Raw genomic sequence first — 72,089 nt, 5'->3', positions numbered from 1 at the left:
TTTTTTTTGGTAGATTTGGAAGCAATTGTGGTGAATATTGAAGATGTGAAAAATGATAAATTGAAGAAAATAAGGAAATATTGACACGAAGACATGAAAACGTTTTGAAATTTACAGCATATTTTATATTTTATATTTTATTTTGTATCGAATAAATTTTTTTGTACTATTACGTTTATAGATTAATTAATAAAAATGAGATGTTTTATGATTTACATACGAATATTATAGTATTTTTATTGATTTTTAAAAATTTACTTTTTAAAACAAATACAGTTTTTTTGAAAAAAATTGCAGTTTTTATTTTAAATGCAGTTTTTTTAAAAAAATTGTTTTTTTTTTAAATGCAGTTTTCTTAAAACAACATTGCAGTTTTTTATTTAAAAATGTAGTTCTTTTTAAGAAAATTGTATTTTTTTTAAAAAAAATGCAGTTTTCTTTAGAAAAATTGAACTTTTTTTTGAAAAACTTGCAGTTTGTTTTTTAAATTGCAGTTTAAAAAAAAAATAGTTTCCTCAATTTTTTATAAAATTCATGTTTACCTAAAAAAAAATAAAAAAATCTCCATTTTTTTAAAAAAATCTAAAATTATATTTAAAAAAGAAATCCAAAATTTGATTTATTATGCTAATTTTTAGAATTTTTTATTAATATTTCCAATAAAAAAAATTAAACATTAAATGAGATCGGTAAGATGACGATCATGTCCTTTATGAGATAATTTTGATCTAGCGCTCTACCTTTAGTTCTCAGGTTCTCGGGAAAGTATGAGTTCTCAACGGATCTCAACTATATATATATATATATATATATATATATATATATATATATATATATATATATATATATATATATATATATATATATATATATATATATATATATATGAACGACATTTGTATGCAATTTTAATTAATGATAATCTTTATGTGGCGAACGTTTATTTGTATAGAATGACATTTTTTTTTTGTATAGCAACATAAATTTAATTAGTTTTGTGATTATACATGGTAAATAATTGGTATACATAACAATTATTCATCAAAGGACTTCTAGCCCAGCGGTATTTGATATTGTCTTTCTTTCTTGAGGTTGAGAATACAAGTCTCGCAGTGGATATATGTGTAATATTTTAGGTGTATTTTAATATATTTGTCGTTTTTAAAAAAAAAAACCATAACATAACAAATATTCCAACTTGGATTTAATTATACATAACAAATAACGTTTGAATGATTTTTATATTTCTTCTTCCGAACAAACCAAATATTTCAATAAAATATAGCAATCTATTTTATTATATGAATTAGTTCATTAAGTTGTGAGCTGCATTTCTTTTTATTACATTTCATCAAATACTAAAACAAACCCCAAAAATATTATACAAACATAATAGATATCTACGGCGACTAATTTATTTGTCAACAAAGGTCCTCACACTACAAAAATAACCGGCAATAACATCGACGCCTTTAGTGGCCATGGACACTTTTAGCGGCGCAAAAAACAAACGCATCTTTTGTTGCCGTTAACAGTGTCCGTCGCCGCTTTTGGCGTCGTCGCTAAAGGCTCATGTTGGCGATCCATGTCATTTCAACCCTTTTAGGCAATTTAAGCGATGATCCAACGACTAGTAGGACATAAGAAATCTCATGATGTTTTCACTTCAGTGTGCCGCTGCCAAAGAGCGCCCGTCGCCGCTAAAGGCTTATGCTAGTGATCCGTGTCATTTCAATCCCATCCAACGATTTAAGCGATGATCCAACGACGTTTTCCCTCCAGCGTGTCGCCGCTAACGAGTACTCGTCTCCGCTAAAGGTCGTCGACAATAAAACCCTCTTCGTTCTCAATTTCTTTCCCGATCTTCTGTGTTTTCCCTTCTTCTCTCTGCCCACTATTGTCGACTTCATCGAAATCTTTGCAATTTCACCCATCTTCTTCTCCATTTTCTCATTTTCTTTTCCTTTTCTCTTCTCCCTACTAAATTTCTAGCATTTGTGATGGTTGCTGGAATTTTGAGATCCCCTACCGTTCTCGCTGGAGTATACCACCATTACCATTGTTCTCGCCGGAATTTTGATTTTGGAGATGTGTATTTGTATGTGTATTTTGTGTTTGTAGATGTGGATGTGTATTTGTATGTATATGTGTAGTTTGAATGTATTTTATGTATCTGTGTTTTTGTATGTGCAATTCTATGTATGTGTATTTTGTATGTGTATGTGTTTTTGTATGTATATGTGTATTTTGTATGTGTATTATGTATGTATATGTGTATTTGCATGTATAAAAATAAATACATATAAATAGGAGCGACACCTTTAGTGGCGACGAAGAGCATTAGCAGCGACACACCGTTAGCAGCGACGGAAGGCAATAGTGGCGGCCAATGGAGCATTAGCGACGAACCAATAGCGGTGACATGTTGGTCCTTTAGCGGTGACGGTCGTTGTCACTACAGATCGAAATTCTTGTACAGCTTGTTCCTGAGTTATACTTAAAGAGAGAAAAGGAGGGAAGGTGAGGGATATCGAAGGAAACCCGTGTTCCCGAGTTTGATTAACGGAAGGAAAGTGAGGGAAAGGAAAGGATTTTGAAGATTTATTTTCCTCCCAAATCGGGCGGAAACGGAAAGAAAATTAGAAGCGTATTGTCACGGACCAAGTTTCTGGAAAATTCCACGATCGTCTAGAGAACTCCGGAACGATCAAGTATATTCGAGAAGTCTCCGGAGAGATCAGGAATGCTCTACGAGACCCTGGAAGATGCTAGAATATTGTAGATGTCCGTGGAACAAAGGAGAACAATCCGGAATAATCAAGAGGATGCTAGACGAAGCTAGAACGACCCAGAAGACTTTGGAAGGATCTAGAACACGCTAGATCATACAAGAATGATTTGGATAATGTTAGGACGACTTAGAGATTTCTAGATCATCGTATACAAGTCTACCATATTCTAGAGTCTTGTAAAATCTATGTATATAACAGGAAGAGTCTAGATTAGTCATGAATGATCGGGACCTAGAAACTTCCATTTGAGGAGGTGTAAGGTTCCTATAAATAGGGGGAGGACTCATTTGTCCAAACCATCAAGAAGTTGCCTTGTAAAGAAGTGGAGTTATATAATAGAAGCTTTATTGAAGTGTCCCTTGTCGTAACTCTTGCTTCTTAAGTTCGTTAGTACATCTAGATCGTCGAAGTTAGCCTGACTTAGTCGGAGAAGCACTAAGTGGCACACGGTATTGACTAGTCTAAAAGAGTCATCCCGTGACACGTGGTATCAGAGCCAATTTTGAGCAAGCAAGAGACCATTACGATGGAAGCAGCAAGTGAAGTATTCAACATTCCCCCTATCGTCGAGGAGAAAGGAAGGAAGTCCAAGAAGAGGGATCAATCGGTAGATGCCTTGGCAAGCTTAGAAAACAAGCTTACAAGGACAGAGATTAACGTCGGTGAGATCCTTGAATGGAAGGATACCGTCGATCAATTCGTTGCTGAGATAAGTGACACGAGCGATGGATTGAAGGAGACCATCCGTGTCATCAAGGAAGAAGTCTTTGGACTTATCAACACCCTGCGGAGTGAGTTCCGTGAGAAGGTAGACGCATTACAAGCCGAAGTAAACCTGTGCAAGGCAACAATCACTGGAGGGACCATTGCAAGAACGTTTCCGCACACAGAAGCACCCAAACCATTGAAGTATGGAGGTAAACGCGAACCCAAAGAAATTGACGAATTCTTTTGGTCGATGGAATGCTACTTCAATGCTAGTCAAGTGAAGGACGACAAGACAAAGGTAGATACAACCATACTTTATCTATGCGAGAGTGCAGCTCTATGGTGGCGAAGGAAGCACGATGATATTGAAAAAGGATTATATACCATAGACACATGGGAAGAATTCAAGAGGCAACTCAAGAGACAATTCTGCCCACATAATGCTGAAGACATAGCGATGAAGAAACTTCGTGGGCTAAAGCATACGGGATCCATCCGAGACTATATAGTCAAGTTCACGAGCTTGATGCTAGAGTTACCCGACATGCAGGAGAAGGACAAACTTTTCTATTTCATGGATGGACTATAATCTTGGGCCTACAACGAGCTCAAGAGGAGAAATGTCAAAGACATTGACGAAGCTATTGCCGTGGCAGAAGATCTAATGGAATTTCGAAAAGAAAGCACGGTTAAGAAGAATAGTAGGGGAGAACAAACTATGACGGGACCGGAACCAAAACAAAACACACCCCAACCTTTAAATACTAAAGGAAAAGAAATCGAAGGAAGAAACCGAAGAGAAGAGCAAAAGGAGATCAAGTGCTACTTGTGTGATGGTCCTCACTTGATCCGAGACTGTCCGAAGAAAAAGACTTTCTATGCGATGGTTTTGCAAGAAGAAGAAGACGAAGCACAAATAAGCTCAATGCGTTTTCTGAACTCAATATCGAAAGATGAGATAAAATCTTCTAAGAAGGAAGAAAATAAAGGAGGGAGTCTCATGTTCGTCGAAGTTAAAGTGAATGCAAGGAACACTAAGGCGCTAGTAGATTCTAGAGCAACACATAGTTTCATCGCAGAGGAAGAAGCAAGGAAGTTGGGTATTCATTATACAAAGGAGTTAGGTCGGTTGAAGGTTGTCAACTCTCCATCTAATCCGATCCTCGGAGTTTCTTGTGGAATACCCATGAAGATTGCAGAATGGGAAGGGACCATCGACTTGATAGTGGTTCCGATGGACGACTATCGCATGGTACTAGGAATGGATTTCCTGGATATGGTATGTCCTTGGTCGTTAGAAAGATACAACACCCTGCGTATAACCAAGGGATCAACTATCCATATAATTCCCTTATAAAGAAGAAAGACAAAAGCTCGATCCCTTTCAACTATGAAGATGTGTTATGAACAGAGCACTATAATCAAAAAGAATATGAAGCCAAAAGGGGAAGTTCGAATAAGCGAGGCACGTTTGAAGGAACAGGGATCCATATCCCACATGACGAGTTACTCAAGGTTTTACGAGGCTGAGAGAAGAAATAGGATTCAAAGTACATCAAGAAATAAAAGCACGCCTTACTCGAAGAGATACTTTGGAGAAAACGAAAAGACACGAAGTAGCCCCGTGACAACATCGAGACATATGTATAGAAGACTTGACGAGGACGTCAAGGGTTTAAGTGGGGGAGGGTGTCACGGACCAAGTTTCTGGAAAATTCCACGATCGTCTAGAGAACTCCGGAACGATCAAGTATATTCGAGAAGTCTCCGGAGAGATCAGGAATGCTCTACGAGACCCTGGAAGATGCTAGAATATTGTAGATGTCCGTGGAACAAAGGAGAACAATCCGGAATAATCAAGAGGATGCTAGACGAAGCTAGAACGACCCAGAAGACTTTGGAAGGATCTAGAACACGCTAGATCATACAAGAATGATTTGGATAATGTTAGGACGACTTAGAGATTTCTAGATCATCGTATACAAGTCTACCATATTCTAGAGTCTTGTAAAATCTATGTATATAACAGGAAGAGTCTAGATTAGTCATGAATGATCGGGACCTAGAAACTTCCATTTGAGGAGGTGTAAGGTTCCTATAAATAGGGGGAGGACTCATTTGTCCAAACCATCAAGAAGTTGCCTTGTAAAGAAGTGGAGTTATATAATAGAAGCTTTATTGAAGTGTCCCTTGTCGTAACTCTTGCTTCTTAAGTTCGTTAGTACATCTAGATCGTCGAAGTTAGCCTGACTTAGTCGGAGAAGCACTAAGTGGCACACGGTATTGACTAGTCTAAAAGAGTCATCCTGTGACAGTATCCTGTCTTATCTTGTTATGGACCATTATACTCTCAACCCTATTAATAAATGATCATGTAGCCGAACGTCCCATACAATCGTCTTGCTCAATTTACCTTGTCTGTTCGTGCCATAACCATTGTCCTGTTCGCGACATACCCTCTGATCAGGTACGCTTCATTCCCCAATATATAGTCTTTTTCTTCTTCATCTTCTACCTGCATGACGTTCCTATTATGCAAAACTTGTTGATCAGTTTTTGTTTAATACAACTAAGTTGGATTCGGTTTATGCTTCAATGTACAATATTGATTTAAATTGCATGACGTTCCTATTATGTTTGTGTGTTTTCCGTTAGAATTTTAACTACACACTAGTTTTAGGCTAAACATGGTTGTGATTATCCACAGTTTGTTGTATAATAATTTATAGTTGGCATCTTCTCTCTTACGCTACAACCAATACACTTTTGAAGAAACTTAGATCATTATCTTCATTATTTTAGATGAAAGTCTGTACGTTTTTTTGCATTAATTAATTAATAGTCCTATGTATTACACTATGTCTCTCGTATGTGTTTGGTGTTAAGCACCTGCTTAATTCTTCTAGATCTTAGAAGAGTAAGACAAATGAAAGTATGTTATATGTAGGATTCCCAAGAATTTAACCCTACAAAGTCCTAATTTCTTACAATTAAACAATTACTATTCATTGTAAAGTATAATAACTAAATGTTTAAATCACTAAAAATAGTCTCCATTTACTCTTGTTAACCAATAACTACTGTTAAAATTACTTTGATCCAATGTCATCCATAAACAAGAGTTTTTTTTATTGATATTGAGGTATATAGATTCATCAGGTGAAATTATGTGGATTACTAATGAAATTTCACCTTAAGGAATCTTCCTACATGTTAAGAATTTCGAATTTATGCATCTTATAAACTATAATGAATGTTTTTTTTATAGAATTTTGAAATTCATGTATTTAGATATTCTAACATATATGTTCTAAAATACTTATTGGAATAAATAATTTTGCAAATCATAATATAAGTTACAATTGATCAAGTTTCTAAATTGGCAATAATTTTCACTCTTTTTCTAAAGAGGTTATCAAACTGTTACGTATAACAACAAAGATATGGTTATTTTAGTGGATATCACTAACTTTTGAAATCTATATAATTGTAAGTATTATAATTTCCTTTTGCTTTCTGTTTTCAAGCATTCTTACAATTTTTGACTTTTTTACCCTTACATCTACTTTAGATTGATGCTACTTTTGATTAATGGTTATTGCTCAATTTGAAGTTTTTTTTTATTTATTTTTTATTTTTTATATTTCTTTAATCTATAATTCTTCTTGTTTTGGATGTGGGATGTTGTTGTCTTTTGTTCTTGGTTTTTTTCCATCTGGACTTTTTTCCCTTGGCTTTACTTGTGGGTGTTGTTTTTAGGATTAAGAAAGTGTCATTGTCACAACTAGTATTTTAAGGCTAGAAAATTCTGTCAATGTGTAATTAACCTTTGATATATCTTGTAACCCTAAGTGTGAGGTCATACATGTTATTATTCATTCAAAAACGACAATTCAAATCAAACTCATATGTGCAAGCTCTCAACCTAATTCATTACGCTGCATTCACACAACCTTGAGTTTGAAACCCTAACTTCCCAGTTCAAACTCTTATTGGACCAGGATCCTCTTATTGGGCCTAATGGACCAATAAACCCTTAACTTGATTCTTTTGGGCTAAGAAACCTCAATTGGGCCCTAGTTGGACCCACATCCCTTAAACAATAGTCTTTTGGGCCATAAGACCCTTCACGGGCCTTATTGGGCCGAAACCATTCATTTGTTTTCATGGGCCGAAAACCCATTCCTTTTGTCATTTTGGGCCGTAAATACATATATGGGCCTAATGGGCTGAAAATTTTCTTATTAGGCCATACATTTTCGGGTGTTATCCAATGTAAGCCCAATGTTTATTTTTTTTTCTTTCCTTCCCTCACCCCTTATTCTCGGTTTAAAAAAAAGGATTAATGAGTAAGTGACACATCATAATTACATGGAAGACATCCATGCATTGTCGTCCATGTATTTAGGCATACAAGATTACCCCCCATATATTAAGGCAAAAACTTTCCCTCTCTTCTTCTTATCCTTGGCCGAGAGCACCCACCACCCTCACTTCATCCATTTTTCAATCACAAACAACACTCTCATACCTCTCAAGAACACAAGGAAAAATCCTTCCATTTTTCCTTCTAAAAATCGTGACTTTGTGTGTGTGTGTATTAAGAATTCTTCATTAAAGTTCATCATTCTTGGTAAGTTACTTCTATTCAAGAAGTTTAACTTCATTTTTATGAAAAAATCATCACTCATAAACACTCCATTTCATGATTCTTGTTTCTTAGAACTCTCTAAGTCCGAAAACCTCATCAAAGGAGCAAGCTAGACCGAAAACACCTTCATTCCCTCTCATTTCTTCATCAAAACCGAATCCAACACCCAAGGTGAGCTTCATACCCCCTTGTTTTCGGTTTTACTATGTTTTGGGGGAGAATACAAGTTGGTTTTGTGTTAGATCTAAGTATTTATGCATGATTGTGTGTATTTTCATGATGTGTTGTGCAAATATGTTATGAATCTATGTTAAACCCTCATAAACTTGATATATTTCCAAGTCTTGAAGATTTTAGGAAAGTAAGTTGCTTTATGTAACTCATTATGTTGATGAAAAGATAAAACATGTTAAAGGATACTTTAAAACAAAAGAAAACTTAATGAGGGGCCATTTTCGACAAATAAAGAAAGTGAACTTTTTTGTGACAACTCACGGTTTTGAGAGGACCAAAAGAGTCATTTTTGGATAAAAATGGGTTCTTAAGACATTCATGGTTTTAAAGGGGTCAAAAGACACTACTATAAAAATAGTCTTTTACGACGTGCAATGTGTGTCGTAAAACATTCAGACGAAGCGCAAATGCATGTCAAGGAACGCCCTGTCATAACGAGAGATAAATAGACGACGCGCAATTACGACTCGCATTTACGATGCTCATTTACGACACACAATGTGTATTAAGGAAGGCCTGCCATAAAGGAAGACGACACACATTTGCGTGTCGTAACCTTACGACGCGCGTTTAGGACATGCATTGCGTATCATTATAGCCCTTGTCATAAATGAAGATGACACTCATTTGCGTGTCATAAACTTCAGCGACCATTTACAATATGCATATATGACGTGCTTTTACGATGCTCTTTTATGCATAATACAAAAATATAGAAAAAATATATGCCAAAATAATCAATTTCATCCAACAAAATCATGTCAAAAAATTGTAATACATTGATATTAAAGGGATATTATTGTACATTGTTATTAAGAGGTTTTCCCTAACTATATAACCTAATACTACATTGCTATAAAGGGGCACCTTCTTTTTTCAGTAACTCATCATTAAGCTGTCTAAAGAAGCTCTGAAACCCTTCATGTCTCTTCGCTTCAACATCAATCCCAACTCTTGATAAAAAACAACACGAAAATCCTACCAATCATCATGTCTCTTAGCTTCAATATCAATCCTAACTTTTGATAAAAAACAACTATTACTGTGATTTGAATTTATCCCTACAAATTAACTTTAATGGAATTAAAAAAATATGCATGAAATAAGTTATTATTTCACCTGATCAACCAATATACAAAAAGAATTTAATGAAAAAATAAATTTCACGGTTGAGAATCACGTGACTGAGGCAAGCGGTGGACGCATGTTCCAAGCTGATCCAAAAGGGTAGATGGGTAATTTTACCAACAAAAATGGCATAACTGATGAAAAGTGGGCTAACCTTATTTTAGAACACAGATCCTCAGATGAATCCGCTTGATGCTCTTGGCCACGACCACTAAAGACATCAACCCATAACGAAAGAATATCAAACACCTGGTCTTCCATCTCCTGTACACCTCATGCAACAGTTTTCAGTTTTCAGAATCAAGAATTACTGTAATTCCACTGAAGAAGAATAAAGTTATACCTCCTTTGGCATGGAAAACAAGAAGGATGAGAGAAGTAACCATCCAGCTTCTTTTTCAACTATAGCAACCACAGTGTTACGACTAGCATCTGTTAGCATTTTTCTAGCTACATCAAGCATTGTTTTGGGCAATCTTTACACAAAAGTAAATAAAAAGTTAAAAACCACTATCTATTTACCACTTCAACATCATAATTATGAAGAAAGTTCAAACTGTTTGTAACACCATAAAAATTAATACAATTTTTTTTTTCACTTTTGAAAAACACATTTTTTTAATTAAACAATTCGTTCACAAAACGTCATAACATCAAGTTTTCAAAACACAATGTCTCCCAAGATCAAAATACATCCAATTCCCATATGTGTGTATGAATCAAGCCGGCGCCTTCCCGTGGTCATCACTGGTACCTGAAACACATAACACTGAACACTGTAAGCATAAGCTTAGTGAGTTTCCCCAAAATACCACAATAATCACATAATAGCCACTCAAGGCTGTAACTCTGTTGACCCTCTGGTCAATGTGTCTTAGTGGGGCCCTCCAGCCCCAACTCTCTATGGGCCCTCTGGACCTAACTCTAGGGACCCGAAAGTCCCAACTCTGTAACTCTGAATCATGCATATCACATATCACAATAAATCACAACACATAATAACATGCAATCACAATGGCATATAACTCTATAATACTCTGTCTCTTAACTCTGTTACCACACTAGGTAAAGTATAATGAGAAGACTCACCTCGCGTATATCGATAACTCGCAATCCCGGAAATCACTCGCGCTCGATCCCCCGAGCTATAATCCTCCTATAACACAATATATCTCTAATTAACACTTTCACAACTAAGGTTGACTACCCCTATCAAGTCAACACTAGTCAACTCTGGTCAACGGTCAACTTGACCGGACTCGGCGAGTGCACTAGGGCGACTCGGCGAGTCTATACGTGTCCACTAATTCCCTGGGATCCTCTCTCGACACGTCGAGTATTTTCCCAACTCGACGAGTTCCACCTGGCATGAGTTGCGGGGCCACCACGACTCAACTCGCCGAGTCTCAAGAACAACTCGGCGAGTTCCAGCTTGACTCAGTCCACCTGTCAACCCTCTCTGACTCTCCCTGACTCACTGAGTCAACCCCTTAACTCGGCAAGACCACTCGCTGAGTGGTTATGGACAATCTTCATGCTACTCGCCGAGTCTGTTCTTTAGACTCAGCGAGTCTATGCCATGCATAAACTCAAACTCACTCCTGAGGTCAGATCCGTTCTAATAACTCATAGATCCAGTCCTTCCAAGCACATACATCACGTAAAGCTACTATCTTGGTGCTCATGCAAAGGTTTAAAGGCCTTATTTGATGATATGGTCTCTAGAATGCTATTCTAAGCTCATGGCCTCTATTAACACTCATAAAGCTTGAGGGAAAAGAGTCTCTGGACCTCTTTGGGTCCAGATCTAAAGCACCAACACAAGAAGAGGCCAATTACTCCATGGATCATTCCACAAAGAAACCCTAACTCTAAGATTTACACCAAGGACTGAGAAAGGAACGAATGGATACCTCAAATGAAGTCTCTGAGCTCAGGAATCACTGGATTAGCACCTTCTTTGGTCTCCTCTTGCCTTGATCCTCTTCTATATGCAAAAACACCCACAAATAGTCAAGGATCTTCCTCTTCTCTCTCACAAAACGCTCAAGGACTCTTTAGGGTTCTCTTTGGGGTTGGTGGCCGCAAATGACGACCATAAGCCCCTTTAAATAGGTCTCATACCCAGGAAATTAGGATTTCATTAAACAGCATGGACTCGCCGAGTCCGGACGCGAACCCTGCCCAAACCGCGATCATACTCGGCGAGTTTGAGTTCGAACTCGCCGAGTCTCCTCACAAATCACCAAATTTATAAGAATAAATAATACCTGGGAATCTGGGCTGTTACAATTCGCCCCCACTAGAACTAGACTTCGCCCTCGAAGTCTCGCTCTGCAAATAACTCCGGATGCTGCTCACGCATCTCACGCTCCGGCTCCCAAGTCATCTCGGACCCCTTCCGATGCTGCCACTGAACCAAAACCAAGGGTACCTCCTTGTTCCTCAGAACCTTGATTTTCCGATCTCTTATTGCCACTGGTCTCTCAACATAATTCAGGCCCGCATCCACCTGAATATCCTCTAATGGAACCACTGTCGACTCATCGGCTATACACTTCCGCAGTTGCGACACATGGAAAGTGTCGTGAATCTGCCCCAACTCTGTTGGCAAATCCAAACGATAGGCTACCCTGCCTACCCTCGCGATCACTCGGAATGGACCAATATATCGGGGCCCCAACTTGCCCCTCTTCCTGAATCGAATCACTCTTTTCCAAGGAGAGACCTTCAGGAGCACAAGGTCGCCGACCTGAAACTCAAGCTCGGACCGGCGTCTATCTGCATAGCTCTTCTGATGACTCTGAGCGGTCAACAACCTCTGTCTGACCTGCTGGATCTGCTCTGTTGTCTAAAGCACGATCTCTGTACTGCCCATCACACGCTGTCCGACCTCTCCCCAGCAAATGGGGGTCCGACATCTCCTCCTATACAACAGATCAAAGGGCGGCATACCAATGCTCGAATGATGGCTGTTGTTGTAGGAAAACTCTACCAAGGGCAAGTACGTATCCCAACTTCCCCCGAAATCCAACACACATGCCCGGAGCATGTCCTCGAGCGTCTGAATCATCCACTCACTCTGTCCGTCTGTCTGGGGGTGATATGCGGTACTAAAATGCAGCCTAGTACCCAACTCCTCATGAAAATTCTTCCAGAATCTAGAAGTGAAACGCACATCACGGTCTGAAACAATCGAGATCGGCACTCCATGCCGTGACACCACTTCCCTCACATACACCTCTGCCAATTTCTCTGCTGAAGAACTCTTGCTGATAGCAAGAAAGTGAGCGCTCTTCGTCAACCTGTCCACAATCACCCAAATTGCATCAACTCCCTTGGCAGTCCTTGGCAATTTGGTGATAAAATCCATGGTGATCTGTTCCCACTTCCATTCGGGAACCTCCAACGGCTGCAACTTACCATGCGGCCTCTGGTACTCGGCCTTAACCCTACGGCAGGTCAAGCACCTCTCAACAAACCACGCAACATCCCTCTTCACACAGGGCCACCAATACTCTCTCCTCAGGTCCAAATACATCTTAGTGGCCCCAGGATGGATCGAAAATTTCGACCGATGAGCCTCTTCCATCAAAATGGTACGCGTTCCACCCACAAACGGCACCCAGATACTCCCCTGGAATGTCATAAGCCCCCGAACATCGGTAACGAACTCTGAAATCAATCCAACAACTCGCTCTTTCTTCTGCATCTCAGGTTGCACAGCCTCAGCCTGTGCCCCACGAATGGCGTCCAACACTGGAGCTATCACGGTCAATCTCAAACATACATCCCACAGCGGGGTGCTCTCCGCCCTGCGGCTCAGTGCATCGGCTACAACATTAGCCTTGCCTGGGTGGTACAGGATCTCACAATCATAATCCTTGACCACATCCAACCACCTTCTCTGTCGCATATTTAGGTTGGGCTGATCCATCAAATACTTCAAACTCTTATGGTCCGTGTATATCGTACACCGAACCCCATACAGGTAGTGACGCCAAATCTTGAGGGCGAACACCACTGCCCCCAACTCTAAATCATGGGTGGGATATCTCGTCTCATGAGGCTTCAGCTGCCTCGATGCGTATGCTATCACAAGCCCTCTCTACATCAGCACTGCTCCCAACCCCAAGATCGATGCATCACAATACAATACAAAGTCCTCCATCCCCTTCGGGAGGGCTAACACTGGGGCTTCACATAGCCTTTGGCGAAGCGTCTCAAAGGAGGTTTGTTGCTTTGGTCCCCATGAAAAAGCGATACCCTTCCGGGTTAACCTGGTGAGTAGCACGACGATCTTGGAGAAATCCCGGATAAATCTCCGATAATAGCCTGCCAACCCCAAGAAACTCCTGATCTCGGACGGTGACCTCGGCACCTCCCAACTCATCACTGCCTCAACTTTGGCCGGGTCGACCAGAATCCCCTTCTGGTTAACGAGGTGCCCTAGGAACTGGACCTCTCGCAACCAGAAATCACACTTGGAGAATTTGGCGTAAAGCCTCTCCGATCTCAGAACTTCGAGGATCTCCCTCAAATGCTCCTCATGCTACTCTCTGGATCTCGAATACACCAAAATATCGTCGATGAACACGATCACCGACCGATCCAACATCGGCCTGCACACTCTGTTCATGAGATCCATGAACACTGCCGGGGCATTGGTGAGTCCGAAAGGCATCACCACAAACTCATAATGCCCATAACGAGTCTTGAACGCTGTCTTCTGGATGTCCTCATCTCGCACCCTTACCTGATGATACCCCGACCTCAAATTGATCTTGGAGAAGCAAGATGCTCCCTGCAACTGATCGAACAAATCATCGATCCTCGGCAATGGGTAACGGTTCTTGACCGTCAGCTTGTTCAACTCCCGGTAATCAATGCACATCCGGTGTGAACCATCCTTCTTCTTGACAAAAAGGATAGTTGCTCCCCACGGCGAACTGCTCGGCCGAATAAAGCCCTTCCCCAACAGCTCCTGAAGCTGCAAGGATAACTCTTGCATCTCTGGAGGTGCAAGGCGATAGGGCACCTTGGCAATAGGTGCGGCCCCCGGAACCAAATCGATACTGAACTCCACTTGCCTCACGGGAGGCACACCCGACAACTCCTCTGGAAATACATCCGGGAACTCACGCACTATCGAAACCTCCTCAACTGAACTCGGTCTCTCTGAATCAACCCGTGTATCCATCACATACGCCACAAAGCCCTTACAGCCCTACTGTAGACACTGCCTCACCCTAGCGGCCGAACAAAATGCTGACCCAGAACGTGTACCCTCGCCGTACACCGTAAGAACTCCCCCACTAGGGTCTCGTATGGTCACCAGCTGTCGCTCGCAGTCGATAACCGCACCGAATCTACTCAACCATTCCATGCCCACAATGACACAGACATCACCCATCGCAATAGGAATAAAATCAATCAGGAACTCAACACCGAAAATCTCGAATACACACTCTCGGATCACCTCTGTGGCATAAATCACCCTCTCGTCAGCTATGGAAACTCTCAGAGGCCAGCTCAACGCCTCACGACTAACACTGATATGCTGACTAAAAGCCAAAGACACAAAAGACCGACTCACACCCGAGTCAAATAACACCAAGGCAGGTATAGAATTCACAAGAAAAGTACCTACGCATAACATAATATAAGCATAATATCTCAACATCAAAATAAATACATGAAAGAATACATACCAGCCACTACATTGGGCGCTGCGCGGACCTCCTCCGCGGTCAACTGAAAGGCTCTCCCTCGTGCCCTCGGCGCTTTGGCCTTCACTGGCCGACTCTCGGTAGCTTTGATGGCGGCAGGGGCAGATCCCTGAGGTGCTCCCTGTGCTGATCCCCGCAACTGCGGAGACTCTGCCTTCTGGTGTCCGGTCTGGTTGCAGTGGAAACATACTGCAAACCCCTTGGGGCAGTCCTTGGCCATATGCCCCTCCTTGCCACATTTGTAGCAAGACCCTACTCTGCACACTCCTTCGTGGTTCTTGTCGCACTTGCCACAAGTGCGGCCCCTCTGGTTCCCCGATCTCGAATCGGCGGGCTTGGCCTGCTTGGCTACCGGCTGGGACTGCGCCGGTCGCCGATCCCTCCCCTGAGACCCAGCCTCCTCCCTAGCCTAAGTCTCCAACTTTATCTCCCTCTTCCGGGCATTTGCCTGAAGCTCGGCAAATGTCTGGTACGTCGAGTTCGCCACGAACTCACGTATGTCCCTCCTCAGAATGCTCAAATATCGACTCATACGTGCCTGCTCGGAGGACACGTGCTCTGGGCAGAACATCGCCCGCTCATGAAACATCCTCGTGATCACAGTAATAGAATCAGTACCCTGCTTGAGGGTCAGAAACTCATGGGCCAAACGCTCCCTCTCCACCTGGGGAACGTACTCATCTCGGAACATAACAGTGAACCTCTCCCAGGTCACTGCTGCAAGCTCAGCAGGCGTATAGTGCGCCGTCACAAATTTCCACCAGTCCTTCGCCCCCAAGCGAAGCTGGTTCAGCGTGAACCGGACTCTCAAATGCTCAGGAGATGAGCAAGTGAAGAAACACCCCTCTATGTATGAAATCCATCTCATCGCCGCAATCGGGTCCTGGGTCCCATCAAACTCCGGTGGTTTCGTGTTGCTGAACTCTCGGAACAGCAACGCATCACCACCCTGCGGCCTCGTCGCAGCTATGGCTGCAGTGGCTGCAGCAACAGCAGCCTCAGAAAGAGCAACGTACTTCTCATCAAATGTCTCTATCAACGTGGTCTTGATAGACCCGAACATCTCTGGTATCTCTGCCCTGATGGCCGCAGCCACCTCCTCCTGAATGATCCTACGGATCTCCTCATCCCTCGTGTCACTGGTCCCTAATGTCTGGCGAGTCCCAACCATGATCTCTCTCTCTGAAATACAACATAAGAATAATATCAGGGACTCGCTCGAGTATACTCACACTCGAGTACTCCATCCTACTTGATCCCTGGTAATCCAGAGATTCTTACTTGGACTGTGCACTGACCCGGTGTCTTCAGTAGTACGGGCCCAATACTACCGTCAATACCGCATCACCATCCACCCCAAGTCCTCCTCCCAGAGTCCCAAGTCCCAAGCACTCTACTCTCTCTAATCATATGATACTCGCAACAGATCTCTCAAAATCTCCTCGCTGCTACCTAACCACTCTGAAATATTCGTAGCAGTAAGACTCCTAGACTCAGGCATCACATATCAGGCCACTCTAATCCTAATAAGAATACCTAGTCTACTCTAGCATGCATATCATAGCTCATCAGATAACATATTACATCATATATTATAACACTTATAATGATGGTATTTTGGGAAATCACCGTTCGGGCGCTAGCTGTTCGTACACACGACTCTGATCTGTTTATCTCGCAAGTTCTTCTTTTGAAAACTTGTTTTATTATCAAAATTTTTCTCAAATCCTCGGTTTGAGTTCAGATACGCCCGAAGGTGCACCCGAATCCCTCAAACCTAGGCTCTGATACCAACTTGTAACACCGTAAAAATTAATACAATTTTTTTTTCACTTTTGAAAAACACATTTTTTTAATTAAACAATTCGTTCACAAAACGTCATAACATCAAGTTTTCAAAACACAATGTCTCCCAAGATCAAAATACATCCAATTCCCATATGTGTGTACGAATCAAGCCGGCGCCTTCCCGCGGTCATCGCTGGTACCTGAAACACATAACACCGAACACTGTAAGCATAAGCTTAGTGAGTTTCCCCAAAATACCACAATAATCACATAATAGCCACTCGAGGCTGTAACTCTGTTGACCCTCTGGTCAATGTGTCTCAGTGGGGCCCTCCAGCCCCAACTCTCTGTGGGCCCTCTAGCCCTAACTCTAGGGACCCGAAAGTCCCAACTCTGTAACTCTGAATCATGCATATCACATATCACAATAAATCACAACAAATAATAACATGCAATCACACTGGCATATAACTCTATAATACTCTGTCTCTTAACTCTGTTACCACACTAGGTAAAGTATAGTGAGAAGACTCACCTCGCGTATATCGATAACTCGCAATCCCAGAAATCACTCGCGCTCGATCCCCCGAGCTATAATCCTCCTATAACAAAATATATCTCTAATTAACACTTTCACAACTAAGGTTGACTACCCCTATCAAGTCAACACTGGTCAACTCTGGTCAACGGTCAACTTGACCGGACTCGGCGAGTGCACTAGGGCGACTCGGCGAGTCTATACATGTCCACTAATTCCCTGGGATCCTCTCTCGACACGTCAAGTATTTTCCCAACTCGACGAGTTCCACCTGGCATGAGTTGCGGGGCCACCACGACTCAACTCGCCGAGTCTCAAGAACAACTCGGCGAGTTCCAGCTTGACTCAGTCCACCTGTCAACCCTCTCTGACTCTCCCTGACTCACTGAGTCAACCCCTTAACTCGGCAAGACCACTCGCTGAGTGGTTATGGACAATCTTCATGCTACTCGGCGAGTCTGTTCTTTAGACTCGGTGAGTCTATGCCATGCATAAACTCAAACTCACTCCTGAGGTCAGATCCGTTCCAATAACTCATAGATCCAGTCCTTCCAAGCACATATATCACGTAAAGTTACTATCTTGGTGCTCATGCAAAGGTTTAAAGGCCTTATTTGATGATATGGTCTCTAGAATGCTATTCTAAGCTCATGGCCTCCATTAACACTCATAAAGCTTGAGGGAAAAGAGTCTCTGGACCTCTTTGGGTCCAAATCTAAAGCACCAACACAAGAAGAGGCCAATTACTCCATGGATCATTCCACAAAGAAACCCTAACTCTAAGATTTACACCAAGGACTGAGAAAGGAATGAATGGATACCTCAAATGAAGTCTCTGAGCTCAAGAACCACTGGATTAGCACCTTCTTTGGTCTCCTCTTGCCTTGATCCTCTTCTATATGCAAAAACACCCACAAATAGTCAAGGATCTTCCTCTTCTCTCTCACAAAACGCTCAAGGACTCTTTAGGGTTCTCTCTGGGGTTGGTGGCCGCAAATGACGACCATAAGCCCCTTTAAATAGGTCTCATACCCAGGAAATTAGGGTTTCATTAAACAGCGTGGACTCGCCGAGTGCGGACGCGAACCCTGCCCAAACCGCGATCATACTTGGCGAGTTTGAGTTCGAACTCGCCGAGTCTCCTCACAAATCACCAAATTTATAAGAATAAATAATACCTAGGAATCCGGGCTGTTACACTGTTACCTGGCTGGATAACCAAGAGGCAGCTTTGGGACAAATGCAGTAACTGAATTCCAAATTTCTTTTAAAAGCTCAACCTTCAGATTGTTTCCCTGTATACCATTTTCAAAAAAGAATATGTATAAACAAGTGAAGTAACTGAATTCCAAATTTCCTTTAAAAGAAAACTAGGTCTTTGATGTAATACCTTCCCAAATGACACATTTTATCTTAGTGCATTCAGTGTAGTGATCCCATAATTGACCAAACCACCAACACATGTCAGATCAAGATATTGATGATTATGCCAAAGAACTTAAAAAGATAAGAATATTCCATGAGAGATATGGATAAGTAATTATAGTTCACAATTGAATTCAAATCCTTACTTATTTACAACCAAGCACATAATTTATTCGGAATTGAATTCCAATTCTTGACAAATCCAACAAAACCCCACAAACCAAACGCCCCCTCAAGTTGATATGTAACAAGTGTATACCTTCCAGGAATCCAAGGACCTAACCAAGCATCTTTGCTGTCCAAAAGTATCCTTAAGTAGGACCTTTCTTCATATTTGGAAGCCTCTCTATTCCCCAAGTCCAACATATAAGGCCAAACACACATAAATATTCTTCATAAATATCGACATAAATGAACATTTTTACCTGAAGGGACTTATGCATATTTGAATAAGTTGTGGGTGATCACTCTTGTATGCCTTTGGATCGGAAAGTGACTGATAAGCTATCAATATTCTACTGATGAATACGTTCATAGAAGCTTTCACATCAGGCGACTTGGTTGTTAAGGAGGAAATAAAGTTTAATGCCCTGTTTTTCATCATACATTGTGTTTGAAAAATCAGCAAATAAATATATACTTATGAGTTAAAAATAAAAATAAAAAGCATCAGCACTTTTAGATTCCAGTCGTACCGAGAAAGGTATAATAGCACTGGTTGGAGCAAGATCCCCTTGTTCATAGCATCTTTATATACAAAGAATCTTTTAAAGGCATTTAGTGCTTCAAGTGCAGCAAATTACACACTAGAAAAAAAGAATGTTAATGTAAACGTCATAACTACACTGAAAAGGTTATCCTTATAAAATGGTAAATAATGAATTTCAATAATGAACTACAAGATGTTTCATAAGTACAAGGTTTAGATAACAGTAACAAAAGAAATCGTATGATTCCAATATACAATGGCAAAGATTATAGGGAAATGAGTACAAGTAACAAAACATGACTTACCTCAGTTTCAATATACAATATCACTAAAGTTTTATACATTCTAGCCCATTGAACAACTGAATTTTGTTTCAAATTAAGACAGTCCACTGGGTTGACTTTGACTTATAAGTTCAAGTTGGAAGAAGGAGCTGATGTGAAACCACATATACCTTTAATTAACAACCGTATCTATGATAACAAGTTTGAATGATAGTTTTATATGATTTTAGATTCTAACAAGGTATTTTTATTTTTTAATCAAGTCATGTCCTTGATATAGATGTCATATTTTGTATTTATTTATTTATTTATTTATTATTACAGCATGTATACGCCATGGGTGATGTGTACCTGGATTCGACAAAATTGCCCAAGGGTGACTACAGTTTGCAATTGCACTTGAGGCATGAGAATGTGCAGTACTTGGAGAAATTGAAGCAATTAGTGTTGTTCATTGAGAGAAAATTAGAAAAGGTAGTAATAAATTTAACTAATTTCTATTGCCCAAGGGTGACTCCAGTGACAGGACAGGAGTTACCATATGTCGTTACTTTGGGTAGGGACCAGCCCAACTATTTTTCCATCCCGACCAGCTCGTTTCTTTTTCACCTGCAATCACTCAAAGTAACTCAGTTGGGTATTATATATAGATTAATACAACAACATCAGTAACTTAAATATGACAACTACTTACATAGAACCAACCATCAACTTCGTACTCGATTTCAACCTCTTCTCTAACAGTTAAACTCAACTGCAATAATATACAAAAAATATCATAAGTAAAAAAGAAAATGTCCAATTCATGTGTTGTTTCCTTTTGACTTTATTAATACAGAAATATCCACTTGTTTGTTTTTCTTTGATTTTTGCCATTATTTATTTTATCCATACAGAAACCACGACAGTTAATGGGAAAAGAAGAAAGAAGGTGTAAGTGTACCTCATCATCACCACCGGCTGTGAAGTCATAAAGTGCCGATCCAGATTGTGATTGTGCATTCCCTTATCTTTCCCCACGTTCTTCTTTGTGAGAGTCAAAGCTGCTTGACCCCTGTCCGGTCAATGGGTTGTCAAATGACTCAAATCTTACATCAAGTTCTGCAGTCTCCAAAAGAGTTTTTGCCCACACATCATCATAACTCATTGAAGGTCTTGAAACAATATTTTCGTCATCAACATCAGGTGCATCAGTCCCAACACCAACACAGACAAGAAAGTCATTAACCTTCATATAAGATGTTTATATGATATTTGTAAAGTGTAAGATTGAAAACTTACGGTTAAAAGGAGGGATGATTGCTGAAGTGATGACATATGTGATTTCTCTTGACTTTCTATCAACCAGATGACATATCTGATTTCTCTAGTGATGTTTAAGGAATTGATGCCGACAATGTTCTGATTCCTTCAATTTAGGAGCGCATGTGAATATCAACTGCTAGGCTCGAGACTCCTCAATTTCTACCGACAGGTGTGGGAGAAAGGAGAAGTAGCCATGTTTCTCTGATTGAGGGATCTTGCATTTTTAATTGAGAGAAGTAGTGTGAGGGCAGAGAGTAGGTCGAGACATCGGTAGGAGACCTTTTGCTGGTGCGAGGTCAGATATTTGGTGATGGTGCGAGTTTGCTGTGGGAGAAAAGAGGAGCGATGAGTATATTAGGGTTTTTTGGGGTATTTGGGTAAGAGAGAGAACAACAGTGGAAAGAAGGTAATAACATGGCCGGCCTTTCAAACTTTTCGAACCTGTATTTCCCCCAAAAGAAGTGACCCTGTGTTTCATTAAAAAAATATAAAGCGACACACTTAAAGGACGCGTATTTTATGTTCTGTCCCCTCCGTGTGTTTTTTTCAACATGACACTTATTTTAGGACGCGCAAAAATGCGTGCCCTAAATCCTTCTAATTTTTGGAGAGCTGACATTATTTATATAAAGACTGTTTTTCTAGTAGCGAGAGTCATTTTTATATAAAAACGACGTATTATGACATTCACAGTTTTATATGGGTCAAAAGTGTTATTTTTGACAAAATGGGCTTATTTTGGGCCTTCGAAGTTCTAATGGGCTAAAATGGTCATTTTTCATAAAAAGGGGCCTTATGTGGAAATTCACGGTTTCATAGGCTTGAAATGTAAAATTTTGGTTTTAATGGGCTTAAAATATCATTTTTATCTAAATGCAAGCTTATTTACAAACTTTCTGTTTTAATGGGCTAAAAATGTCATTCGAAACGAAAATGGACATTTGTTATAGATTTTGGTTTTAGTGAGCCAAATAATTAAAATTTGACAAAAATGAGCTTTTATTGAAAAATCTTGATTATTTGGGCCAAAAGGGTCATTTCTAAGGAAAGTGAGCCTTTTATGTCACTTTGGTAGTAATTGAGCCAAAACAAGCATTATAATAACAAACAGGCTAATTACATCATTTTCACTTTAATTGGGCATTGCATACTTATTACATGTTTATTGGGCCTTATTGACCCATCTACACGTTTGATGGGCCTCATATATTCATTTTATGTTTATTGGGCCTTAAATACCTATTTACATGCTTATTGGGCCTTGTGTTCTCATTACATATTATTTGGGCCTTATAGGCCCATTGATTTTCTTATTGGGCCTCACGACACATTTTATGTTAATCGGGCCAATAACAAACAATACTTGACACTTTGATAAAAATAAATGGTATTTTCATCACCAATGTTTTGTAATCAAATGCATACTCGAAACATTATTTTAAAACGGTAAACAATGTGATACACTGTTTCGCGTAAATTTAATTAAGGTTCTTGTGAGATGTTCTTTCATTTGTACCTACCTAGTGTACAACCTTAAGTCTTGTGGTTATAACCAGAGTCTCCTGGAGGGAGAGCGAGAGTTTGTGTATAGATCTATACGGGGTTGACAGCCCCGCACCTGAGCTGTTCGATATAGCTAGACTAGGCCAGTCTAGGGTGACAAATGTCTTACCTTAAACAAGTCGATGCCTGAAAAACGTCATGACACGCAGATCAGTCATATCAAACAAGGTTATAACGACTCACATAGAGATTAACAAACACTGTAAAATTTACGAAATACATATACTTTAATGCTGATACGAAACCATACAAACACCATTTTCGGTCTTAGGGTTTTAAGACTACAACACTTTTACAAGCAGAAAATATCGGACTTTATATGAAAATACATTATACATTACATTTTATTTACATAGAAAATATAAGATTTTCTGGAACTCTCCCTTTATACATTTTCAAAAATATGAACATACATGCTATAATACAAGATTTGAAACAAAACTTTCAAACAATTTTTACGGAAAATATCGGATTTTCTGGTGTTTACAAATGATACCAAACTTTTTAGTGAAACATGCTTATGAACTCACCAACATTATATATGTTGACGTTTTCAAAATAACTTATATTCTTAGGGACTTGTTATGCAGGTCGGTCATCAAGAACATGTGGACTTTTGTGTATTTTTTTGTTTCCATCGTACATTTAATATTTTGGGAAGTAATATGTGATACAATACTTGATGTAAACAACGATGGTTGTTATATTTTATGTACGATGATGATGTTGTCTTTGATTCATTCATATACACTGTGATGATATTACAAGATGAAGTCACCCAATCCCCAGACTTTTCCGCCGTCTGGTTCGGGGGTGTGACAGATTGGTATCATAGTAATGTTTATAGTGAACTGACATATCTAATCATACAAGATGTGCAACTATAAATACATTGGGACTAAAATACTCTAAACAAAAAAATACATACATACCTATGTGTTCACTTTAGGGTAATGTCACGATAAGAAACAATAAAAGTCTTGGAGGAATTGAACATTGCGGTTAAACCCGGACAATTATGTAATCGTTGTGTGGGTAAATATAGCCTGATCAACTACATTTATTCAAAATATGACCAACATGTGCTTGGGAGTGATCATGGTGGGCAACGAATCTGAAACTTGTCAACCTAATACCCAAAGGATTGATGAACCAAACACAAATGATTAAAATCCTATAGGAGTATTTCCCGTGTATCTTTCCTACACATTCTCGCACAAGCACCATGGCTGAAATTCCACATGGTGACCTCAATTATCAGGCCTTGGTGGCCAACGGAGGGATAGATGAAGAACCCGAACAGATTCAGGGAGGAAACCCAGAAGTAGGACCGAAAGAATATCAAGAAATGGACTATGAGGGTGGAAAATCTAACAAGGAGTCAGATGAGGAATAGAGCATCAGAGGAATCCTGCGAAAACCCCACCCTTCGGAAGCTATACCCGACCAGCACACAGTATGGGAGAGCTGTACCGACCGTCTACGCTCTCTAGAAGCAGAAGTAGTTGCCCTCAAGCAACAACTCTTTACAGCCAAAGCTAGGGCAGTTCAAACAGAAAAGAAGGAAGATAAGATCACTCGTGAGATGAGTGAATTGGCCGAAACTCCTTGTGTGTTATTTCGACATATGAGCGTCATTACACTACTTGCACTAGGTCTTAGGCTTATTATGTATTTCGTTACAACTAATAGTAGTAAATCAAGAGAGGTGAGCCCTCTAAGAATCCTCGTAATCCGAATCAACTATGTGTACTGATATCTATGTACTCTATCGATAGACGTAGCATTAGTATAATACCTACTACTACTTATCACCATAAATACATCATAGGGATGTAGGTTGAAACATTGAGAATCATACAACAAAACGCGAAATTTATATGCAAATATAAACAGAAAGAGTACAACTAGAAATGACCATCGTTACTTACCACATTACTTATCATCATGCAACAGAAAAATGTCATCCCACAGAAATGACCAGCTCACCGGTGAGACGCCAATCCTATAGACAGATTCTGCTACATTCCAAGCTGCCGTAACAGCTTCCGTAACCACGGTCATGACGCAACTCAACGCAAACAACACCAACAAAAATGGAAATAGTGTCGACGACTCCTACCAAAGTAATAACCACAGAAACCAACGAATAACAACTTTTCAAGGCACTCCAAACCCCAAACCTAAGAGCAGGAAGTGAGAGTTTGGGAGTAAGAAAAAGAGACAACCAACTCAAGGGCCCTTGAAGAAACAACGTACGGTTGTTGTCCATGCTGCCATGACACCTACCACATCAACACCAGCGAGCATACGCTAGAAACATTCCAAAATGCAACAAGTGCAGTTTCCATCATAAAAGAGCCTGCCGGGAGTTGCATTGCAATTGGTGCAACAAGAAGGGGCACATCACGCGTACCTGTAGGGCTCCGACCCCACACACCACTCCAACCTCTGTAGATGGAATAAAGCTTGTATGCCACAAAGGCGGTGAGATGGGACATTTCAAGAGGAATTGTCTAACCGAGAGTAATAACGGGGAAGCAGGAGGAATTTAACAACTGGACATGAAGAAACAAAAAGGAACCATACCTGGATTTTTGATATGTCCCCAAAAAACAATATTTAAGCATCCAATTTTCACCAAAATCGTTGTCAAAAAAATCACAAATTGTTACCTCAACCAAATAAAAACACAACATTCATGTAAAAACTAAGGATCCTTAAAGGTAGGCCTGGAAATTGTGTCGTGTTCGGGTTGGCGTGTCGCGGGTTGGCGGGTTGGCAGGTCAAAATATGTCAACCCAAACACGACCCATTTAAATATACAAGTCACGGGTTGGCGGGTTTGGAACATAAACCCATATATGACCCACCAACCCATTTATTTATACAGATTCACAAGTTAGCGGGTTCGTGGGTCAGATTTGGGTTCGTGTGTCCGAATTTTAGATATTTAAGTATTAAACATCCAAATGAAAATTAAAAACATTCATAGAAACATGTTACAGAATTAGCCTTATAGGTTACGACTTATGACCTTAGACCATTCACCACAAGTCATAATATCAAAACAATCAAATGGTCTATGAATAAATGGTATATATTATATAATACTTATTAAATATTAATACTTGATACATAAATACATTTAAAAATAAAATAATTTTTTTATTAAGAATATAAACGGGTTGGCGTGTCAACCCGTTTATTTTTTGAGAAACCCATATATGACCCATTTAATAAACGGGTTGGCGGGTTGAAAAACTCAACCCAAACCCATTTATTTCATGTCGTGTCGCGGGTCGTGTCGCGTGTCGTGTCGAGAATTGCCAGCCTACTTAAAGGTGAGCTATGGTGGCTTAGTGTATACATTAGGGTCATACATAGTTATAACTCCGCAGGATTAGAGTGAGTAATTCCGACTTAGTTCGTGTTTCTTGTTTGATCGTGGATTCAGGGCAGAAGTACTGAGTCGAATGCCTTCATAACCTTACTTGTGATGGATTTGAGCCATAAGAACTTTCCTATGTGCACATGCAAACCCTAATGCTTGGATCTAGGTTTCTCTAATTGAACATGCAATGTATCCAAGGCTTACAATTCTAGATCTAGTGTAAACAATTGAATCATAACATATGAAATTAGATCTAGAAGAATACCTTAAGTTGATTGCTTGAAACTTCTTGTTCTTAGAGCTTAGAGTCACAATTGTCACTCCTCTAATGGATTACAAACACCAACTAGCAAGAGGATGATCTTGAGAGAGAGAGAGGAGGTGAGGAAATCGGCTCTAGGGTTTCTTCCTTGCAAGAGTGGCCGATTTCCCTCACCCATGGGGTCTATTTATACTATGAGCTACTAGGGTTACACCCTTAACCCTAATTGAATAACTTAGGCCCTAAGCAATCCAAAGATCCTTCTAGATATGAGGCTTGGACGATTTTAAGATATCTTAACCCTAAAATTCGTCCCCCCTAATATCCATAAGGTTTCATAGCCCAAAAACACAACTATCATACATTTGACAGTTTATGCCCTTTATTCAATTAACCTCTTTAAGTCACCAAATTAATTCTTAATTAATTTATGACTTATATCAATTAAATAATATTATTATTCCTTTAATATATTACTCTCATAATATATTAATAATAATATCTCTTCTCTCTTTACAAATCACCCTGTCAAGTTGCTATGGTGAAGGCAACCCAAAAGGACCATGCACAACCGGGTCAAGTACTTACCATATATAGTTACAACCTTAGACACTAATCCAACAGTCTCCCACTTGGATAAGTCTAGTAACTATATATGCAAACACAATCCGATTAGCAATCGTAGCTCTCAAAGATGCTGTCAAACTCTGATCTTATCAGTATCCTGTCCTTTAGATAAGGGATCGTACAATCCTCTGTTTAGATATTATGCGGACAATCTCATGGAACATAGTCATACTATTGTCCAGCAGTTGGTTTCTCGATCTCAGATTCATTTGACGTAGAACTTAATTGAACACATAAATTTAGTCCTGACCGGGCCCGACACATAAGTCAAACTAAATCATTGAGGGGCCCTGATATCGCTTTTACCCTCTTAGGATAAAAGTAACAAAAAAACTTCCTATTTACTAATCAACTATACACAACAATGTGTTTTATGACATCAATTTACTGATGCGGTTTCGCATTGTCAATGCACAACCAATTAATAAACAATAAACCATATATCTTGGTTTTAAGACCATATGATATTATCGTCTTGCGATCACTTGCGGTACATTCCATAAAGTGATTCTAGCAAGCGCGGGTTTATTCCAATGCTCAAAACTTGTTCATAAGCACTCATGAACGTTGTAGCAAACCTTTGCTATGTCTAATACCTTTTAGACAATCTACACACCAATTCATGACAATCTTCATTCATACCTACTTCCAACATATGAGCGATTGTGGACCATTCGAATAATTCGATTATTCTTAATAACTCAATTATTCAGGAAGTAAAAACATGCAAAGTGAAACAATAGTTAAACAATTAACATAAGACAGTAGCTTTACTTATAAATAATACTCCTTTATTTAATCATCAACTGTCAATTACATTTATCTATTACATGTTTCTAAACTATCTAATCTAAACTAATATCGTCTTTCAGCCCAATGCTCCTAGCGTGCTGCAAGTGCTTAACCCTACTCAGTCCCTTCGTAAGCGGATCTGCTGGGTTATCCTCTGATTATACCCTCTTTACTACGAGGTGTCCTTTCTCTACTCGATGTCTAATAAAGTGATATTTTCTGTCAATATGCCGAGATCTACCATGATCCCTCAGTTCCTTGGTCAAGGCAACCGCTCCTTCATTATCATAGAAAATTTCCATAGGCTCCTTTATGGCAGGCACAACTCCAAGGTCACCAATGAAGTTCTTCAACCACATCACCGCCTTTGACGCTTCGCTCACTGCAATGTACTCTGATTCGCACGTTGAATCAGCTACGATCTCTTGCTTGGAACCTTTCCAAGTCACTACTCTTCTATTAAGGGTAAAGACCAAGCCCGACTGCGAACGGTAGTTGTCCCTGTCGGTCTGGAAGCTAGCATCACTATACCCTCGCACATTTAAGTCATCACTCCCTCCGAGGACTAAAAACCATTGTTTGGTCCTCCGAAGGTACTTAAGGATATTCTTGACTGCGATGCAATGAGTTCTGCCAGGGTTCCCTTGTTCTCTATTGACCATGATCAAAGCAAAGGCCACATCAGGGCGAGTACAAGTCATAGCATACATGATTGAGCCAACTGCGGAAGCATAATGTACTCGGCTCATCTCAGCTATCTCGACTTCTGTACTCAGACTTTGAGTCTTACTCAATTTGGCATTACTTTGTATCGGTAGTTCTCCCTTCTTCGAGTTTTCCATACTAAAACGTTTTAGTACTTTATCCAAGTAAGTATTCTGACTAATTCCTATTAGTCTCTTACTTCGTTCTCTCACTATCCTTATTCCCAAAATATAGGAAGCCTCGCCGAGGTCCTTCATAGAAAAGCACTTCTCGAGCCAGGACTTAACCTCCTGTAGATTCGGGATGTCGTTTCCTATGAGCAGTATGTCATCGACATACAAAATGAGGAAGCTAACTATACTCCTACTGGCCTTGATATATAAACATGATTCATCTTCACTTCGTATAAATCCAAACTCTTTGACTTTCTCATCGAAGCAAAGATTCCATCTGCGAGATGCTTGCTTAAGTCCATAAATGGACTTCTCAAGCTTGCACACTCTATTGGGATGCTTCGTATCGACAAAACCCTCTGGCTGAGCCATGTAAACATCCTCAACCAACTTCCCATTAAGGAAAACGGTCTTGACATCCATCTGCCATATCTCATAATCATGAAATGTAGCAATGGCTAGCATCACCCTAATAGACTTTATTTTAGCAACTGGCGAGAAGGTCTCATCATAGTCAACTCCGGGAGTTTGAGTGAAGCCCTTCGCAACCAATCGTGCCTTATACGTGGGCACATTCCCATCCACGTCGGTCTTTTTCTTGAAGATCCATTTGCACCCAACCATCTTACGTCCAGGCACATTGTCAACCAAATTCCAAACTTGGTTTTCATACATGGACTGAATCTCGCTGTCCATTGCCTCTTTCCATTTTACAGACTCTAGGACTGCCATGGCTTCCTTATAGCTATTAGGTTCATCTAGATTTATTAGTGTACCATCACTAATATACGTGTCCCCTTCAGTAGTAATATGAAATCCATAAAACTGGGGTTGAACTCTAACTCTTTCGGAACGTCTAAGAGGTAAGGACTCGTCAATTGGTTCAACCGGAGTTTCCTCCTCAGGTTGAGTGCCAACATTAGAGGTTCCTTCATCGCTCGACTCTTGAATCTCTTCAAGATCAATTTTCCTCCCACTGTCCCCTTGGCTTATGAGTTCTCGCCCTCGGAAAACTCCTCTCCTCGCAACGAAGACAACATTGTCACTCGGTCAATAGAAGAGATATCCAAAGGATTTTTGCGGATAGCCGATGAAAATACACTACTCACTATGAGGTTCGAGCTCTTCGTGAGTTTATCGTCTTACGAAAACTTCACAGCCCCAAACCTTGATATGTGCCAACGAGGGAGCTTTTCCTGTCCACATCTCGTGAGGTGTTTTGGCAACCTTCTTTGTAGGGACTCGGTTAAGGATATGGGCGGCAGTCTCTAAGAAATACCCCCAGAATGAGATAGGTAGTGAAGCATGACTCATCATAGAACGAACCATGTCTAACAGGGTTCGATTACGCCTTTCTGCCACACCATTCAACTGTGGTGTCCTAGGTGGCGTCAATTGCGAAACTATTCCGAATTCCTTGAGATAGTCGTGGAATTCAAGACTTAGGCACTCTCCTCCTCGATCGGATCGAAGCATCTTGATTTTCCTGCCCAATTGATTCCCCACTTCATGTTTGAACTCTCTGAACTTTTTAAATGTTTCTCACTTGTGCTTGATTAAGTAAATATATCCATATCTACTGTAATCATTGGTGAAATTAACGTAGAAGTGGTTCCCATCCTTTGTGGTGGATCTAAAGGGCCCACACCCGTCGGTATGTATGAGATCCAATAAACCCTCACCCCTCTCACAAGTGCCAGTGAAGGGTGACTTGGTCATCTTTCCAAGTAAACAAGATTCGCACGTGTCATCTTCCCTAAGGTCGAATGACTCCAACACTCCATCCTTTTGGAGTTGGGCTATGCGCTTCTTGTTGACATGTCCAAGACGACTATGCCACAAGCATGCTTTATCCATACTATTGGAAGAATCCATACACAACACATCATTCCTAGGTTATCTACAACCATAATAGTTTCATAAATTCCATTACAAGGCATTGCTTCAAAATATAAAACACCATTTAGATAAGCATAAATCGAACCATTCTCATTATTAAACGAATATCTAAATCCTTGTCTAAATAAACCATGAAAAGAAATGATGTTTATTGCCATATCTGGCGAGTAGCAACAATTATTTAAATATAAATTCAATCCATTACTAAGTAGTAGAGAATACACTCCAATCTTGGTCACAGGTGACGATCTTCTATTCCCCATGGTTAGATTTATTCTTCCACGCTCCACATCCCTATTTCTTCTTAGTCCCTGCAAATCAGAACAAATATGATAACCACATCCTGTATCAAGAACCCAAGAAATAGCATGATATGAATCATTATATTTAATTGTGTAAATACCTGCGAAAGATGGCTTGATCTTCCCATCCTTGATGGCTTGCAGATATTCCGGACAACTTCTCTTCCAATGCCCTATTTTGTAGCAATGGTGGCACTCTGCCTCCTTTGGGTTTGGGTTAGGCTTAGCAGGGCCAACCTTGGTCCCACTAGAAGAAGAACCATCTTGGGACTTCCCCTTGTGGTGGATCTTTGAAGAAGCCTTCCTCTTCTTCCCCCTTCCCTGCCCAATAGCCAAAACAGGAGCAGCGGGTGGATTGGGAGTTAATGCACCATACTTGTCCTTGAGGTTGGTCTCAGCAGTCCTTAGGAGCCCTTAGAGTTTGCTTAGGGTGACCTCTTCCTTGTTCATGTGGTAGGTCATCATAAATTGGTTGTAGCACGAGGGCAGAGTGAAGAACAATGTCGATGGCCAAATCTTCCCCAAAGTTGACATTCAACTTGCGAAGACGATCAACGTACCTTTGCATCTTTTGCAAGTGCACGGTTAGAGACTCTCCACTTCCCATCTTAGCAGTGATCATATTCATTATGATCTCATAGCGCTCTTGACTTGCGCTTTGGTGGTATCTCTCCATTAAGTCTTGATGCATCTCTTATGGATACATGTCCTCATAGGACTTTTGGAATTCGGGATTCATCGTGGCTAGCATAATGCAATGGACTTTCGTTGCATCACGCTCATGGGTCTCAAAGACAGCCATTTCTTCGGCAGTAGCGATTTCTGGATTGATCTTTTCGAGCTTCTCGTCGAGGACATACTCTTTGTCCTCGTAGCGCGCAATCGTGCGAATGTATCTTGTCCATTCGCTAAAGTTCGATCCGTCAAAAGTCACTTTTTGACAAAGGCTCATTAGCGTGAATGAGCTAGCAGCAGTGTTGTTCACGTTAGACATCTACAAATAGAAAGGAACAAAGTTTGATTAGAGTTAAGTCCCTAATTAACACCCAAAATGAAAAATTAAGGCTAGGACCCAACAACATTATTTACACATTAGAAAAGGGATGTCGTAATCCAACATGCAAATAATTTGGAGGTAAGTGAATGACGATTCACTAATTCTTCACCACGAAAAACATAAGCTTAAGTTTTAAATGTATTGAGAATTCCTAGATTTCTTTGAGATTCATTGAACTTTTCAATGGCATGTTTAAATCTCGATATGCCCCTCTAGTTTGTGACTGGGATACCGAGGATCACAAAGCGGGTGTGAATAACCATGCAAATATACGTGATGCCCTCATTGTTACAGTCATCTATTCGGTGTGCCGGTAAACCACACACGCTCCATCGAACTATGAAAAACAATGAGTCACCCTTTGCTACAATTGCTTAGAACCAATTAGTGTGCCAGTTAACCACACACGCTCCACTAACTTCTTAGAAAGGGTACAAAGTGTAATTTCATGGGATTGCATCAATTCACTTTTCCTAATAACTAAGATTGGGAATTTTATAAACACGTTTAGTTACTTTATATAGATTCATTATACTTATTAATGAGGAGAGGATTGCCCTATCCTACCCATTCGGCTAACGACCCTCCACCAGTCAAGCAAGCGGTGGGTGTGAGTGTACACCCATTAAGCGCCATTTTATAGGCAACAACCTTATACCCACCTTATAGACTGGCTTCGTGAATGTGGCCTACTAACGGTAAGACTAGCATTTTAAATCATACATATATATATATATATATATATATATATATATATATATATATATATATATATATATATATATATTAAGCTTGTAATAATATAATAGTATAGTGTTGAATTTTAAACTTGTAAAATTCTAGGGTTTGAAATTTAAATTATTCAAATTAAACTTATAATCACAAAACATAAATTTCAAAACTTGAGGACAAGTTTTAAACTTTTCAAAACATAAGGATCAAATAGAAAATAATATAAATGAACTAATTAGATTATTTAAATTTGATCTAGTCAATATTACTTGCAAGACAATTCACCAATTCAATTCAAATAATCAATTATTATCATATAAGGAAATTATTATTCAATTAAATGGTAATTATCTTTTGTTTGGTCAAGAATATACTCAAATATATGATAAAATTTGGATTTTAATGACCCAAAACAATTAAGGCAAGTATCCTCAAGCAAAACAGCAAGAAATCCTGAAATCAACTCTAACTGACGCTAGAACTCGCCAAGTTCCACTGTGAACTCGCCGAGTCCACAATGGAAATCGTCGAGTTCACCAGTCAGAATCACAAAAATCGAATTTTTTCAAGCAAAAGCAATCAACCAAAGCATCAATTCAATAGAAATCAGTCAAAGCTTTGATACTACTGATGGATTTGAGCCATAAGAACTTTCCTATGTGCACATGCAAACCCTAATGCTTGGATCTAGGTTTCTCTAATTGAACATGCAATGTATCGAAGGCTTATGATTCTAGATCTAGTGTAAACAATTGAATCATAACATATGAAGTCAGATCTAGAAGAATACCTTAAGTTGATTGCTTGAAACTTCTTGTTCTTGGAGCTTAGAGTCACAATTGTCACTCCTCTAATGGCTCACAAACACCAACTAGCAAGAGGATGATCTTGAGAGAGAGAGGATGTGAGGAAATCGGCTCTATGGTTTCTTTCTTGCAAGAGTGGCCGATTTCCCTCACCCATGGGGTCTATTTATACTATGAGCTACTAGGGTTACAACCTTAACCCTAATTGAATAACTTAGGCCCTAAGCAATCCAAAGATCCTTCTAGATATGAGGCTTGGACGATTTTAAGATATCCTAACCCTAAAATTCGTCCCCCCTAATATCCATAAGGATTCATAGCCCAAAAACACAACTATCATACATTTGACAGTTTATGCCCCTTTATTCAATTAACCTCTTTAAGTCACCAAATTAATTCTTAATTAATTTATGACTTATATCAATTAAATAATATTATTATTCCTTTAATATATTACTCTCATAATATATTAATAATAATATCTCTTCTCTCTTTACAAATCACCCTGTCAAGTTGCTATGGTGAAGGCAACCGAAAAGGACCATGCACAACCGGGTCAAGTACTTACCAAATATAGTTACAGCCTTATACACTAATCCAACAACTTGTATATATCCCGTATGCACCAAGAAATTATAGAGGGGCCTTGTAAGAATTGCATTAGGAAATGTTCGCAGTTTTAATAACAAAGATAAACCGGAAGCATCAAGGATATATACGTAAAATATGCTATCGCCTACTTAACATCTATCACCATAAGAAGTCCAACATCGTCACTCGACACGGACTGGTTTGATCCTCACCATACTAATGCCAAGCACTACACGTAGGCTTTCTGTCTTACCCAATCAATTAACAAAAACTCTTTCAACCATAATGGCAAATCCCCGAACCATCTCTAGTAACTAGGCACGTTGGCACTTAGGCGAGAAATACCAAACACCTTCCGAGCCCCACAACAATGATGGGAAGCAAGAAATAGAATACATCAAGGTAATCCAAGAGCTTTATAACCTCCCACAGATGATCATGAAGTCCCTTTGGGAACATTCCCCATGTGATAGGATGAGTTCAGAATCGACTCGACTTTTGGAACCCTTCCAGTAACCAAACCCTCGATATCACTTAACACCAACAATAAAGCGGATATTGCTCGATCATTAGGACGACCTAATAAGTAAGGAAATTATAAAACCAAATCGCTAACCTCAGAGTACACCCGTCTAACTCTTAAGGAGGAGAAGCGGATTGCCCATAGAGCAATTGAACGCTAAGAGTCAAGCAAACCCATCACTGATGATCGATATCCCCTATTCCGAATCGCCATCCCCCTCAGCCAACTCTAAGAATCAAGCGAACTTCTGGAAAAGACATTCATAAGGCAGAGTTTCTTACCCTGGGAAGCTCCGAAACTATTTGTTAAAAAGAAGGACGGACCCTTCAGAATATGCATTGACTATCCGAAATTGAACAAGCTCACCATAAAGAACTGATACCCACTCCCTCTGATTGATGATCTATTCAAACGGCTTCAAGGAGCCAAATATTTTCCCAAAATAGATCTAAGGTCCGGTTATCATCAGCTCCGAGTCTGGGATGAAGATTTCCCAAAAACTGCTTTTCGAACTCGGTATGGCCACTATGAATTCGTTGTTATGCCTTTCGGTCTGACGCATGCTCCCGTAAAATTTATGGACCTCATGAACCGAGTTTGCCACCCTTTTCCTAGAAAATCTTATAATTGATTTCATCGATGTCATACTCGTCTGCTCTCAGAACAAGAAAGAACACGATCAGCACCTACGACAAGTTTTGGAGGCATTGAAGCTGTAGAACGCCGCAAATGAAGCACTGCATGGAATAGATAAGAACTTGAAGTCAAAGAAGAAAGATCTTACCATTTCGTGAGTTGAATATTGATTCCAAAAATTGGAGAATTTAGAGAGTTGAACATGAACGAGCACACAAGACGCGATACTCCATCCATCCGGGTTCCGATAAGATGTACCTGGATATCGAACAACAATATTGGTGACCTATAAGCTGCAACTACCCGCAAAGATCGACAACATACACCCCGTGTTCCACGTCTCAAATCCAAAAAGGGGGGGGGGGGGTTCCTATCAGATGAAACCCTCGTTGTTTCTTTGGATGAAATCGAGGTGAATGAGAATCTCCTGTTCATCGAAGAACCAGTTGAAATCATGGACGGAGAAGTGAAGCGTACAAAACAAAGTTGCATGTCGATTGGGAAGGCTCGATGGAATGCAAAGCGTGGACTGGAATACACATGGGAACACGAAGATCAGATGATGCAAAAGTACCCTCACCTTTTCCCTATCTCTTAAGATCATCTTTCAAAAAAAAATTGGGACGAAATTCCCTCTAATGGGGGGATTATGTCACAACTAGTATTTTAAGGATAGGAAATTTTGTCCATGTGTAACTAACCTTTGATATATCTTGTAACCCTAAGTGTGAGGTTATACATGTTATTCATTCAAACGCGACAATTCAAATCAAAACTCATATGTGCAAGCTCTCCACCTAATTCATTACGTTGCATTCACCCAACCTTGAGTTTGAAACCCTAACTTCCCGGTTCAAACTCTTATTAGACCAGGATCCTCTTATTGGGCCTAATGGACCAATAAACCCTTAACTTGATTCTTTTAGGCTAAGAAACATTAGTTGGGCCCTAGTTGGACCCACATCCCTTAAGCAATAGTCTTTTGGGCCATAAGACCCTTCATGGGCCTTACTGGGCCAAAAACCATTCATTTGTTTTCAAGGGCCGAAAACCCATTCCTTTTGTCATTTTGGGCCGTAAATACATATGTGGGCCTAATGGACCGAAAATTTTCTTATTAGACCATACATTTTCGGGTGCTATCCAATGTAAGCCCAATGTTTATTTGTTGTTCTTTCCTTCCCTCACCCCTTATTCTCGGTTTCAAACAAAAAAAGATTAATGTAGGATTAATGAGTAAGTGGCATATCATAAATACATGGAAGACATCCATGCATTGTCTTCCATGTATCTAGGCATACAAGATTATCCCCCATATATCAAGGCAAAACCTTTCCCTCTCTTCTTCTTATCCTTGGCCGAGAGCACCTACCACCCTCACTTCATCCATTTTTCAATCACAAACAACCCTCTCATACCTATCAAGAACACAAGGAAAAATCCTTCCTTTTTTCCTTCTAAAAATCGTGACTTTGTTTGAGTGTGTATCAAGAATTCTTCATCAAAATTCATCATTCTTGGTAAGTTACTTCTATTCAAGAAGTTTAACTTCATTTTTATGATAAATTCATCACTCATAAACACTCAATTTCGCGATTCTTGTTTCTTAGAACTCTCTAAGTCCGAAAACCTCATCAAAGGAGCAAGCTAGACTGAAAATACCTTCATTCCCTCTCATTTCTTCATCAAAACCGAATCCAACACCCAAGGTGAGCTTCATACCCCTTTGTTTTCGGTTTTACTATGTTTTTTTTTGGGGGGGGGGGGGGGGGGGGAACAAAAGTTGGCCTTGTGTTAGATCTAAGTATTTATGCATGATTGTGTGTATTTTCATGATATGTTGTGTAAGTATGTTATGAATCTATGTTAAACCCTCATAAACTTGATATATTTCAAAGTCTTGAAGATCTTAGGAAAGTAAGTTGCTTTATGTAACTCATTATGTTGATGAAAAGATAAAACATGTTAAAGGGTACTTTTAAACAAAAGAAAACTTAATGAGGGGCCATTTTCGACAAATAAACAAAAAGTGAGCCTTTTTGTGACAACTCACGGTTTTGAGAGGACCAAAAGAGTCATTTTTGGATAAAAATGGGTTCTTAAGACATTCACGGTTTTAAAGGGGTCAAAAGAGTCATTTTTTATATACAAAAGACTGATTATGACATTCCCGATTTTATATGGGCCAAAAGTGTTATTTTTGACAAAATGAGCTTATTTTGGGGCTTTACGGTTTTAATGGGCTAAAATGATTATTTTTCATAAAAAAGGGACCTTATGTGGAAATTCACGGTTTCATAGGCTTAAAATGTAAGTTTTTGGTTTTAATAGGTTTAAAATATCATTTTTATCAAAATGGACCTTATTTACAAACTTTCGGTTTTAATGGGCTAAAAATGTCATTCGAAACGAGAATGAACATTTGTTATAGATTTTGGTTTTAGTGGGCCAAATAATTAAAATTTGACAAAAATGAGCTTTTCTTGAAAAATCTTGATTATTTGGGCCAAAAGGGTCATTTCTAAGGAAAGTGAGCCTTTTATGTCACTTTGGTAGTAATTGAGTCAAAACAAGCATTATAATAACAAATGGGCTAATTACGTAATTTTCACTTTAATTGGGCCTTGCATACTTATTACATGTTTATTGGGCCTTATTGACCCATTTACACGTTTGATGGGCCTCATATATTCATTTCATGTTTATTGGGCCTTAAATACCTATTTACATGCTTATTGGGCCTTGTGTTCTCATTACATATTATTTGGGCCTTATAGGCCCATTAATTTTCTTATTGGGCCTCACGACACATTTTATGTTAATCGGGCCAATAACAAACAATACTTGACACTTTGATAAAAATAAATGGAATTTTCGTCACCAATATTTTGTAATCAAATGCATACTCGAAACATTATTTTAAAACGGTAAACAATGTGATACACTGTTTCGCGTAAATTTAATTAAGGTTCTTGTGAGACGTTCTTTCATTTGTACCTACCTAGTGTACAACCTTAAGTCCTGTGGTTATAACCAGAGTCTCCTGGAGGGAGAGCGAGAGTTTGTGTATAGATCTATACGGGGTTGACAGCCCCGCACCTGAGCTGTTCGATATAGCTAGACTAGGCCAGTCTAGGGTGACAAATGTCTTACCTTAAACAAGTCGATGCCGGAAAAACGTCATGACACGCAGATCAGTCATATCAAACATGGTTATAACGACTCACGTAGAGATTAACAAACACTGTAAAATTTACGAAATACATATACTTTAATGCTGATACGAAACCATACAAACACCATTTTCGGTCTTAGGGTTTTAAGACTACAACACTTTTACAAGCAGAAAATATTGGACTTTATGGGAAAATACATTATACATTACATTTTACTTACAATAGAAAATATAGGATTTTCTGGAACTCTCCCTTTATACATTTTCAAAAATATGAACACACATGCTATAATACAAGATTTGAAACAAAACTTTCAAACCATTTTTACGGAGAATATCGGATTTTCTGGTGTTTACAAATGATACCAAACTTTTTATACAAACATGCTTATGAACTCACCAACATTATATATGTTGATGTTTTCAAAATAACTTGTATTATGAGGGACTCGTTAAGCAGGCCAGTCATCAAGAACATGTGGACTTTTGTTGTATTTTTTTTGTTTCCATCATATACTTAATATTTTGGGATGTAATATGTTATACAATAATTGATGTAAACAATGATGGCTATTATATTTTATGTACGATGATGATGTTGTCTTTGATTTATTTACATACACTATGATGATATTACAAGATGAAGTCAACCAACCCTCAGACGTTTCCGCCGTCTTGTTCGAGGGTGTGATAGCCATGGACATCCAAGATGATGATGGAGAAAAAGATAAAGGGTAGTGGTTACTCTGATATTCATGGCCATTGTAATACAACTTAGACTTTCAAAAAGAAATAATCACAATTTACTAAGTAAGGAAGATATGTTAAAGCGTCAACTTGAACGAGAACGATTATTACACAAACTTTTAAAAGGTGGGAAATGTCGTGAGCTTATTCGTGTGAGTGAGCAAGATTTTAGAAAGTTGTTTACTATCTTACAACGTGATGATGGACTTCTACGTACACAAGGGTCTCTTTCATGTATGGATGCACTTAATCTATAACAAGTAGGTGCATCCATAGAGTTCTTCGTTCAGTTGTAGCATTAGAAAGTTACTACATTCAACAACCTAAAGGTGATGTTGTCCCGAAAGAAATTCAAGAAAAAAAGAGATTTTATCCATACTTCAAGAATTGTGTAGGGGAAATTAACGGGACACATGTTCGTGTAAAAGTACCCAATAAAGATGTCGCTAGATATCGTGGTCGCAAGGGTTATCCTACAATAAATGTCTTAGTCGCATGTTCCTTTGATTTGAAGTTTACGTACGTTTTAACCATGTGGGAAGGCACTGCCTCAGAGTCAAGGATAGTGAAAAATGCACTTAAAAGGGACGATAAGCTACTAATTCCTAGGGGTAATTTTTATTAACTACTTTAATTTTGTGTGCATTCTTTTATTAGAAAAATAATTACACGTTATTTATAGGCCGATATTGTTTGGTAGATGCCGGTTTGCCTCATACCATTGAACTAATGACACCATATAGAGGTGTCAGGTATCATTTGAAAGAGTATTCTGTTCACCCCCAGTGAACGCAAGAGAGTTGTTCAATCTTCGACACGCTTCTTTACGTAACGCAATAAAACGAGCATTTGGTGTTCTAAAAAGAAGGTTTCCAATCATTAGAAGTACACATGAGCCTTTTTACTTATGTGACACACAATCCTACATTTTTGTGGCATGTTGCATCTTACACAATTGTTTACTCGACGAAGATCGTGACAAAAAAACTTGAATATGAAGTCTTACAAGAGGTGTTGAATGAACAACCGCAACAAGTGAGACATGATGTTAATAACGGACGTTTGGGTAGTGACGGGGCTAAGGAATTGAGGGATGTTATTACAACACAAATGTGGGATGATTATTTGTTGAAACCAAACAATGAAATAAATATGTCTAATTAGTTTTCTAGTAGATCAATAATATGTCAATTTTAGTTCATTTTGTTATTTTAGTTTAATTTTGTAATGATATTTGTAATTTAATTTTTTGATGGTGATATTTATATTATGAGCCATCTTTTTCGTATGGATAATGTTCTCGTTGAAGCTCTGGTAAAGGAAGATCAACTAGGTAATCGGGTACATGGTACATTCACTTCGCAAGCTTATGCGAACATGATTGCAGGGATGAGTAAAGAGTTTAATAGGCCTATTACAAAAGAGCAAATAAAAAACCAAATGAAAACTTTAAAATGTAATTTTAGTAAATGGTATGATATGTATCGGGGTACTTTGTTTAGTGGGTTCTCCTGGAACTCTCTAACAAAATACATTGAAGCAGGGGAGGAAGTATGGGAACAATTAATTATTGTACGTGTTGGTTTTATATTTGATTTATTGTTATATATATTTTTTGTACCATCAACTTTATTAATTAATTCTTGGGTTTGTTTATAAACAGGCAAACCCTGACGTAGCTGCACTCAAGACCAAAAAAATTTCAAACTATGATCAGTTGGTGATGTTATTTTCAGATGATAGAACTGTTGGATTAGTGTCTAAGTCCATAACTATTTTGGTATGTACTTGACCGGATCGTGCATGGTCCTTTTGGGTTGCCTTCACCAAAGCAACTTGATATGATGAATTATGGAGAGAAAGGATTAAATATGATTTATTAATATATTATGAGAATAATATATTAAAGGAGAAATCATATTGTTTAATTAATATTAGTCAATAATTAATTGGTAATTAGTTTTGTGACTAAAAGAGATTAATTAAACTTAAGGGACTGGAGTTGTAATTATAAGATAATTGCAATTTGGGCCATGGATTGCCTTATATTAAGGAGTGGACGAATTTTATGGGGAAGCCCATAAGAAAATCGTCCAAGGCCTTAATTAAATGAGTCCATGGGTTGCTTAGGGCTTAAGCATCCAAATTAGGGTTTCCTTGATTGATAACCCTAATAGTCTTACTATATATAAGACCCTTATGACCCAAAAACGTGGCTAAGACTTCTCTAGGGTTTGTAGACGTTTTTGGGTAGCCTCCATCCTCTCTCCTCTTCATCCTCTTGCTTATGGTGTTTGTGAACCATTAGAGGAGTGACATTTGTGACTCTAAGCTTTCTAAAGTCAATACAAGGAGATTTGGGATTGTTATTGCTACATAACAATCAAGGTAACATCTTAAACCTATTCTCATGTTAATATGATTACTTGAATGCTAGAATTAGGGTTTATAGTCTTGGATAACTTGCATGTACAATAGAGAAACCTAGATCCAAGCATTAGGGTTTGTATGAGCACATATGATGTTCTTAGGACCAAAACCCAACAGTGGTATCCGAGCCTAGACTGGTTTCTATTGTATTGATGCATTGTATGATTAAAAAATTCAATTTTTGTGGTTCTGGTGGCTGGACTCGCCGATTCCATAGATGAACTTGCCGAGTCCATGCTGACTTGACGAGTCCATGCCTGACTCGGCGAGTCGGCTCGTCAAAAGGAGGGAAAACCGGGATTTCTTGCTGTTTTTGCTTAAGGATAGTTGCCTTATCATATTAGATCAATATAAATCCGATTTTATGATATATTTGACTATTTTCTTGATCTAATTGAAGATATTTATCAATTAATAAAATATTTGTTTCCTTATGTGATAATTGATTGATTATTTTGATTAAATTGGTAAATTGTTTTGCAAGAAATCATTAAATAAATCAAATATGGATAATTATGTGATTAAATGTTAATTAAGATTATTTGTTATTTGATCCTTGTTGTTATGAAAAGTTTCATATTTTCCCCTTTAGGTTTTATAGTTTAAATTTGAACCCAAAAGTTTTGTTGTTTTGAAATTTAAATAGTTGAAACCCTAATGTTTTGAAAAAGGTTTCAAAACTTGCCCTCAAGTTTTGGAATTTAAATTTTGATTAATTGTTTAATTTTGATGTATATTTAAATTCTAAACCCAAATGTTTTGAAATGTTTCAAAACTTTCCCTCAAGTTTTGGAATTTAAACGTTGATTAAAAGTTTAATTAGGAATGTTAAATTCTAAAAACCTAGTAATGTTTTGAAAAGTTCAAATCACTCCCTTATAGTTTTATTAATTAATTAAGGTGTATAATTAAAAGAGGTTTAATAAATCCATAAAAGTTTAGGTTAACAATTTAATTGAATTAAAAGTATAATTGTTAAATTAAACCACCTAGTATTTTAAAAGTGTAAAATACACCCTATACTATATATATATATATATATATATAACATTAAAAGTCTAACATTATATATGTATGAGTAAAAGTCAGTCTTACCGTTAGTAGGCCTCATTAACGAAGCTGGTCTATAAGGGGTGTTTAAGGAAATTGCCTATAAAATGGCGATTGAATGGGTATCCACTCTTACCCACTGCACTCTTGACTAGTGGAGGGTCGCTAGCCGAACGGGTAGGATAGGACGAAACCTTCCATTATGAGTATAATGAAATATTAAAGTAACTAAATGTTTTCATAAAATTCCCAATCTTAGTTACTTAGGCAAAAGTGAATTGATGCAATTCCATGAAATTACACTTTGTGCCCTTGCAAAGACGTTAGTGGAGCGTGTGTGGTTTACCGACACACTAAATGGTTCTAAGCAAAGGTAGCAAAGGGTGACTCAATGTTTGTCATAGTTCGGTGGAGCGTGTGTGGTTTACCGGCACATCGAATAGGTGACTGTAACATGTGAGGGCACCATGTAAGTTTGCATGGTTATTCACACCCGCTTTGTGATCCTCGGCATCCCAGTCACAAACAAGAGGGGCATATCGAGATTTAAACATGTCATTGAAATGTTCAATGAATCTCATAGGATCTAGGAGTTTTCATAGATTTAAAACTTAAATTTCTTTTTTCATGGTGGAAATTAGTGAATCGTCATTCACTTACCTTCGAATGTTCTGCAATTTGGGTTACGGCTTCCCTCTCCCGAGTTGTAGAATATTGTGTTGGGTCCTTGCCTTGGTATCTCATTTGGGTGATTTACTAAGGACTCAATCAATCAGCTAACTTGAATTCGTTTTCTCCCGTTTTGTAGATGTCAAAGTTCGACAACTATGGTCTTCCCAAATCCCGTGGAACAAGCTTTCCACATGAAGATGATATTCCACGATTCGATCGAGGAACAAGAAATCATGCTTCACTTCCTCCACCTCCTCCAATTATTCTCCCTAACCCACAAGTTCAAAGGCTAGAAAAGTTCAAGATCACTCAAGCCCTTTTGGCAAGTAAACATAAAGAAGGAAATCCGGTGTGTGCACATGTCCTAGGGATGAGGTCACACATTGATAGGTTAAGAATGTCGGGATCCGTTGTCTGTGAGGAAATGGCTGTTGATTGGGTTCTTCAGTCACTTCCTAACTCATATAGTGAGTTCGTAAGAGAGTACTATATGATGAACCGCGACGTGAACCTTATAAATCTCACCTATATGCTTATTGCTGCTGAATCAGCAATGGTTTGGCGCAATAGAAAAGCAAAGTTGATTGGTGAATCTGCCTTCAAGACCTCTATGGATATAGACAATGGCAATGAAAGACATGCTATGATCGAAAAGTTTGATCATAAGAGAAAGGCAATGTCTGAAGTAGTTCCATGTCATATTCCAAAAGAGTCAATTTGCTTTTATTGCCAAGAGAAAGGGCATTGGAGACGAAGCTGCCCCATTTACCTAAGAGATCTAAGAGATGGGAGAGTCGAAACGTATGTCTCTAATATAGGTAAAATCCATTAACTAACTCTTTTAAGCTTCTATTCTAGATTCTTAATACATAATGTAATAAGATTACAATTGATGTTTTGTAGGATCGAAGAAAAGAAAGAAAGCTTAAGGGAAGAAATGAGCAGAATCTAACCGTGAAGGAATGGATTTCGATCACATTTCTCGAAGGTTAGATTGTTGAGCTACTACTTAGAGTTAGAATTAGATTGCTAAGAAAGATGTATTAGCATAGTTTTTCAATGAATTGCATTGTAAGGACAAAATTTTTCCGCAATAAAATAAATCTTGATTTTATATTTATCCTTGCAGTGGCGTATATGAAAAATTGATGTTTGAATGTTTCTATTATTAGCAATAAAGGTTTTGGTTCTTATTATGTTATTTATGGAAAGTCGAGAATTTACCAAATAGGGAGAGTTTCTCATCGCCCAAGTTTCAATTGGACAGAAACTTGGAATCATGCAACTTGGTTGCACGATGAATGAGAAATTTCATATTTGGAAATTAGACTAATTCATCGACAAAGTGTCAAGTGAAGGACCCGGAGATCGAATACACAAAGTTGTGTGTTGATCAAGTCCACCATAAGAGTAACAAAGATATCCGTCATGATTTACTAAAGGTTTTATACTTACAAGATTAAGTGTAATTATGAATTGATTGAAAAAGTTTAAATCAATAGCAAAACGAATAAGAAGAATCAAGTAGGCAGAAAGATAAAAGTTTCTCCATTCTAAGAAGAAAGAGTAGCTTTTATGCTTTATGATAGGTCTTAATGATTAAGAACCATATCTCAATTGATCCTCTAAGTGAGTCTTAGTACAATTGTATGTTTAAAAAGAGGAATCAAGGATTGAAGAAATGGTTAAATCAAGAAGTCAATCATACTTCGTCCCAATAACAAGACTTAGAGTTAAGATTGTGACATTGAGTGAAAAGTATTAAGAAGGTTTATAACATTCATCAAATGTGGAAAGCTGTGATGTCTTGGATACGACAAAGACCAACTAGGACCAATTTATGAAGATTTTTGATAAAAGCTACACTAAATCTTGAATATTTGTTTGTCAAAAAATATTTTGACAAGAGAATCTTAAATGTCAAGGAGTCAGTGGGAGTCTTAATGGTCTTGAAAGGTTTCAAGAATAAATCAAATAAACCTTATCGATCATCACTAGCACACGAGTTGAGGTTTACAACCTATCGTGTTGACATTATTTTGTTTCTGTGCCAATCCAATCGAGTTAATTATGCATGTGAGTCCTATGAGTTCTCATTTGAATGCATAAAAGGCAACGACCTTGATCAATGGAAAGTACATTGATAAGAAAAGGTGAGTTGTTTAACTACTTGGAAGACATGGTGGGCAGCTGTGCTACCATAAGACAAGAAATCGAGATTAAGAAAGTTCGATTCATATGAGTTTGAATTTGTCGTAAACTTTGGTTTTGACAAATTCACATGGATAGGAACAAATACACCGTTTAAATCTAAGTGTCATAAGATTTCCTCCTTCATGAAAATGATTGTGAGGAAATGCTTTCACTAAGAAAGATTTTAAGAAGATAGTGATTGTAAAATTGTATTCTCGAATTCGATTATGGTTACGGTATCCCTTTCCATAATTTGAATTGTGAGGTTTGGCAATTAGTCTTAATTGTTTAGACACGCATATGAACTATCTAAGGCAAAGGTGCATAAGTTCAAGAAGCCTTGATAAAAGATTATCAAAGCATTAAGTATTAGAAACATGGACTTAAGAAATTCCATAGGTATTGTTTTCTGAAAGTTAAGATGTTTATGAATACATGTCGAAGCTAGTGGAAGCATAAGTGTTATGTTTTATAATAATCATCATGATAGTGGGAGCATAAATGTTATGATTGTATGATTATTAAGGCACGTATTGCAAGTTGGCAATATTAATTATAGAAAACAAGAGTTATATCCTTGCAAAGTCATGAGGGTTGTAAAGTTGTTTTGCTATAATTAAGGGAGAGAATATTATGCTTCATTTCAAATCTAAAGGATTAGGTTGAGAAATGTTAATAAATTTAGTCAAGGGTACATAGTGTGTTCTTAAAATTTCGATTATGATTACGGCATTCCTCTTCACAATTCGAATTTTGAGAATATAGCAAATAAAACATTATGCGTCGTGTCCCATACGCTTCGGGTATAGGATCGATTGCAAATGCTTTAATGTTTGACCATTCTAAAATTTTCCAAATGTCGAGCGCATTTAGAGGGAAAAAGGGACTAGAATTGGTTTTGACTAAAATAATTAAACAACTATCAAAGGACAATCCAAAGTTTGACGAGGATTGGTCGCTTGTGAGTAGTTGGAAGCATGGTATTGGATGGACCATATCGACATTATTATGAATAGAAAAGATTCTATTAAGAATGAGTTGTCATATGGAAATTATGGACATGTTTCCATATTGGATGGACCATATCGACATCATTATGAATAGATAAGATTCTATTAAGAATGAGTTGTCATATGGAAAATATGGAAACGTGTCCATATTGGGAACTGAATATTGAAAATCTATGACTAGATTAGAAACTTTTATGCAAAAGGATGTTCAAAGAATGTACTTTGAGTGAGAGACATCACATCTATGGAATTGTCTTGTAACAATCTCCGATAGAGGACTTTGTAATATCATTGTCAATAGTCTTTGTGACTTTGGTGTAGTGACATTACGAAAGGATCATTGCATAGAATGTTAGAATCTAGCATATTTTATAAGTAACAAGAATTTGATATTCTCACACTTATGAAGAAGGATTTGGAGTTTTGAAATGAGAATGATTGGAAATGTGTTCAATTTGATCTATTTCACAAAGTAAGAACCATAGGTAAACATTGTGTGCATGCTAGGAGCATGGGACAAGTGTAATAATTCAAGTAAGAAGTTGATTACCCGAAATGACAAATAATGAGTAATCGATATGGTGATAAATACAAAGAGTTTTATTTATACTCAAAGGTTTGAGGCCATATGGGATTAGTATTATTCTTGTGTTTCACTTTGCATTTTTTGACTTCCAGAATAATTTAATTGGTTGAGAACAGTCGAATTATTCGAACGGGCCACAGTCGTTCATATGTTGGAAGTAGATATGAAGGAAGACTGTCGTGAATTGGTGTGTGGATTGTCTAAAGAGCATTAGACATAAGCAAACGTTTGTTGCAACGTTAATGAGTGCTTATGAATATGATTTGAGCATTGGATTAAACCCACGCTCACTTGGATCACTCCATGAATTGTATCACGAGTGATTGGTGAGACGATAACATCTTATATTCTTGAAACCGAGATGTGTGAGTTGTATCTTGCAAATCGGTTGCACATTGATAATATGTAAACGCACTAGTAACTTGGTGTCATAAAACATATTGTTGTGTGTGATTCGGTGAGTAAGTGAAAGCGAACATTGAGTCAAAGTTTATCCGTTCCTTTTATCCAAAGAAGGATAAAAGCGATATCTTTGGGCCCCTCGATGATTTAGTGATGACAAACGTAAATGCTCGGCCGGGCTAGGGCTAATTTGATTTGTTCAATTAGTCAGTCGTCATAAATCGGGAATCGAGATATAGTACAAAGAGAATGATTTGAAATCATATCTCATATGATATCTAGAATGGAGGAATATATGATTCTTTATCTAAGGACATGCGTATCTGATAGGATCAGAGTTCACAGCGGCTTTGAAAAGCTACGATTGCAGATCAGGATCTGAAGTCATACGCATAATAGTTATTAGACTTATCCAAGTGGGAGACTGTTGGATTAGTGTCTAAGTCCATAACTATTTTGGTATGTACTTGACCCGATGGTGCATGGTCCTTTTAGGTTGCCTTCACCAAAGCAACTTGATAGGATTAATTATGGAGAGAAATGATTAAATATGATTTATTAATATATTATGAGAATAATATATTAAAGGAGAAATCATATTGTTTAATTAATATTAGTCAATAATTAATTGGTAATTAGTTTTGTGACTAAAAGAGATTAATTAAACTTAAGGGACTAGAGTTGTAATTATAAGATAATTGCAATTTGGGCGATGGATTGCCTTATATTAAGGAGTGGACGAATTCTATGGGGAAGCCCATAAGGAAATTGTCCAAGGCCTTACTTAAATGAGTCCATGGGTTGCTTAGGGCTTAAGCATCCAAATTAGGGTTTCCTTGATAGATAACCCTAATAGCCTTACTATATATAAGACCCTTATGACCCAAAAACGTGGCTAAGACTTCTCTAGGGTTTGTAGACGTTTTTGGATAGCCTCCATCCTCTCTCCTCTTCATACTCTTGCTTATGGTGTTTGTGAACCATTAGAGGAGTGACATTTGTGACTCTAAGCTTTCTAAAGTCAACACAAGGAGATTTGGGATTGTTATTGCTACATAACAATCAAGGTAACATCTTAAACCTATTCTCATGTTAATATGATTACTTGAATGCTAGAATTAGGGTTTATAGTCTTGGATAACTTGCATGTACAATAGAGAAACCTAGATCCAAGCATTAGGGTTTGTATGAGCACATAGGATGTTCTTAGGACCAAAACCCAACAAGAACATCGAGAGCAAAAGCGGAAACAACAAAAGAAAAAAAATGTCCGGTTAACTAAATCCACATAAATTAAAATAGAAAAAGTTGTTGATGTGGATGAACTAATGGCAAATAATGAGGTAATTCTGGATAAAAAAATACAAAGATGATGATGAGGACATTCAAATAGTGTCAGCAATGGATATTTAACCCGATGATAGTTCAAAAGCCAAGAAGCTAAAAAGTAAAAAAAGATAACTAGAAAGAAAACTTCAAGATGAAGACGAAGTAGCAACTGAACCTGAACCTGAACCTCAAGCACAACCCGAAACTTTTGAACATACTATTATGCAAACATTTAAAGAAATCGTTGATGTTATGATGGAAGGGAATAAATCTCGGGATTATACCGGTGAGGAAATCGAGAAAGAATTAGAGTTGATGGCGTTGGATGTCGATGAATTTGCAGATGCTTTCATATATTTGTCACGTAATCAAGCCGATGTTAGGACAATTTTTAGTTCATCAATGAAGATGAGGAAGATATTTCTAAGAAAGATGATGGATGGAGCTAAAAAGTGAGTCATATCTTGAAGTTTTATGGGTTTTTTTGGTTTTTATGATAGTTTGCATTTGACTTCATTTGTAAAGTTGGAATTTTGATTTTTTAGTTTTTCTTTGTTGACTTGAGTTTATTTCATTAGTTTGGTTGTTTGATTAGAAGTTTTTGATTGATTTTAATTCCCACTTTAGTTGATTCATATTATTTATATGTTATAAACATAATGTGTAAATAAGAGCATAATTGTAATCTTTTAATTTTCTTTTCTTTTCCCTCCTAACTCAGGAACACATAAACTTAAAATTTTCCTTTCATTTCTTTCGAACTCGGGAACATGAAATAAAGAAATTTTCATTCCCCTCCCTTTCCTTCTGTCAATATTTTTCTCCCCTTTCTTTTAATAAATTTACACAAAAACTCGGGAACAAGGTGGTAGTGTCAACAATACTTTCTAAAGCCAAAATAATTTTATTTGTCAATAAAAGTTAGAAAGCAAAAGCTCCTCTTGACGAATAAGGCTGCAGGTTTCTTTGGAAACCTGCTAATCGACAATAATAAGAAGATAAGAGCAAAGAGAGGGTCGATTTAATGTAGTTGGGTTTTGGTGGCATGATTTTCTTAAGCCTATTGCACCTATTTATTTATAGGAAGCTTAGGTGGCTTATGATTTAAGTGAAAATGGAGAATCTGGTTGTTCTTTGCTATGGCCGGGTGACGATGGAGTTACTTTTGGTAAAGTGGATTCATCTTCAGGTTAGTTCAATAAGGACCGCCGCCTTGCTGAATGATGATCACATGTGGTAGAGAAGGATATGAAGTTGAGGAATTTGTTTGTTGTTTGTGAAGTTTTGCCTATTTCATTAGTTTCCTTACAATCTTTTTTTATCTCTGATCAAACTCCAATAGAGTGGAGTACTTGTACGTAAAGATCTTGACATAAAATGGTTAGTAATAGAATGTCCTCAACAACGATGCCAAACCAACAAATAATAGTTGTATAAAAAATAATACTAATTTATAACAAAAATTAGTATAACTGTGTTGGTGTTAATCCAAACCAGGTCAAAGCCATGTATTTTATTCAGGGGCAATTCAGTCTTTTTGTTAGGAGCAATGGAGTATGACCAAGTAAATAGCCACGTTTGGCTCCAGAGAGTTAGTAGGCAGTCTTTCTAGGATAATTAGTTGCAATTACCTTATATAAATATCCTTGTAATCGATTGATCAAAGCATCGGAATAAAACACAGAAAAATTGCCCTGCATCTTCTCTCACTCTTTTACTCTGTTTTTGTTGTGTGAAACAGGGCCTGAACCAACATTTGGTATCAGAGCGGGTTGAAGCTGCATGTTTGAGAGTCGGTGTAGAGAAAGGAGGAGCAGCCCTTGGCTGCAGGGCTGAGAACGAAAAAAAGAAGCATGTGGGATCAGCAGATAAAATGGTGAAGGGAGAGAAGAAGAAGAATATGAAGGGGTTGAGTCAAGTGAAAACCCCAGAAGCTTTGCAGACCAAGAAGTACTCAGTCACAGCCAAGAGGAAGGGTTATACCTAGTTTGTAGCAGAAAGAAGAAAGATCGCTGCACAACAGCAAATTAGAAAGAAGAATGAAGAAAGAAAGAAAGAAAGAGAGTAAGAAAGAGGCGGGTTACATGCTTACCTGAGAAAGATGAGAAAAAACAAGTAAAAAGGCTTATCAAGGTGTGATTGCAGAAAGAAGCATGCAACAAGCAAATACTTTTGATCAAGAAAGATAACATGCAGAAGACGATGTTGAGGAAGAAAACAAGCAAGCAGGTCGAAGCAGCAAGTATGATCACATTTGATGATCAAAATAAATTAAGAATGAAAGCAAGTAAGAAGGCTGATCATGTTTGATGATCAGAAGAAAGAAACACAAAAAGGAGGATCAAACCAGGGTGGTTCTCGACTGTGGTGTGTTGACAGTCCCGCTGTGATGGTGTGATCCCGAAGATAGAAAGCAAGTGGAGAATAAAGATGCAACAGCAGAAAGTTGTTGTATGTTAGCAAGATTTGGTAAGCAAGAAAGCACGAAGAAAGAAGAAAAGAAAGCAAGTAGCAAGAAGCAAGAAAGTGTAGCAAGCAAGAAGGTTGTCACATAGTTTGTAGCAAGTAGCAGGCAAGACAATCATAGCAAGTAGAAAGTTTCGGGTTTGTAGCAAGTAGCAAACAAGAAACAAAATGCAAGAAGCAAGAATGAGATAGCATGAAAGAAAAGCAAGATAGCACGCATGTAGTCTGTAGCAAGTAGCAGACAAGAATAAAAGCAAGCAGCAAGAGCAATCTGTTTGATTGAGGAATAAAGAAAGAAGTTTGGCAGAAATGGTTTGGATTAAGGGGGAGAATGTTGGTGTTAATCCAAACCAGGTCAAAGCCATGTATTTTATTCAGGGGCAATTCAGTCTTTTTGTTAGGAGTAATGGAGTATGACCAAGTAAATAGCCACGTTTGGCTCCAGAGAGTTAGTAGGTAGTCTTTCTAGGATAATTAGTTGCAATTATCTTATATAAATATCCTTGTAATCGATTGATCAGTGCATCAGAATAAAACACAGAAAAATTGCCCTGCATCTTCTCTCACTCTTTTACTCTGTTTTTGTTGTGTGAAACAGGGCCTGAACCAACAAACTGAAGCGTAAATCATATTCACATGAACATAGAACTATCGTAAAATACTCTTTGAACAAGATAAACTGAGTTGATACTAAAATAGCGACAATAAAAATAAGAATAAGGGTTTTTAATTAACTAATGATAAAATAAAACTAAAACAATTGATGACATAAAATAAAGTAAAGACGGGATTTTTAAGAAAACTCAGATTTTAAGATAATTTTGGTTCTTTGTTCTATTCAATTATGTGCAATTGATTCGTTAATTGATGTTTTGACAATCTCTAACCTAAGTTGGTACTAAGCAATATCGAATAGTTCTAATATGATTTTATGTTTACAATGAGTCAAATCCCAAGTTAAGAACCAAACATTGCTTGTTACTAGCGTGAGTAAGAAAATAATAAATTCAAGTACTTTTAATATTAAAAGTAAAACATAATTCACTAGGTTATAAACAAGTTTAAAACATCAATCCGTTGAGATTAACCGCACATTGTCAAGTAAGAACTAGAACCGGAAAATATAGTTAAAAACATGGTTCAAAGTATGTAAAACAGAATTCCCGAAAAATATAAAATAAAATAAGCACTGCACGCAATTTAAACACCTGGAACTAACTTATTCCTAAACACCGTCTATGTATCTTCATGAGACTTCAACCCGTCATCTTTCATTTGAGAATGTCACTCCTTACCGTTAGGTCAAAAACCATTTGGTGGTTAATTTTAATATATTAGTAAATAATCATATACAATTTGGAAAAATGATTTTTTATGACAATTTATGGTGACTTCAAGTTTAACAAACTATTTGCCTTTTTTTGGTTATCTTTTTGAACATAAAATTACAACGTCTGGAATAACGTATGGCTGTTCTAAAAGACAAGTAAAACAAACATGATCGATGATAGACTTCAAACAAAATATGTGTACGCATGGTACTACTTGGTGCTCTACCATGTTGGCCAGAAATTTGGGCAAAGATATCCTTGCTTGAGATAAAGTTAATTTTAATATACACAGGGCCCAACCCAAGACAAGTTGAACGTGATATACGAACCACATGCAGATGATCCAAAAATGTAGTGTCAAAACTGGATAAGTTTAATCCGATTTGACACCAGTCACACCACTGAATTTAAAGTCCCCCAAGATTGATCGAACCGACACATCGCTATTAAATGTTGGTTGATGCAATGGAGTCACTTCGTAATTGGCATGACCATAAATAGATAAATTTAAAGGGGTCATAAATCATAACTGATCATATCCATATATTTGATAGACCGATTTGTGAAAACCATCTCCTAGATCTGATCAGTCATAATAATGGAGACTACATGTGGGGAGATCGGCAATGAGAGTTCTCGAAAACCTCATGTGGGTTTCCTCGCAAGTCCAGGAATGGGTCATATCACTCCCCTCTTCGAGCTCGCCCTCCGTCTTGTCACTCAACATAACTTTCAGGTCACTTTTCTGGTTATCACCACCGACACCACCGCTGCTCAATACAACTACCTCCACGCCACCCCACATCCCGACCTCCATATCGTCGATCTCCCCCCTGCGGATATGTCCGGACTTCTCTTCGAGGATATGAAAATCCTCACGCGCCTCTGTGTCATAGTCCAGGAGTCCATCCGCTCGCTTCGCTCAGTGTTGTTGTCTGGATTAAACAACCGACCGAAGCTTCAAGCTTTTATCATTGACATCTTCTGCACCGGAGTTTTTGATACATGTAAGGATCTATCCATTCCGGTTTACTCGTTTTTCACAGCATCGACAATCCTTCTGGCGTTCTCCTTGTATCTTCCGACCATGGATAGGGAAGTTGAAGGCGAATTCGTAGATCTACCTGAACCCATCAATGTCCCCGGTTGTAACCGAATCCGAACTCAAGACTTACTGGATCAAGTCAGGAACAGAAAGATCGACGAGTACAAATGGTACTTGATGCATGTCAGCAGACTATCCATGGCTACAGGGATATTCGTAAATACTTGGCACGATCTTGAACCAGAATGGCTTAAAGGAATAAAAAACGAACAGTTCTTCGTTGATATTCCCACGCCGCCGGTTTATCCCATTGGACCTCTCACTAAACGGATTGAATCGGCTTCTGATGAGAATGCCGACGTGAAAGAAGTTATGACATGGCTTGACAGACAACCAAAAGACTCGGTTCTGTTCGTTGCACTCGGAAGTGGTGGGACACTTACAAATCTACAGCTAACCGAGTTGGCTCTAGGTTTAGAACTGAGTCAGCAACGCTTCATCCTGGTGACCCGGACTCCTAGTGACTCTGCTTTTGCTGCTTTTTTCACCGTCGGGGTCGACTCAGACGATCCTAGAGCGTACTTGCCAGATGGGTTTGTTGAGAGGACAAAGGAAGTAGGGCTGGTTGTGAGTTCATGGGCACCGCAGGTGGTGGTGCTGAACCACCCATCTACTGGAGCATTTTTGTCTCATTGTGGGTGGAACTCTACGTTGGAGAGTATTAAACACGGTGTTCCGATGATCGGGTGGCCGCTATATGCGGAGCAGAGGATGAATGCGACAATGTTGAGCGATGAGATAGGGGTGGCAGTGAAGATGCCGGTGGTGGGGGAAGGAGGAGAGACGGTGGTGGTGGGGAGAAAGGAGATAGAGCAGGTGGTAAGGGTGGTTATGGAAGGTGAGGAGGGTAGGAAGTTGAGAAGAAGGGTTAAAGAACTAGAAGCAAGTGTTAGAGAGACACTGAGTTGTGGCGGGCCATCTTATGAAACACTCGCCGGAGTTGCCGAGTCATGGAAACGGCAGGGTTGTGCGATGACCACAAGAAGTTGTATGGAACCTGGCTAGTTGAATGTTGATCCATGCTATTAATAAATGTGAGCATGATTATTAGGTTGTATTAAATCATTATTCTATTACCAAACGATTCAAATAAAATCGATATGTTTTATTTTAACAAGTATCGACTTCAATGTTTTTATTCTTTTAACTATTTATTACACATAATTAAATTCATGTACGTATAGCGATTGAAATTTGAAAGTATGAGACGGATGTATTTCCTAGGGTATACACAATTAATCTATTAAACTCATGTATAACTATTCTATTTTTAAACTATATTAAATTTTTTCAGTGATGAATTAAATTCTACAAAATTTAATAAAAACATATTTATATATATACTAATTCTAAACTACATGATTAACAGTTCTGACTTCTGGTTGGCTGTTGGATTTTTTTTTTTTGCTACGTTTGTTTTGTTATATATATATATATATATATATATATATATATATATATATATATATATATATATATATATATATATATATATATATATATATATTTGATACGTGTTGTTCCCTGCTCCCACTCTTGCTGCTGCCAATTAGATACGCACAACAAAAACTCCACCGCCTCAACTCACTGCCTCATGTTTTATTTCTTTGACCGCTTATCATCTCAAAAAACCCATTCTCTCTGAACGTATCCACATCCCTTCTATCTAAGATGGGAGCCTGCATTGACCCACTTAGATCTTTTATCAGTTTTGAGGTTTTAGGGATGCACGTATGTATGTGTTTTTTTGGTTTTTGATTTCTTCTTGTGTCTGTGTCAGATTGATTGTTCGAAGGAGGAGGAAGGGTGCTGCTTTTGCTAAACCAGAGAATGCCCATCAACACCTAGGGTTCTTTTCCCTCGCCGCCATAGCTAGGTTTTATGAAGCTTTTTCTGTAAAACACGATCTAGTTCGCAACCAAGGTATGAATTCGTTATATCTATCATCTAGAATCACGCTTCGCTCATTTCAATCGAACGCCAGGTCGGAGCTGTCGACACTAGTGATGACTCCTTCTCCTTTTATGATTACTTCATCGAAATTCACTCGCCTGAAAAGGAAATCCCCTTGCCGGCTTCCACTTGCCCTTCTTCTTCAACACCACTAATGTATCATGAACGAACTCAATCATCTTCACCAGGTCGATAATTCAATGGTTCAAATTTGAGTGAAGATTTTAGCAAGGTCGATCACCTGTTCCAATTTCCCATTGGCGTTATGGTATCTTATTCATATCGTTGCACAAAAATTATCCTAATTTCTCATTTATTTTTCAATCGAATTTTTCCATGAATGACACGTCTCCATTCTTTTTTCTGCTTTTATGTGTTGTTGTCCAGTTAATGAAAAAGATGTGTTGCTTGGAACCAAAATTATTTTGGTTTCTATTTTGGGATTTGATTCCCTCCGTGGGGGCAGATGGTGACAGTGCCTACCAGCGGACAGTGCAGGGGTGGCGTCCAACCCGAGATTCAGATGCAATTACGCAAACTACAACTCTATAGCACTGATCCTATGATTCTGATTAACAATGAAAAACTTGAGGAAAGCGATTTGTATGTGTTTTATTTATTGATTCTGATTAACTGCAATCATAGGATGATGATTTCGATGGTGATTTTCCTAGAATCGACCACGCAAGAAGCGCAAGTTATGATCAATTACCAGAGTTACAGCCAGTTGCGTTTTATTTATTGATTTATTATCATGTAAATTTTCTTTCGTTTTATGTTCAATTTTTGTAACGTCATTGCAGGCACTAAGAGGAGTTTTGGAGATCTTGATGATGAGGAAGATGATATTTTTGGCTCCGAAAAGGTGTTCTCTAGAGAAAGAAACTGATACATGCATTGAAGTTGCATGGCAATTCAATCTTCACTTAGATTATCTGTACTGTGAGACTATTTTCTTATATGACAACAAATATTCTAAGAACAACAAACTATTAGTTTGCATTGTTTAATCACATTTATGTTATTGCTTGGTCAAATTTCCCCAATTGGTTATGACTCAAATAGTCAAATCATGTAGTTACCGAAATGTTCTTCTTTAGGACCTCTCCAGTTTAACAAAGTTTTTGGAGATCAAATATGAATCAAGTTCCATACTTTATAAAAGTGTTTGTGTTCTTGAAGACATTCTACTCATTCTAATAATACATGGTTTTTAAATTTATATTTGCATAGTTGGAAATCAAAAGAACCATTCCCAAAGGCTCTGGTGATTCTAGGGATTATAAAACAAAAAGATATTTATTGGTGGGACCCCCACATCAGTAACTGAAGGTTAGCATATGAAAATCTTGAATATATAAAAGCTCCATTTATTTGATTCTTTCCATACTTTTGTTTCCAAAATTTTATAACTATTTAAAAAAATAACTAATTGAAAGATAGAATCATGAAATTTAATCATTTTTTGATCCCACATAATGTATACAGTTGTATTTTTCTTCTTATAGGGCAATATATATGAGATTTTACTCCTGGAATTGGACAAATTACTTAGAACAGGAGGTTATGTTATGTACTTCTACAAGTATTTATTATGATATTTTTTCTTTGAATGCAAGCTCATATATTTTAATACATTTTTTTTAATATATAGATACGGACTCACCACCTCCATTGGATGAAATTGGTGTTAGTGTCAACGAGATACTTTATGCATAGAGCAACCAGTGCCACATTATGAGGAGAAAATAGAAAAAATATGGAATCGATATGAAAGATTTTTTATAGCATTGTACTTTCAGTTTTTATCTTGTTAAGACATTATACCTTGAAATTACCACATAAACTTACTTTGTATTGCTATAATATGGTAAATTTCATTAAAGTAGGATATGACATAAATATAATAAACATATGTATGAAAGTTCATTGCTATTTCTTGCATTTATTTAACCATTTTTAATTGTAATATTTCCGGTTACTAAATTTTCAATTTGAAATTGATCAAATACATACAATTGGATCTGAGATCAAGTAAGTATTCACCAAGTGCGTATCCAACCCCGCAACGCGGGATTCTTCCCTAGTTTATAAATCTAATTTATGAGGTATTCAATATTTAAACTTTTTTTATCAATTGAAAAAAATTCATTGATCATCAAATTTTATATTCAACATAACATTTTATAATGGTACAATTCTATATACTGATGTTTATACAGGAGTCCAATGTTCAAACCAACCATGACTTGCTTAAACTATCGTTAGTGTTATGTGTTTGAGCTCTCGTATGAGCTTTTAGGCAGCAACTAATGTGGTGTGGTTCACCAACTTTTTAATCTATTAAACGTCAGTCATAGATGTCACCTCACTCAACAAACTCATTGAACAATGCATTGTTGATGATCCTACTACATTTGGTTTTATTTTAAAAAAAATGTTTAATTGTAATGTAATCCTCACCTTTCCAACATTATATATTAAATGCATATTAAATGAAGATTGTGTTTATTGTTATTTGCATTAAGATTATTTTGTCTATTAATTAAGACAATTAAAAATGAATGCTCTTAAGGAGATGAATTATCAAAGAGAATATCAAGGCATCAGAGATTGGAAATACATTGCTAGCAAGAAGAAGGGGATAAAAGAAACTTCAATACATTCACATTTATTCATTAATAACTTCTCGTATGATTGTGGAAAAGTTGTGTTGTCGGAAACATGTCTTAAGCTAGGACAGGTAATAGTTATGTGTTTTTATACATATATATTGTGCAATATCAAGTACATTTCTAATGAGCGTTGATGCAAATTAATATAAAAAGGCAGAATTAGATCGTTGTTGGTGAAAATGAGTTAAAGTGGAGATGATTGATGGATTGCCAGAAAGGATTTCTTGAAGACAAATCAAGTGCTAAAAAAATTTCCACACCATGGTTCATCATGAGTACTCGACGCTTTAAGGTATAATACTTGACGAATATGTGAGAAGGAGATTATATGTAATGCGGTCTTTGCCTTCACGCCCAATTTTCCAAATTGGGCCCAATCCTATATGGGTCTTATTCTAAGCCCATATTCTCCTCTAATACGAATTGGATAATCTCAAACACCCAAGTTGACTCAACTCGTTGAGTTTTCCCTTCAACTCATCCAGTTCCCATGAATCATACAATCCTGAAATCGCGATCCAACTCATCGAGTTCCTCCTTAACTCACAGAATCGCGATATCCCGAGTCGACACATCGAGTTTTCCCCCAACTCGCCGAGTTCGTCCTGTATAATAAAAATCGATGCACTTCCAATCAACTCATCGAGTTCCTTTATGAACTCGTCGAGTTCTTCAGTATGTTAATCTTCTTAATGCATTAAGTCCCGATTCTTCAAACCAAGGCCCTATCTTCTGGATCTAAGCTGAAAATACACCAAAAAGGGTAAAGTTTCCAACTTTACCCATTAAGGGCCTTTCCCAAAGCATAAAACTCAAACCCTAAGGCCTTGTTTGGTAGCCTCTTAATTGGAGAATTAAGAGGTAGTCTCTTAATTTTTAAGATCCATACTGTTTGGTAACATCTGAATTTATGAATCTTAATTTATAAGATGCCTCTTAATTTTTCAGATTTGGTGACGTCTCTGAATTAATAAAAACAACTCCCATTCCTCTTTTTCCCCGGTACTCCACCCCTTTTTCTCTTTTCCTTCTTTCACAAATACGACCCATCCTTCCCAGTACATCTCCGATCATCCGATTGCAACCATCCGTTATCCCATCCGACATCAGTCGGCCACCGCCGATGTTTGCGTCGCCATCTCCGACGATAACGAACCCCCCAAGCCATCGTCGATCGGTTCTTTCTCTCTCCTCTCAAGCTCTGCGCACAATCCACTCTTCACTTCTCTACATTATCTCTCTCTGGTCATTGCCGCCATCTCCTTGACCCGCTCTATTCTTCTCCGAGATAACGGGTTGCTCCATCCACCAACGACTTGGCTGCCAAAAACCCCTGTAATTGCAGGTGATATATTCTCCTCTTTTCCCTAAAACTTGATAATACGAGTTGAATTTGTTTTTTTTTTTTTTTGTTTTTTTGGAATGTTTTGCTTCTAACAAATTTCGATTAGGTTTTAGGAGTTGATGTATGTATAAATTTTGATAAAACTGTTATTAGGAGCATCAATTTCAGTCTCTTAAAATGTTAATGTATGTGATACTTGAAATCTGATTTGTTTGAAAATATGATGCTGAATTTTGATACTTGAAACAACTATAAACTTGGATTCTGAAATTTTTGTTATGAACTTTGATTATCAACTTGTGTACATGTTGCTAATGGTCAATTTCTTGTTGAAATGGATGATGTTCTAATTTCTCCACATAGGATGGTATGATTTCTATTGACTTGTGCTAAAAAGTTTTGGTTGGTTTTTTGTTGATAAAAGACTAATAAATTGTATGGTTGTTTCTTAAGTGTGTAGGAAGTAAAAGGTCTTTAGTTAACTAGTTGAAACATGTATTGAAAGAAGTATTTTTATTTGGCCGTTGTATGATGTTTATGTTTCCATGGATTGAATGAACTGAATTTGGAAGAATTTATGTTTAATTTGGTTATATTGTATGATTTTTATGTTTCAACAGATTGAAAGAAGTGAATTAAAAAGAATTTATGTTTAATTTCGTCATGGTATGATCACTTGTAATTTTTATCATGCATTTATCATTTAGCACAACATAGAACCATAGAAGGGTAAAATAGTCATTTTTATCATTCATATTATAATTCAGAGGTTCCAACCAAACAACATGTTAAAAGTTCAGATCTTAAAAGTTCAGACCCTCTTAGAAATTCAGATCTCTTAAAAATTTAGATCTTAAAAATTCAGATCCTGCCAAACAGCCCCTAACTCAAAATGGTTTAGATCCAACTCCAAAGGCCATCAAAACTTCCAAATAGACCATGAGGTCATAGATCTGGACTCAAGGAACAATTTGGTCACGTAAAGTTCCCATCTTGCTCGCATGCATACCATAATGGGGCTTAGAAAGCCTAAATAATGGTCTAAAGGTTGCATGGGACTTCCATGGCCATAAAGTTGGCACCTTTATGCCATGAAGTACCCATATGACCCTAGATCTGAAGGGTTTGCCCACATGGGACGTCCAAATCCCAACAACCATCATACTTGGACCAAACATGAAAGAAAGCATCCTAAAACTAGATCTAAGCATGACATGGACAAGGTTGAAGCTTTATACCTCAGATGATTCAAAAACTGATGAGTTGAATAACTCTTTGATCGTTTAGATCTTTAAACAGGTTAAGCACAAAAACATAAAACAGAAATATCAAGCACAAGAGTGAATCAAAATATGTCGAATGATTCAATAGATTCAAGCCTCAGCAGAGCTCGACAAAGAACTTCCGCTGTAGAGGCTATTAGGGTTACAAACGATAAAGATAATATCTATGAATTATCGACTTCAAATCTTACGTACTAAGATGCATGCAAGCATCTATATATACTAAACCCTAGAACATAACTCACGGATGGACAGGCCCAATCCAGATACAAAATTGGACTAAAGAACGAGCCCAAGGCGCAACACCTAACGGACCCTACAATCTCCCCTTTTGCGTCAATTGGAGCGAGACTCTACTTCGGCTTGTTGGGTCCGGCTGCAGGAACTTTCTTTGTGGTATCGAACAGACGAGGAATAAGAGCGAGAATGGTTTGTCTGAACCGAATGTACCACTGGATCATATCATCAAAATATTTGTTGTCATCTGCATAGTTCTGCTTGCATCGATTGATGATACTCAGAACATGTTCCAAACATGCAGTGGTATACAGATGCTTATCTGCCAAGGCGAACAAGCATTTTTGGCCTTCGTTCCTTGTGAACATGACAGAGTTCCGCTTCGGGTCGATCCTTCCCATCTGCATCATATTTAAATCACTTGCAGAACCAACATGAGAAATAGTAGGCTTTTTCTTAAAAATACTTGCGATCTCCTGATCCATCTTGACAACCTCCATGATGTAGCAAACCAGCATCCTTTTGAAGTGATCTATGATTGGCCCATACTCAGCTTCGTTGGTGAGGAGGATGTTGTGCAGAATGATCCAATCATGTGGATTCAGGTTAGGAAGATCGGCAAGTGAAATAGCATGTTCTGTTTTGGCAGACCCCCTCAGTACTTTGAACCGAACATTCGTGAAGTTACCTTCCCGAAAGGGTTTCAGGACACGAACGTTTATAATCTTCTGAGCACTCCATGTCTGATACTGAGGTTGAGCAGACCTCAGATAGAATTCAACAAGCTCCCTGTCAACCTTCGGGTGAGGATGAGGGAGATCAGCAATATGAGAGAAAGCATGAAAAATGAAGGCCTTTCGGGTTAAGGGCATATCAAACTGAGAGTCGACAGAATTGAACCTGTCTAAGGAAATCACTGGTTCGAGCCATAAGATGCTAGGAGTATCAATGGCTTCTTTGATAAGCTTCTCAAGAGTCCACAGATGAAATAGAGTTTTTCGACTCTCAAGAAGATCATGAGCCTCCTTCATTTTTCTTTCGTTCTCCCTGGCCTCTCTGGCAACGCGAGCACTCATGTCTGCATCCTTTTCCTGGCCTTGTTTCTTCAAGAGATCAGCGATGGTCTCTTTATCATCATCATCATCATCACTGTTTTCAACAATCTTCTTCCCTTTATCTTTAGCACCCGAACCTGAAGGTTGACCCGTTGGAGGAGGTTCGGTTGCTTTAGTTGATGTAGAAGTAGGAGGCGGTTGAGATACATATTCTCCCCCTTGTTTTGGATGGGACACGAACTCAGGAAACCCTTCAATTTTGCTGAGTAGGTCAAGGGCGGGAGCAAGCTTCTCAGCTAGAGTGCGCCTCACATAATAGTTCAGGATGGGATCATGCGCTTCGATGATATTAGAGAGGGCGGCGTGGACATCCGAAACACACGTGGAAATGACCGCTCACTCAGATCGGAGAGACGCAACCTCTTTTTCTGATTGGAAAAGTTGAAGACTCTTGACCTTTAGAGCAGTGGTTTTGCGAGCAAGAGCATCCATCACGGAGTTTTCTGAAGCGAGATCTTCTTGCAGCTTTGTCAAGCGCTCCTCAACAGTCGCTTGGAATGTTTTATTGTCAGCGTCAAGAGACTGACGAAGACTGGCAAAGGACTGCAGTTCAGATGCGAATGAAGTGGCCAGCTTCTCGACAACGGAATCGATCTTCGTTGCATTGGATGAAACAATCCCCTGTAAAGACTAGAAAAGATTGTTAGTATCAAGAAATAGTTTTTCGACTTTTTTGGTCGCAACAGCACATGCCTTGGTAGATGCGTCGATAGCAGCAGTGGCAGAGTTGATTGAGGCTTCTTGTGCCTTGGTGAACGAATCAACTAGCCCCTGAATGGCAGCCTCTGAGATAGAGGACCGAGAGGAAGAGGAAGAAGCGATGAGACTGTCAATTTTCTCATGAAGTTCCTTGAGATGCATTTTAGTGATAGGAGCATCATCGTCATCATCACTCTGAACCTGGTATGGACTATAGTACACAGAGTCAAAAGTCATGTCTTCTCCTCCAAGAAAAGTTTCATCATCTGCTGAGTGGTTGGGAGATGAAGGCGAGGGTGGAGGTTCGGTTGTGGTAGTAGGTTCGGGTATGGAAGTTTGTTCTGTAGCGGGTGTGGGTTCGGGTACTGAAGTATGAGCCCCCGTATCAGATACGTTGGTTCGAACTCTAGTGGTGGTTGTTGTCGTAGCTTCTGAGAAAATAGGAGGTGGTACAGGGATAGAGGTGGGCGGTATATGAGTAGTGGAGGTTATGAGGGGAATAGAAATAGAGATAGAGATTGGGGGAGGAGAGACAGGTTTAGATGAAGCGGGTACCTCAGGTGAAGGCGAACGGGAAGGAGTGTTACCTCTAAGCGACTCCTCTGAGTCTGAACCCTCATCATCCGATTCACTGGAGGAAGAGGCAAGAACGAGTTTGTGCTTGGGCTGGGTTTTCCTCTTCTTTGGTGGAGGTGATTGAGCTGCCTTCGAAGGTTTTCGCTTCTTTGGAGAAGGACCTTTCGCTCCTTTGACAGTACTGGAGTGAGCTCTCTGGGGCCTGAACGAAGAAACTCCTTGTAAGTCTTGATGATGCGACTATCCCTTGGAACACACGCATACATTGACTTGGGGATTGAGCCAACAAACTGAAACTTGGAAGAATCAGTCACGATGATCTTCGTTGTGTGGAAAACTGCGATTGAGGAGAGTGGAGAATCAGCAACAACAGGGACATGATACTTGTCCATTGCCCACTTTGTGACCAGTGTCCAGAATCTGGCATAAGAAATCTCAGAATGGCGAGAAGTCGAGGCAAGACTTTGGATCAATTGCTGCCATAACACAGAGCCATAGTCAAGATTAAGGCCGTGATATAAACTGTAGAAGATCGTCATAAATAGACGGCTAGCCTCGTCAGAACCTGCACTTCTTTCTGACAAACCCTTGAACAGCACCATGAAGAAGCCATTCCACTGTGGAGGAAGACAGGATTTCTTGAACTTGGAGACTGTAGTTAAAATCTCAGTGTATCCCATGTTGTAAAACATGGAGAACAACTGTCCCACAGGAATAGACTCAGGGTTAACCCTTGACTCATCAGGTTCGAACCCTAGAAGCGAACATAATCGCTGTTTGGAGATGGAGGTTTTGGTATCAAGAATGTCGAAGAAAATGCGATCGACAGACTTGTCATAGTGGGCAGTCGAAAAGATATGTGATAAACACTCCATTGGAACGAGTTCAACCTTGGTTAGTGCTGGAACCAGTAGAGAGTGTTTGAGACACTCCACAATTGGGAACATGAATGCGTCGTAGACATGTGGGGTGAGATCAATAATCAAGCTTTGCTGAGGTCGGATAGGCAGAATGTGGGAAGTTGCGTGAACAAAAGAAGAATCCGCCATTGAATAGGGTTTTTTTTTGGAGAAGAAGATGAACAGTGGGAGAGAACAAGCGTTTCTTGCTCTCTGAAACTTCGGTGCAGTAATGAGGTAAAAGACCTTAGGGTTTACCCTTTATACCGTGGGTTAGAGGAAAGAGAAGAATCCGCCCCCAAATCTTCTTGAAAATCGAAGCGTTTCCTGAGTTGATTGACGCGTGACAGTTTAGCAACCCCTATGATTACGCATGAGAGAGAAAAACTCTTCCGTTTTGCACGCCTTCCCATCAAGCGCCGTTTTGAATGCCAAAACGTTTAGACTTTCGGCTAAGTCAGCAACTTATCCTTTTAAAATGAGATGTCGTCATAGATAAAAGTGAACACGTGTAGTATTAGCTATAACATCCCGTTGAGAATATTGCATTAACACCATAGCCATAAAAATAGCTTATAACGAACGAAACTAGATTTTTGGAAAATCAAAAAGATTTTCGTGCATAGAGTGTCAAAGATAAAGAAATAAATCAACATATATGTGGGAATTTGTGATGTCAATAAAGACACGAAACTGTGGATCCCGGGCACGAGTCTCTTCCTTCAAAGTCAAGAGAGACTTTAAAGTGTTTGTGTGGTTTCCCGTTGAATTACGATCAATCACTTCTTAAGAAGTGTTGAAAGGCATCTTTTAATGAGGCTGATAAGGGTGGCTTTCGCTTTAGTTCAGAGTTCCTAATCTTGACATAAGAGAGAAACCGAATGAAGTACTTGTGAGACCAATGTGGTCTGTTGAACAAGTAGGTTTGGATAATATTTAAGTGACATGTTGGGAATACTTGGTGTGAAATCTCAAGAAAAATTAAAACTGGATTCTAAGGGGAGAAATGTTATGGTATGTAACAATTTCATAAGAATCACACAAAAAGAAAAATTAGAGATTTCATGGTACAACCACTTGGGTGTATTCGTTAATTCATAAGTGAAAACTAGAGGAAATTTAATTGTTCACCGTCAATGCATACTAGGTATTGAATTGTGGGTTTCACTTAGCACGTAGTGACACGAAGCTTAGATCACAAACACAGAGATTGTGTAACCATAAACCTCAGTGGTAATTTCTGAGAGTCTCAAGGGTTACTTGTATGAAGTGAATATGATGGAGAAAATATTTGAAGTGGTATAAAGAAACCAAAGTACCTCTGCTATAAAAATAGTGACCAAGCAGAAAAACTCTTAACTCATATGAGAAAAGAGTAAGGTAGCTCATGATTAGAATAAATGTATCAGCCTAATTGGGAAGACAAGGTTTGTATATACCAAGTCAATAAGGCTTTTATTCAAAATCAGTTGAGGCTTTGGACGGCATGCAGCAACATGCTTCTAGGGACACTTAATTAGTAGAAAGTGTGAGAATGATACTTGCCCCATCGGTAATCTGTAAACTGTTAATATAAACAAAAGAAGAGACAAAAAAATATTTTTGGAACTTTTTATATTTTTGTAAAGAGCAAAACAAAATAAACCAAACAACATAAATTTTTTTTGGAACCGAACCCGAAATAGACCGAACGCTCGGTTCATTTCGGTTCCTAAAAAAAATTGGTTTTGGAAATTTTGGAAAAACTTTGTACAAAAGGGTACAACCAAAATTATCACCTTGTATAGATAAGCGAAAAAAGTGCAATGGGACCGAACCCGAAATAGACCGAGCGTTCGGTACATTTCGGTTCCCATGTGAACCGAGCCCGAAATAGACCGAGCATTCGGTTCATTTCGCTTCCAACATTTTAGTTCTAAGAATGTATTTTTGGTACTGACTCCGATTCCATCATACATAGGCCTTGTAGGATTTTATTAAAACTTGCTTCAGGAAGGGCTTTGGTAAAGATGTGTCAGTTGATCAGTTGTTCGAACAAATTGAATTTCGACATTTCCTTCTTCAACATGATCCTTAATAAAGTGATACCTCAGTGCTATATGCTTCGTCTTGGAATGTTGCACTGGGTTATGACAGATCCTAATTGCACTTTCAGAGTCACAATATAGTGGGATCTTTTTCATATTGAGTCCATAGTCCCAAAGTTGGCTTTGGATCCAAATCACTTGAGATGTGCAGGAGGCAGCTGCAATGTACTCTGCTTCGACTGTAGACAGAGAAACACATGTTTGTTTCTTAGATTGCCAGCTTACCAACTTCCCGTCGAGGAATTGACAGCCTCCTGTAGTGCTTTTTCGATCTAGACCACATCCTCCAAGGTCTGCATCTGGGTAGGCTTGAACAAAGAAACCCGAGTTTGAGGGATACCAGAGACCGAGAGAGGTCGTTCACTTCAGGTACCGGAATATGTTCTTCGCTGCCAACATGTGTGGTTCACGCGGATTTGCTTGAAACCTGGCACAATAGCAAACTAAAAACATTATATCAGGCCTGCTAGCTGTGAGGTACATAAGGGAACCAATCATTTGGCGATATAGCGTTATGTTAATTGCCGGTTTTTCCAAAGATGGTGTGAGCTTGGTACCGAACGCCATAGGGAATTTAACCTTTGAATCTCCCATCATGCCGAATTTAGCAAGAAGAGTCTTGGTATATGCTTCCTGGTTTATAAAGATGCCTTCGGGTCCCTGTCTAATATTTAAACCAAGTAAAAAGTTAATCGGACCCATTGAGCTCATTTCAAATTTAGTCTCCATCAACTTTCTTAATTCAGCTGTTAGGCTAGGATTCGTTGAGCCAAAGATGATATCATCGACATAGATCTGAACTATCATAAGGTGGTTACCTTCCTTTTTACGGAAGAAGGTTGGGTCAACCGAACCTTGTTTGAATTTAGACATCTTTAAAAGCTTAGTTAGTGTTTCATACCATGCCCTAGGTGCTTGTTTCAGACAATAAATAGCTTTATCCAAGATGTAGCAGTGATCTGGATGCTTTTCATTCACAGAGCCAGGAGGTTGCTCCACGTACACAGTTTCTTCAAGTTCCCCATTCAGGAAAGCGCACTTCACATCCATCTGGTAGACCTCAAAATTCTTGTGTGCAGCATAGGCGAGAAATATTCGAACGGATTCCAGCCTTGCTACCGGAGCGAATGTCTCTTCATAATCAATTCCTTCTTCCTGGTAGTAACCTTTCACCACTAGCCGAGCCTTATTCCGGATTACATTCCCCTCCTTGTCCATTTTGTTCCTGAACACCCACTTGAGACCGACAACCGAGGCATCTTTTGGTGTTGGAATGAGTCTCCAGACTTTATTTCTTTCAAACTCATTGAGTTCGTCTTGCATTTCTTGTACCCAATCAGAATGATCAAGGGCAATATTGACGGTCTTCGGCTCAATTTTGGACACGAAAGAATTAAACATGCAGAACTCTACTTTGGAGAATATGGAAGTTTGCTTTGCCTTCACTTGAGAACGGGTTAGAACCTTTTCAGATACATCACCCACTATTTGAGATACAGGATGATCTCTGGTCCATTTGGTGAGAGGAGGAAAGTTTGGATCATAGGATGGATCTAATTCAGCACTTATCATTTCTTCCAACTCTGATTGAATGTCATCGTCATAGAGCATATTGGAATTCTCCCCCTCGACAGATGATGAGCCAAGAAATCTTTCTTCAATAGGGCTTTCGGGTTGATCCAAACTTTCGGTTCTTACTGGACCTTTCGGGTGTTACTGGACTTTCAGGTGCAACAGGACTTTCGGGTGCAGAGGGGCTTTCGGGTGCATCAATAATTGGATTCTCCCCCTGAATATGTGAGTCCTTCTCATTTAAAGAGGATAGATTTTCCCCCTCGACCGAAGTACCGCTCTGGGGAGGTTCTTTACAAACTGGTTCTTCTGCTCCTATTCGTTTGGCTGCATCTTCGACGATCTTCTTAAGGTGATCAATCTTGTTGTCTGTTGCTGTGGCTTCAGAGTGAGATGCTTTCTCAGGCTCATCAAATAGATCCATGAACTGGTCAAAGAGATTGGCGATAGAGGCTGTGACTTGACCGGTTTGAGAGAAAATCTCTCCTATTGCTTCTTCAGTGGACTTCAACTTCTTGACGTAATTGTCATCGAACGTCACATAATAGGTTTCTTCAATTCTTTTAGAATGCTTATTCAAAACCCTGTATGCCTTTGAAGAAAGAGAATATCCCAGAAAAATACCTTCATCAGCTTTGACATCAAACTTGTTGCGATGTTCTTTGGAGTTGAAGATGAAGCATCTGGAACCGAACACGTGAAAGAACTTGACATTCGGCTTCCTGTTGTTGATTATCTCATAGGAGTGACAGAGAAACGCTTGTTGAGATAAGACCTGTTTTGAATAAAACATGTTGCAGCAATGGCATCAGCCCAGAAATATAAAGGAAGGGAAGCAAAACTTAGCATGGTTCGTTCCGCCTCACACAAGGATCGGTTTCGCCTTTCGACAATTCCATTATGTTGAGGTGTATAAGGGGCTGAGAAGTTGTGACTGGTCCCTTTTTCTGCCAAGAAGTATTCGAATTCTTTGTTCTTGAATTCTAGTCCATTGTCGCTCCTAATGTTTCGAACGACTTTCCTCAGTTGCACTTCGACCTGCTTGATAAAAATCTTCAGTTTGGGAGTCGCTTCAGATTTGTGCTTTAGAAAAGAACACCCATGTAAAACGTGAGAAGTCATCAACAATAACAAGAATGTACATGTTACCGCCAATGCTCTCGATTGATGATGGACCACATAAGTCGATGTGAAGCAACTCAAGTGTTTCAACAACTTTTGTGTTTATAATAGTTGGGTGACTTTGGCGACTTTGTTTTCCCATTTTACATGCAACACATAAGTGTTCTCGATCGAACTTAAGCAATGGAAGACCTCGAACATGACCGCCGGTGACAAGCTTGTTGATGTCTTTGAAGTTGAGATGTGAGAGCCTTCGGTGCCACAACCAACTTTCGTCTGAGTGAGCTTTGGATAAAAGACATATTGCTGGATTCCCTTTGATTGTTCTGAGATTCAAAGGAAACATTTCACCTTTTCGATTTGATTTGAGAATGACTTTGTTGGGTTTCTTCTCTATAATTTCTGAACCTTCGTCATCGAACGAGACTTTGAGACTGGTTCCTCCCACCAGTTGAGACACATTGATGAGGTTATGCTGCAACCCCTCTACATACGCCACCTTTCTGATTGTAAAATCTCCATTGGTTATCATCCCATAACCCTTTATCATTCCATAAGAGTTGTTACCGAACTTGACATTGCCACCATTTTGAAGAGACCGAAACTCCCTTAGCTCTTCCTTCCTTCCTGTCATGTGACGTGAGCAGCCACTGTCTATGTACCATTCGTCGTCAAACTGCTCGTCACTAATAACCTGCAAAAATTAGGCAGATTTAGGAACCCAAAGTTTCTTGGGTCCACATGAGCCTTTTTACAGAAACAGGAATAGTAAGAGAAATATCAACGAGATATGTTCGTTTTATTAAGGTTGTTTCATCTTTTCTTTTAATAGTAAACACTTTGATTTTATTAGAATTAGATGCAGGTGTTTTGGATTTAGGTTTTGGTGTTTGGACTTTAGCCTGCTTTCGGTCTTCATTAGCTGAGGAAATTTCCCTTTTTCCTTTCAAATCCTTTGATGATCTTGAATTTGGTGTAAAGGAAGATTGAGAACGAGAAGAATTAGAAGAAAAGAAATTAGAATGAGAATTTTTTCTGACTTGAGGTTTGGAATGACCCTTTCGGTTGTGGTCATTTGAGGGACCGAACCTGGACTTTCGGTTGCTGATTGATGATGAACCGAAGCTTGATTCTCGGGTGTTGTAGGTTGGTGGCCCGAAACTGGGTCTTTTATTGTAAAAGCTTGACGGGCTGAAATCTGGTCTTTGCATGTTGTTATTTGGTGGACCGAAACTAGCTCTTCGGTTGTTGTTGCTTTCGGGATCGAACCTATCCTTTCGGTTTTGTTCTTCCTGTGGTCCGAAAGTCTTCCTCTGGTTCTTTTGAATCGGTGATTCGGAGTTCCTTTTACTCATGTTTTCTTCTCCTTTTGACTTAGAATGTTTGTCAAAGAGAGTTTAGTGAGGATTTTGGGAGCGCCAAAACTGCTTTCGCTCTGATAGATTTTTCTTGTATCTCAAGTTTCTCTGCTGCTTTTGATTTTTCACCTGTTTCGGTTGTTTGTGGATATTTTCCTTTTGTTTCGGCTTCTTAGCAACATGATCACTCTTCATGGAAGAGGTTTCACTAGTTGACGTGACTTCTTCCATTGGAATCTCTTTTGTGCCACTGGAACTTGGTACGTCAAAATTGGTAGGCTTATTTAGAGGTTCGGGCACATATCTTCCTTTGGCCTTCCATGATGTTCGGTCCGACAAACCGACTGTTTCATCTGCGTTGTCTATCGGTGCAGACCAAAAAAACTCATAACAGCCATCTACATTATCTTCATTCACCATGGCAGTGAGTTCGGCTGTCTGATATTCGGTTACTCCTATGACCTTATAAACCTGATTGGGAGTTGTTCTAACCTTTTGAAACACAACAGCCTTTTCTTTAAGGATTGGGGACTTAGTTTTGGACAAATGAGCGAATTCCACAGAATTTTCAGAAATCAGATTTTTGTGGTTTTTAGATTCGCTCTTAATGAACTCGGAACAGTCAACAACATCATCTACAGAAATTTCACTCATGTCATCGTCCTCATTAAGTTCAGATGCATTTTCAACATCAATTTTATTTTCTGAACTCAATTTGGTACTCAATGAGTCAAATTTTTGTATGGTTTCGGCCCTGAGTTTCAATTTATCATTTTCATCCAAAAGATTTTTAAGCATGTCCTTATGGTCTTTGGACTTTATAAAAGATTCAATTTTGTCCAGACCATACATATAAGTAGGATTGACATCATCAGAAGATACAACACTTTCACAGTTGTATGCTTCGGCATCGATTTCATCCTCCTTAAACTCAAGGAAGGTTAAAATCATGCGATGTATCTTCTGTCCTATTTCACAGTTTAAATGCAGCTGAGTAATGTTAGCATAAAGCCTTTTGGCAATTAAACAAAAAACATTCCTCTGTTTTAATAATTTGAGATTGTCTCTTTGCAAATAAATGTTCTCATCCCTAGACTTAACCAACTCCAACTCTTTCTGCTCTATCCAAATCCTTCGCTCCTCACTCTTGGATGACACCCTGCTTATTTGGTCAGTTAGGTTAGAATTCGTGACCCGTGTTTGAGTTAAACAACTATCTAGATTCGAAATTCTTGAATTCAAGTTTTTTAATTCCTTTTCATATGATTTTTGTGGAATTTTAAATGCAACAAAAATAGATTGTACCTTCTTGATCAGTT

At 38.5% G+C, this 72,089-nt stretch overlaps 1 protein-coding gene and 1 long non-coding RNA gene across 4 annotated transcripts; both read left to right on the top strand.

The window, feature by feature from the left end:
* The first annotated feature begins 53,197 nt into the window (after positions 1 to 53,197).
* On the top strand, positions 53,198 to 54,966 carry LOC145052576 (hydroquinone glucosyltransferase-like). Its single transcript, XM_079000412.1, has one exon. It carries the CDS (start codon positions 53,343 to 53,345, stop codon positions 54,852 to 54,854), a length of 1,512 nt encoding a protein of 503 aa, XP_078856538.1. The 5' UTR covers positions 53,198 to 53,342; the 3' UTR covers positions 54,855 to 54,966.
* Positions 54,967 to 55,523: 557 nt separating this feature from the next.
* LOC145050281 (uncharacterized) lies at positions 55,524 to 56,966 on the top strand. 3 transcript variants are annotated; one of them, XR_013683384.1, is made up of 3 exons: positions 55,524 to 55,772; positions 55,834 to 56,070; positions 56,190 to 56,966. It is a non-coding gene; the product is annotated as an uncharacterized LOC145050281 (long non-coding RNA). The 3 variants fall into 3 exon arrangements; XR_013683383.1 differs by having other exon boundaries at positions 55,524 to 56,070; positions 56,190 to 56,528; positions 56,606 to 56,966; XR_013683382.1 differs by having other exon boundaries at positions 55,524 to 56,070.
* Positions 56,967 to 72,089: the final 15,123 nt, after the last annotated feature.

Source organism: Lactuca serriola, chromosome 5 (genome assembly GCF_051521515.1).
Source record: "Lactuca serriola cultivar US96UC23 chromosome 5, Lser_US96UC23_V15, whole genome shotgun sequence".
Taxonomy (NCBI): domain Eukaryota; kingdom Viridiplantae; phylum Streptophyta; class Magnoliopsida; order Asterales; family Asteraceae; genus Lactuca; species Lactuca serriola.
Note: the sequence above shows the minus strand (reverse complement) of the source record. Positions and strands in the feature narration are given on the sequence as shown.

Excerpts from the sequence above, each read along its gene's own strand:
- LOC145052576 (XM_079000412.1), top strand. The coding sequence starts at position 53,343 with ATGGAGACTACATGTGGGGAGATCGGCAATGAGAGTTCTCGAAAACCT.